General features: G+C 38.2%; 1 protein-coding gene, 1 long non-coding RNA gene and 1 other non-coding gene across 4 annotated transcripts; all 3 read right to left on the bottom strand.

The window, feature by feature from the left end:
• Positions 1-25,896: 25,896 nt before the first annotated feature.
• LOC123379798 lies at positions 25,897-28,017 on the bottom strand. Of its 2 annotated transcripts, XR_006584667.1 has the most exons (3): positions 27,866-28,004; positions 27,589-27,779; positions 25,897-26,010 (listed from the first exon to the last, which is right to left on the bottom strand). It is a non-coding gene; the product is annotated as an uncharacterized LOC123379798 (long non-coding RNA). The 2 variants fall into 2 exon arrangements; XR_006584666.1 differs by lacking the exon at positions 25,897-26,010 and having other exon boundaries at positions 27,502-27,779; positions 27,866-28,017.
• A 3,877-nt stretch (positions 28,018-31,894) lies between these two features.
• LOC123379797 (non-histone chromosomal protein HMG-14-like) lies at positions 31,895-32,526 on the bottom strand. Its single transcript, XM_045036438.1, has one exon. The coding sequence runs from the start codon at positions 32,310-32,312 to the stop codon at positions 31,926-31,928; it is 387 nt and encodes a 128-aa protein (XP_044892373.1). The 5' UTR covers positions 32,313-32,526; the 3' UTR covers positions 31,895-31,925.
• Positions 32,527-44,302: 11,776 nt separating this feature from the next.
• LOC111556381 lies at positions 44,303-44,406 on the bottom strand. The gene has a single exon (XR_002735866.2). It is a non-coding gene; the product is annotated as a U6 spliceosomal RNA (small nuclear RNA).
• Between the last annotated feature and the right edge of the window lie 18,864 nt (positions 44,407-63,270).

Genomic DNA, 63,270 nt, shown 5'->3' with positions numbered 1-63,270 from the left:
TATAGTATGCTATAGGTATATCTTATTTAAAATAGAGGGAATTTAATAGATTAGAGGCAGATCTTTTTTTCCTTCTCTTTTTTTTAGAGTTTTTTTTTTTAATTTTTATTTTATAAAACCTTATGCTATAGACATACTGGCTTGCCCTTAATCTGATTCTCAATCTACTTACCCAAGAATGAAAATTAGTTTTATCAAATTGTGTTTCTTAAAGTCCTTTGGAGCTCTCATATTTTTTTTTTTTTAAATTTTTTTTTCTCCACGTTTTTATTTATTTTTGGGACAGAGAGAGACAGAGCATAAACGGGGGAGGGGCAGAGAGAGAGGAAGACACAGAATCGGAAACAGGCTCCAGGCTCCGAGCCATCAGCCCAGAGCCTGACGCGGGGCTCGAACTCACAGACCGCGAGATCGTGACCTGGCTGAAGTCGGACGCCTAACCGACTGCGCCACCCAGGCGCCCCTGGAGCTCTCATATTTTTATGATATGTGCCACATTAATGGCAGTTTTCAGGCACATAGATTGTGTGTTTGGGTTACAAAATATATCGTGTGATCTACCCGACATAAAAATTCATCATAAAGACCAGATTGATACATGTGTGAATTTATTCCCATGCACTTGCTGGCCTAAACTGGCTAAGATTTAGCATGTTTGAATTTATTAGGTGTGATGGTCAATTTTAAGTGTTAGCTTAACTGGGCCACAGGGTGCCCACATATTTGATACGATGTTATTCTGAGTTTCTGCGAAGATGTTTCTGGATGAGAGTAACACTGAAGAACCAATGTTCTGAAGAACCAATTGGTTCTGTTTTTCTGGATAACCCTGATTTATTACTGCTACCCTAGGGAACCTCAGAGTTGGAACCACAGCTACTCAATCATTCTTCACAACAAAGCTTCGAGGTATATACAGTTTAAGAGATAACAAAACTGAGACTGAAAGAGGTTAAAAGGCTCTTGCAATCTAATAGTGATAGTAAAGGGTGGACTCAGGATATAATGGAGGAAAATTAGAAAAGCATGATTCTCTCCACACAGATGGCACTGATGAGGAGAGAGTGTAGGGGAGTTTGTCCTTTCCATGCTGACTATCTGCAACCGGTCTCACTTGCAGGCTGCAGACCGGAGAGGCAGTCACATGGGCTCTCCTGGTGGGACTGGGATGGCACAGTGAGGAATCCACCATGGACCAGATCCGCTTGAATCTGAACTAGATCAGGTGATCCACACTGACACGCTACCTGCTCTCCCAATGCCTTTTCAAGTAACGACAGAGATGATACTAAATCCAACATTGCATATGAAAGAAGAATGGAAGCAGGGCCTCTGGAGAGCACTATCCACAGAACCACAGGGAACGATAGGCTTTTATGTAGCTCAGTGCAATGAATAAGCTGCCCACAGCTGCCTCGGGGTATCTTTCATTAATACAGAGGAAGGAGCAGAGGGAGGCCATATCTAGCACAGGGATACTGCACTGACCAGGAAAGGGGCTCGGGAGCCACGGTAACTCTGCCCTGGTGTGTTCGGTGTCCTTAAGAAATAAGGTGCCTGAAGCAAAAGGCATTGACTATGACCAGAACAAAAGACTAAGCCTCGAAGTCAATTGACTAAGCCAATCACAGACACAACTGTGACTGATGAGGATAAGGTAGTCTCAGTTCCTGTCTGGCTGTTCCATCATGAGAGAGGTGGGGGGCAATGCTTCAGGCCGCGCCTCGGGTGCCCCCTGCCTCCTCCTGTTATAGCTCCACACTGCTGGGATCATAGAGGGGCCCTGCTGCCATTTCTTTGAAGCTGCCCTCCTCAAAATGAGAGCTTCTGCTCCACCCTGGGACAGGGCTTAGTATTATGTTAGATCACTAAGCGTAGGATCTGGTGGCACAATTGATAGCTGAGTCACTGAGTTGCCAGATTTGTCCCTGATCTCTCCCTTCTTCCTGACTCCCTTCCTTGGGTATTTATACCTCCTTCTTTCTCTTTTGCTTAGAGCGTTGAGAAACTAGCTTTGCCTTTTGTCTTTAGTTCTTAAGTTACATAGCAGGTGCGTCATGGCTGAAGATTTGACCGCCCCCTGACAGTGGCTTAGGCATTTACTTCGTTTTCCATTACATCTCCCATTTGGAATTGGGTAGATTTTATTTCCATCTGACCTGCCCCTCGGTTGATTCTGAGCTCAGGGCATTGGCCTGAGCTGAGGTCTCAGGAGCTGGATGTGGAGGAGGAGGGGGATGGGAGCCATCTCAGGCAGGAGCTGAAAGGAATAGGATCTAACACCTGAAGAGTTAGGGCTGAACTGGGAACTAGAGTGGGTTCAAGATATTAAGTCAAGAGCTTGAAGGTAACTCAAAACAGGACAGGTTTGGTAGACAGAACCTGGCCACATCTACAGAGACTCAGCGCACTGGAGAGTGAAGGCCATGTGGAAAACCATAGAGAGCTCTGCCTTCTGCTGGAATAAGCAGTGAAGGCACCTCCCAGGATCATACAGGTTAAGTCTGCGCTTCACCTTGTTCTGGTTGTGCGAACTTTGGTAAGTTAGGTGTTTCCTCTGAGTTTGCATTTCTTTATCTGTAAACTGACAATATTCGCTCACAGTCCGCTGTGGATTATAGACAGAGGATGCAAAGTTACTCACAGACTTGGTCTGCCTAAGTCCTCATTATCGGGTCACTATTAGTGTAGCTCTGTCACCTTACCACCTGCATGGGAACTCAGTCCACCTTTTTTGGTTCGGAGTCTTGCCCAGTGAATGAAGCGGTTAGGTTAGATCATCTCTAAGTCCCCATCCAACTCAAGCATCCTCGCATCTATTCTAAACTCCCACAGGGCAAAGGAGTCTTGCTTTCCAAAACTATCTTATGGCCACCCAGAGGCTCTGGCCCAAACTCACAAATTAGATTAAATCCCATTATTTTTAAAAACCTCTTTTGAAACATTAAAGCCCACATATATGTTTAAATAACCTTGTCAAATTTGCTCTCCCTGCAGAGGGATTTTCATTATTCTTTTTCATTAAAATAAAAATCCCTCTGGTTGACTTTCTAAATGTGTTTTCGTTAGACCTTCAGCCTGTTGTTAACCATTTTCAACCTAATATTAAACTCTGTCCTCCTCAAGCTGAATGCTCTGCTACTCCCTGAGAAGTCACCCACGATGATGATAGAGCAGGCACTTAATATGCTAAATAATAATAATGTAAAATCTAAATGCGTAGTGATCACAGGCTGCCCATCAGGGGTCTGTCACTCACTTCCTTCATCAGTAATTTTCACTATAAAATTCTTCACTGAAAGGGGAGGGGAAAAAGCTTGTACAGAAAACGTCTGCAGGCTACAGGCTGTGGTAAATAGGGTATCTAATATCTAGAAAATGAATATGCATCCTCCAGAGAAACATATACTGAAAGGGGAAATGGATTCTCAGATTAAGAAGTTTAGTACCAAGGAAGAAAGGGAACTATTTTTCAAGAGAAAGAATAGATGTAGTTGATTTCCTTTCTACTGATAAACTGTGCTTGGTAGAGTTTTCTTCTTCTTTATTTCAAACGCTTAAGTCAAAGGTTTCGTGTTCCTTTATGTTTCGTGAACCAAGTCATTCAGATAAGCAGCCCTTTGCTCTATCAACTAATTATCTTCTGATTTGCTTTGATCTATTATTCAGGCAGTAAATTCCAGCTTCATTGCACCCATAATGTAAAACCCAAATGTAATCACTGTTGCAAAAGGAGATAACAGGAAGCTGTAGATTTCAAAGAGGCATTGCCTTTGTTTCAAGAAGTATGGTATGTGCTACATACACTTTCCATGTCATTCAGGGAACTGACCTTGCTGCAAACCCAATCTACATTCTACTGATCTTTTTACCAGAAAACAATTATTTATCATACTTTGGAAATGTAAGTTATATGTGACACTATTCCTGTATGTTATGATATGCTTCTATGCATCAATTAAAATGGCTTTTTCTTTTTCTTTTCTTTTCTTTTTCTTTTGAGTGTGGCTTATGCAATCAGTGCTTTATAGTAAAATCTTTATGTATGTTATCAGTCACCACAAATTCTGTTTTTGGCTCCACTGCATTGAGAAATATTTCTGCAGAATTTTATTTTTCCTAATTCATCTGAACAAATTTGGCTTATAAATTAGAATTCCCTTACAATCTATTAAATCCACATCAGTCCATATGTTCAAAGCCAAGAGAGCCATCTATGAGAATGATAAAGGCCACCATGATTACTTCTCTGTGAAAACACAACTCACTATCCATTTGGCTTTAGGAAAAAATCAATTTTTCCAAAATCCCGTGCAAACAAGGGTTTAACCTCTTCAAGTGATTCTATAAAGTAAAACATATTTTGACTACTGGTTTTTCTTTGAAATTTATTATTTTATTATCTCCTCTCTTTCCTTCTCTTCTTTCTCTCCCTTTTCATATCCTTGCATATGTAGACTGGTGGACTATATTTTCATCCTATGCTCTAGATTGGTTCTGGGAATGGAAGGGATTCCGCAAGACATTAATTCCAAAGCATTCAGATCTTGTATGGGCAGACATTTCTCTTTCAGACACTGCCTGGGTAGCTTTTAAGATTCTAGGCACAGTAAGAGAGCAATCGATCTTATTAGATTAGCTCTTCATTAAGCAATGTTCTAACATACATTACTCAAGCTCTATCATTTGGTCTTAGAAATAGCTGATCATCTGCCCTGAATTATCTTTCTTTGTGGTTCTTAAGTAATTTACTCTCCACCATCTCCTTCCTTCCCACTCCCAGCCCCATGTAGCAACTTTTCTTACAAATTTTATCTGGTTTCCTAAATTTATCTGCGTTATTATAGAGCATCAAGAGTTCGGTTCAGAATAAAATTGCCATTTTTCTCCTATGTTATTTTACCTGGCAACAGCTTTGGAGCAAGGTGACTTTTGGCCTCCTTTTGAGAGCTAGGGGTTTGATAATAATTAACTTTCTTGATAAGCAGAAGGCTGTTAGGAATTTGAAGGCCATGGTACCTGTTGTATAAACTGGCCAGCCTCCTGGTCACTTGTTTTTTTGTGAAAGGAAAGGAACGATTAAGTTGTATTCTGATCTTTTCTATTGTGAAAGTGTTCCTGGTTTATAAATTGAATTGGAAGGAACCGGTGCAGCACAAATGAAACTAGATGTTTGTAGTAGCTTGTGAGCTTTCTTAGTCTTTGGCTCCTAGGAGCAGAATTTATGACTTTGCAAATAAGGAGGTAGTTGGTATTTAAAGTCAATATCACTACCATAAAAATTAATGAGTGTTCAGATTTTTATACTATGGATAGCTCTTGCTAGTGACAAAACTCGACCTAATTCAACTGCTTTCCAAGTGCATTGCCAAATGCTTTCGGGTTTGCCTTGTCTGCCTTCTTTATTTAAAAAAATTTTTTTTAATGTTTATTTATTTTTGAAAGACAGAGGGACAGAGCATGAGCGGGGCAGGAGCAGAGAGAGAGAGGAAGACACAGAATCTGTAGTAGGCTCCAGGCTGTTAGCACAGAGCCCGACGTGGGACTGGAACTCACAAGCCATGAGATCATGACCTGAGCTGAAGTTGAATGCTTAACCGACTGAGCCACCCAGGTGTCCCTACCTTGTCTGCTTTCTTACTAGCAGGGATCATCCTTCTGGCTGCTTGACCCTTAATTCTCTGAACAACTTCATTAGTAAAATGGAAATAAGTATAGGTTCTGTGTATTAGGTTGTGGTAGGATGAAATGAGGTCATATGAGTAGATTAGGTGAGATAATATATGTAATATGTTTTGGACAGTTATAGCAAGCACTCAATACGTTTCAGCCATCACTATCAGCCTCATCATCACCATCATCATCGTCTAAGTCATTTAGCTCTTGAAGAATTTGATTTTGGAAAGAAATTGCTCCTCTGAACTTTAGTAATTAGAAGATGGGAGACTTGCTGGGAGTTGTCCTTTTGATCCCTAACATCAGTTTGGTCCATCTAATAATGTGCTCATAGTCAAAAGCACTTGTGAACTCTCCTAGGTAGAAGGAGAGAAATGCTGACAACTATGGTAGGGCTGTATGTTAAGAGAAAAACTATCTTTATTCATCCATTTCCCCAATTGTATTTTCTATTGACTTGGCAGAAAGTGGCATAATGGCAGAGCCTTTCCAAATCCATTTGGCTCCACATTCACCTTCTAAATGGTTAGAGCATTCTTGGGTGTTTTTATTTTTATCAGATCAACATTTCCTAATTGTACAGTCTGTGGAAGAGCTTATGGAGCATGGTCTACCGCACAAATGCTTTTGATCGGCTTGTCCTGTTTTGACCACTTTTGAATGTTTTCAGGGCTCTATTCAGGAATCCTTCAGCGCATATTGCTGAGGTTTATCAGATTATAGAACGTATTCTTCTACTGACAGTAAAACAGGGGTTTTGAATGGTACAGCAGGGCTGGAATTTATCTAGCTCTGGCCACAAGACATCACATTTCCAGGTTGACACTGTGGAACAGTCCGTCTCCTGGTACTTTACCTTCCACTAACTCGGTACAAATGAACAGAAAGGAGAGGTTATGTTTGCAGAGTATCTACTATGTGCAAATAACTTTAAATAAGAAAAGTTAATATCTATTGAGTGTTTTGTGTACGTATTACATGATTCAACTTATTGAATCCTGAGATATGAAGTCTGTGAGGTAATTACTTATTCTTCCTGTTGCACAGAAGAGGACATCGAAACACAGAAAGTTACCTAATTTGCTTCGGCCACCCAGCAAGGAAGAGGCAGAATTGAGACCTGAAGCCAGGAAATCCAGCTCCATACCATCATGCTGGTTAATTCCCACAGCAAGCTGCGGTGTGCATGTCACTTTCTGATAGAGGAGGAACTGGAACTCAGGGAAGTGAAGTCACTTGCACTGGCCTCCTACCCTCTACCACACTCAGATAAGGAGATAAGTGTCATGTCACGCATACCAGTTGCCAATTCTTTACTGGTCAGAGGGAAACAAAAAGCAGGTTTGGATGTGGTTATCCTGCCTGTGGTTGTTTTCCAGAGCCCTGCATGCTGTCCCCGGGGAGGTCCCATGAAGACACCCAGGAAAGCTCAGGGAAGGTGTGAGAAACCAATGAGGCCTCTGTCTGGAAGCACATTTTAAAACTACGTTTGCAGTCCTTCTAGCACCCCTGCTGGCTGATTCCAAAGATGTACTGAGTTTGCTCTCTGAGGCTACAATCCCTGCTGGGCCCATCTCCAGCATGCTGGCAAGAGAGGCAGGGTTAGCATTACCCATCATCCTGAGGGGTGCCAGCAGAGGAAGGTTTCCCCATAGATGGGACTGTCAGACTAACACAAAGGCAGGAGAAGAGGGGGAAGAAGAGAACCAAAACAGGGAGGCAGAAGGTGGGGAAAGACAGGAAATAAAAGAGAATTAAGGAAAACAGGGTAAGGACAAGAAGCCCAACACTGGAGGGGAGAGTGGCCTATGAAGGACCCAAGTTTCTTGTTTCCCTGCTTCTGGGGAGAAAGCAGACTCCTTCCTCTCAGGGCTCAGACTCCTGTACCAGCCAAAATAAAATTCATTTGAAAAATTAAATTACGTCTGAGGAGTAAGCACCCCCCAAAAGGCCCTGGAGGTCAGAACAATCAGGATTTAAATTAATTGCTTAATGGAAAAAACATTTCTGAGAACAATGTTGATAATGGGCTAAAACTAGGGTATGTTTGTAACTCTTTGAGACGAATCGAATTGCTGGTTACAAGAATTAATGCTTATAGAGAAATTGTGATTGAAATCCCCGAAGTTAAGTATTAATTCCTTGAAGCAATTGGTAATTAGTGAAGAATTGTGCACTTATAGTCAGTATTCCATTCAGCACTTAATTATACCCTGTCTCCAATTGTTTTCAGTCGTCGCTTGTGTGTGTTAGTCTTGTCTCCCCGAACCTGATCATGAACTCGGTGAGAGCGGTGCTGGGAATCCCTCTTTCACTGGTGTATCTCTCCATCCCAGCACAGCCCTAAACACACACAAATACTCGGAAGTTGACAGATGCTGACTGGGATAAATCTTGGAGCTTAGAAAAAAGGTGGCCTTTCGAAGGGAAATGTATTTAGTTAGCCCAGCAGGCCCAGAACAGAGCATGCTCCTCAGGAAAGCCAAAGAAGTGAACACAGGATGTCACTTGGTTGCATGTGTTACATGGAGTAGAGGATTTGAAAGGAGCCATCCTATTTGAGTGAAAAGAAACTGTAGACCACTTGAGATCAGGCGCGTGCTGTGGAGCAGCTTGATTTGGGTTTTGTTAATTCTACACTTTGCAAAGGCTGAAAACAGTCAATAGGCCTGGAAGGGGATCAAGAACAGAGGGCTCCCGTGTGGCCTGGCTGCCTCATAATTTAGGGGGAAACTCTATACTTTTCAAAAGCTTTGGCTGCCATTTGTTTATTGAAAAAGCAACTGGAAAAGCATGACCTTGCCACGTTCATGACCAAAAAAAAGTATTGACCATTATGTTCACTAGGGTGAAATTGGTTTCTCCATGTGGGAGACATGTAGTCACTTCTGCTCTTAGGAATATTTGTTCATATTTTCATGTCTTTCTGAGCAGGTCTTTCATTTAACAACATTTCATGCGTGCGCCTTTAAGGCAGCTCTCTTTGAAAGAATCTGAAGATTAGTCTCTGTCTCATATGTGTTCATTTCAATTTGTTAGGAAAAGTGGCAGTGGGGATGGAAGGCTGGGAAAATATAACAACTCAATTTTACAATAATTATAAGGTAACTAAGAGACGAGTGTGGGTATTCCTTCCCATCAGTTCCAGGAAAGACTGTTACACTGAGGAACAGCTCTCTATGAACTTCCTGTGTCTGTTTCTCAAACCTCTTTCCCATTGCTCTTCGTGTTACATGCTTTAATCCAGTAACTTCAAATTGCTAATGGCTCCCAGCATATGACACGTTATTCTAGTTCTTTGCTTGGCCTAGAAGGCCCTTCTTACTTTCCTCTCTCTTATGTATCCTTTAAGACTTCCTCTGGGAAAGCCTCCAGAATGTCCCTCTCCCTAAATCCTCAGATTTGACTGAGTGATCTATGGATAGATCGCGTGACTTGATGCCATTGCTTTCCATATTACATGAAAAATCTGATTCTATGTCCCTCTGTTCCAGCAAATCCACATCTTTCTTCTCCTCCTTCTTCTTTCTCTCCCCCCCCCCTTTCTTTTTCTTCCCTCCAATGACTAGCATAGTGCCTAGCAGCACGCAGTGCTGTATAAATTTTGGTAGTCATTGCTATTGTTGTTATCAAAGGGCTGATAACAGACTCCTTTTGTGCAGTCAAGGTAAAGGATATTTCAGTTTAGGATTTTTCCAGATTGGGAAGGGTATTAGATTCTTTAATTCTCTCTGTGTGTGTGTGTGTGTGTGTGTGTATGTGTGTGTGTGTGTGTGTGTGTGTATTACATTATCTAGGACAAATATATGTCTTGAATATTTTCCCCAACAGGATTTCAGAGGAAATAGTGTTATTGGAATTGTTGGCTTTGTGGATGCTAGGATTCTCAAAAATTTGAAAATATTATTACTTGAAACATGGAATTTTGCCTTTAACCTGAAATTTTATACCTCGTGGAGTGTGAGACTATTTAAATGATAGAAGCTTAATAATGACTAAAGGATTCTTTTCAAATCTTCAAAATAGAGCACAGCCACTAACTTTTTCAGAAGGAATAAATGAGTCAAACAATGTAATATAATAGAATGAGTCCTAGAATGAGGTTTGCGTGCCTTAAATTTACCTTTAATTGTCTGAGTGACTATTCCAAGCTGCCTAACCTCTGCAGTCCTTATTTGAACAAAACAAGAAAGGTTACCAGAAAAGATCTCAAATTCCACCTTAAATGCCCTGCAGGTGTTATGATACTGCATGAAACCACATTAGATTATCTAGCACAAATGGAATATATGAATGCAAAGGAGGATGTGAAGAAGGACAGATTAGAATGGAGTGTGCCTCATCAAGGAAAACTTCTGGAGAGAGGTGTGTTCCTAATTCAGTTTTGAAGGAAGAAGTGAAGGGAGGCATGACAAACTAGGATATGAGGGGAGCTGAACTGTCTCTGTGATTTTGCATCCTTTCATGTATCTCTCACCTGTGGGAAGTCAAGGAAGCAGAAAAGTACACCTGAAGTCAGGCTCAGATGTTCAGACCTTAGACACCAAGGGTAAATGGCAAAGAAGCAGCTCTGACAAGAGGAATGGATTTCCTGTGGTGCCAGGAGGCTTATGATGCTTTGGGGCTCTGTTTTCTCCCCTTACATCTTTTTGAGGAAAAAAAAAGTATGTATCTGAATCCTCTGTATATGAAGTATTATTTTCCCAAGTCTTTTCTCAGCGCCTCTCCCCTCAATCCTCATCTAACCTAACATCTTTTATCTGCTATCCCTCCTCTGATCGCTCCCACTCTCTTTTTTCTTCCTCTTTCCCTTGCCTTTGGGGTGACCAGGATAAATGCAACAGAATGGGCTTAAAAATAAGTGTCCACTTAAAAATGCAATTAGCTAAAAATGGCTTTATCTTGTCTGTTCTTACATCTGTCATATTTCCTTTTATATTGTTGGTTACTTAAGTATAAACATTCAAACATATGAGGTGCTTTGAGTTGGGGTGTTAGTGGCAGTAAAATATGACACATTGTTCTAGGTTATAGGGAGGGATAGAAAATTATTATTTTTTTCATTGACCTGATCCATAGGGGAGAAAAAAAATTATAGGGTCTCTGCCTTACTCTATTTCTTTCACAAAAGAAATTCAACATTTTCCTCTGTGCCTTTCAATTCCTTTTTAAAATAGGAACCAAAGAACAGTTACTCAATAATCACAACAATTTTTTTAAATTTGCATAGTGGTATTTTTTTGAGGGAGAAAGAGATAAAAAAGATAGGAAGAACTATGCTACAATGGAGACAGATAGAGAGCTATAAATATATAGAGACCAGTGGGAGGGCAGGTGTGACAGACACAATGACAAGAATGGGGGCTTTGTTTCCAAATTGATGTTAACTTTCATTCCAATATGCTACCTTTCTGCTGTGGGACGATTTACCCAATCTATTCCAACGTCAATTTTTCTTTTACTTTTGGGGAATAAAAGTACACATTTTATTGGGTTACCAGTGAGGTTAAAATGCAATATCCATTCTGTAAATATGTATTGAGTCCTTGCAATGTGTACTTGTTTCTGTTATAACCGTTTGTTTTTGGTCCTTAGCTGAATACAATACAATTACACGAGTATTGTAATCAATACTTCTTCTTCTGGTCACTGCCTTTTTCCATCTGTCATGTTTTGATTCTCATCTCATGAAAATGTAGGAGACCAGAATAGGCCATCCCACACTATGACTGTAGGGAACTAGAATACCCAAATACACCTTTTTGGTATAAGGGATATTTTGAGAAATAGCAGACACAGGAGAAACTCTGCAAACAAAGTAGAAGTTACCCTTTTGCAAGGATATCTCCCATTTGTAAGGACATCCATTTGGAAGGATAACAGGAAGAGAAGGATGATTCTAAATCATAAAAGAACCTTAGAGTTGGAGAGGCACTTTCTTAAATCTTCATGAAAGGCCTTACTCTTGTCTGCCATACATTTTCCTGATCACCTTTCTGTAACTGGCCTCCTCCACAGCCTTCTTTTCTTTGATTTAGCTGAAGACGGTATTTAAGCCTGAATTCTAAGCCACTTCCTTGAGAGTTCCTCACTTCTCTGAGTATCTCCATGTATATATGTGATATACATGTTACAGAACTTCTGTTTGTTTTTCTCTTGTTAATTTGTCTAGAGAGAAAGAGAGAGAGTGTTAAAGAAGGTAAACACACTCAAGGGCCTACAGGGAGATAGAGTCCCTGCATATAAATGAACAAGAAAAAACAGACACAGGAGACATGCTTCATAGGTTAAGTACTGCATCTTTTAACACAAAGTTTTGAAAGTCATGTTGCATTTTAACAAATGCCGTAATGACATTCTTTCCCTTTATACTGTGTGTGGATGTGTTGGGGAGGGTACAATATTTTGCAGGGGCTGCTGATTTTTTATGCTTGCTAGAGACAAGGACAGTACAGTAATGCAGACTGAATATCATTTGGTCCTTCAGTGGGTCCTTTGTATGACCTACTGTTTCACATACCTTCTTAAAATTAAATGTTGACATCTGGATGGGATTATTAATACAGCAAAAGTAGGTATCAGCCAATAAAAAGTTCATTCTGCATTCCATTTACTTCTATCTTTCAATTTCTAGTGATATTTTCACTATCTTTGAAGGCATTTTTATGGTAGAATGAATACCTGTGCAGAAATCAAAATAACAGAAATAAATGGAAGAACATCTGGCTGATTCAATCATGTTAAAATTTGAAGTCAAACTTGGGTTATTAATATTTATGCCTTGAAAATATGTCCTTGGATTTTGTCTAACAGCATCCAGTATGATATGTATTGATTGAGTGATTTGGTGTCTTTTTTTTTAGTTGTTTAAATATTGTGGCTTAATTTTTTTTGTTGTTTGAAAATAAATAAGTGCTTGAAAATTCAATCTATCACTTCTTATTTTTCCCTTTAGGAAAATAACACATCATTTACATATTTCCTCGTGTTTACATAGGGCTCAAGTGTGTGATTACAGTAAAGTTGTTAGAAATCAATGTTGTTTGGCTCATGTTAATGTAATATCTTTAAAATTTAGGGCAGTAGTAAGTAAAGGTGATGCACCATGCTTGTATAAAAATATGGAATTAGTCCCTCAATAATTGAAACTATGAATGTGAAAGTTCGTGTCTCTGCCGTAATCTGTGCTAGCTTCAGATGAGATCTAGAAACAAAGCTTAAAAATATAAATATTTTTAAAGGGGAGAGAAAGATAGTGAGTGAGTGGGGAAGGGGCAGAGAGAGAAGGAGACAGAGAATCCCAAGCAGGCTCCACGTCATCAGTGCCGAGCCCAAGGTGGGGGCTGGAACAAACTGCAAGATCATGACCTGAGCCGAAACCAAGAGTCAGAGGCTCAACTGACTGAGTCAGCCAGGTGCCCCAAAAATATATATTAAAGAGAGGTATGAATAATAATTATAATTACCTCTATTGAGTACTTAGTTTTTGGCAGACACACTCCTAAGTATTTACATGTATTCTCTCATTTCATACTGTCCGCAAATCTTTACCTATTTTTTATCCCTGATGAAAAGGTAAGGAAACGGAAGCTCACGGACTTTACATAGAAATTGCAAAAGTCTCATATCTGCTAAGTGGAAAGGCTGGGATTAAAATCTATATTTGTTTGATTCTAAAACCTGAGACTTCTATTGATTAGGTTAATTGACATTCTAAACATTTTAACTAGATAAAAAGAATTTTGTAACTTCGTTGGCATTTGTCCGTAATTTAGTTAAAATACTTTTTTTAAGCAAAAAAGGTATTGATTTTATAAGACTTCATACCTTTTCTCTTTGAGGATAAATTGCAACCGCTTGTCAGTATGGAGTTCGCTTAGAAGACTTGAAACTCCAGCTCAGAGAATCAACGAAATGTCTGGGACCATATCTCAGGCAAAGAGGGGGGTGTTGAAGGTCTACCTCCAGTTTGCAGACTGCCAACAGAACTGCCCTTCTTGACTTGATTTCAGCTTGATCCCATTGCTTGTCCTTCTGTCTCTGTGCCCTAATCATCCTACTAACCTGAGGATCTTGGACTATGTGTTGGATAAATGAGATAAGTGTTTCTGGTAGAAAAGATACAGTCTCTTAGCAAATAGTGCTGGGACAACTTGACAAGCAACATGCAGAAGAATGAAACTAGACCACTTTCTTACACCATACACAAGAACAAATTCAAAATGGGTGAAAGAGCTAAATGTTAGACAGGAAACCATGAAAATCCTACAGGAGAAAACAGGAAGCAACCTCTTTGACCTCGGCCATAGCAACTTCTTACTAGACATGTCTCCAGAGACAATGGAAATGAAAGCAAAAATGAACAACTATTAGAACCTTATCAAGACCAAAATTTCTGGGGTGCCTGGGGTGTCTCAGTCAGTTAAATGTCCAACTTCGGCTCAGGTCATAATCTCACGGTTCTTGAGTTTGAGCACAGTATCAGGCTGTGCTGACAGCTTGGAGCCTGGAGCCCACTTCAGATTCTGTCTCTGTCTCTCTGTCCCTCCCCTGCTCATGCTCTCTCTCTCTCTCTCTCTCTCTCACACACACACACACACAAATATAAAATAAAACATAAAAAATTAAAAAAAAAAGACAAAAAGCTTCTGCACAGCGAAGGAAACAATCAACAAAACTAAAACACAACCAATGGAATGGGAGAAGATATTTTCAAATGACATATCAGATAAAGGGTTAGTATCCAAAATCTATAAAGAACTTATCAAAATAAACACCACAAAAAAAATCCAGTTGAAAAATGGGCAGAAGACATGAATAGACATTTTTCCAAAGAACACATCCAGATGGCTAACAGACACATGAAAAAAAAAATGCTCAACATCACTCATCATCATGGAAATACAAATCAAAACCACAATGAGATACCACCTCACACCAGTCAGGATGGTTAAAATTAACTGCTCAGGCAACAACAGATGTTGGCGAGGATGCAGAAAAAGGGGAACCTTTTTACACTGTTGGTGGGAATGTAAACAGGTGCAGCTGCTCTGGAAAACAGTATGGAAGTTCCTCAAAAAGTTAAAAATAGAACTTCCCTATGATCCAGCAATTGTACTACTAGGTATTTATCCAAAGGATACAAAAATGGTGATTCAAATGGGCACATGCCCCCCAATATTTATAGCAGTGCTATCAACAATAGCCGAATAATGGAAAAAGCCCAAATGTCCATCAACTGATGAATGGATAAAGAAGATGTAGCATACACACACACACACACACACACACACACACAATGGAATACTACTCAGCAACAAAAAAGAATGAAATCTTGCCATTTGCAACAACAGGGATGGAACTAGAGAGTATTGTGCTAAGTGAAATAAGTCAGGCAGAGAAAGACATATATCATATGATTTCACTCATGTGGAGTTTAGGAAACAAGACAGATGAACATAGGGGAAGGGAAGGAAAAATAAGGAAAATAGAGAGGGAGGCAAACCATAAGAGATCCTTAAATACAGAGAACAAACTGAGGGGTTCTGGAGGGAAGGTGGTTGGGAGGATAGGGTAAATGGGTGATGGGCATTAAGGAGGGCACATGTTGGGATGAACACCGGCTGTCGTATATAAGAGATGAATCACTGGGTTCTACTCCTGAAGCCTAGACGACACTGTATGTTAACTAACTTGAGTTTAAATAATAACATAATAGGCACAAAAACATACACATAGATAAATGGAATAGAATAGAAACCCCAGAACTAGACCCACAAAAGTATGGCCAACTAATCTTTGACAAAGCAGGAAAGAATATCCAGTGGAAAAAACACAGTCTCTTTAACAAATGGTGCTGGGAGAACTGGACAGCAACATGCAGAAGCATGAAACTAGACCACTTTCTTACACCATTCACAAAAATAAACTCAAAATGGGTAAAGGACCTGAATGTGAGACAGGAAACCATCAAAACCCTAGAGGAGAAAGCAGGAAAAGACCTCTCTGACCTCAGCCGTAGCAATTTCTTACTTGACACATCCCCAAAGGCAAGGGAATTAAAAGCAAAAATGAACTATTGGGACCTCATGAAGATAAAAAGCTTCTGCACAGCAAAGGAAACAATCAACAAAACTAAAAGCAACCAACGGAATGGGAAAAGATATTTGCAAATGACATATCGGACAAAGGGCTAGTATCCAAAATCTATAAAGAAATCACCAAACCCCACACCTGAAAAACAAATAATCCAGTGAAGAAATGGGCAGAAAATATGAATAGACACTTCTATAAAGAAGACATCCAGATGGCCAATAGGCACATGAAAAGATGCTCAGCATCGCTCCTCATCAGGGAAATACAAATCAAAACCACACTCAGATATCACCTCACACCAGTCACAGTGGCCAAAATGAACAAATCAGGAGACTATAGATGCTGGAGAGGATGTGGAGAAACGGGTACCCTCTTGCACTGTTGGTGGGAATGCAAACTGGTGCAGCCACTCTGGAGAACAGTGTGGAGGTTCCTCAAAAAATTAAAAATAGACCTACCTTATGACCCAGCAATAGCACTGCTAGGAATTTACCCAAGGGATACAGGAGTGCTGATGCATAGGGGCACTTGTACCCCATGTTTATAGCAGCTCTCTCAAGAATAGCCAAATTGTGAAAAAAAGCCTAAATGTCCATCAACTGATGAATGGATAAAGAAATTGTGGTTTATATACACAACGGAGTATTACGTGGCAATAAGAAAGAATGAAATATGGCCTTTTGTAGCAACGCGGATGGAACTGGAGAGTGTTATGCTAAGTGAAATAAGCCATACAGAGAGAGACAGATACCATATGTTTTCACTCTTATGTGGATCCTGAGAAACTTAACAGAAACGCATGGAGGAGGGGAAGGAAAAAAAAAGAGGTTAGAGTGGGAGAGAGCCAAAGCATAAGAGACTCTTAAAAACTGAGAACAAACTGAGGGTTGATGGGGGGTGGGAGGAGGGGAGGGTAGGTGATGGGATTGAAGAGGGCATCTTTTGGGTTGAGCACTGGGTGTTATATGGGAACAAATTTGACAATAAATTTCATATATTAAAAAAAAACAACGAAAAAAACCAACACCAATTTTAACAACAAAAAATAAATAAATTAAAATAAAATAAATAAAATTTAAGAAAAATAATGAGATAAGCCACACATTTTGTAGTTTTTGTTTTTACTTTATTTAAATAGTGCAGGTTACATGGGTGTAATGGTGAACAGAATGATCTTCTATTAAAATACTAAAATATTAATATTTAAATTTTTCTCACTTTCTTATCTCTTTATTTTATTTTTTGTTACTTACTGACAGGCAAAATAAAAAGTAAGGAAACAAGTAAAGTTGAATTCTCCTGAATTAATGGTTATATAATAATACCATATTCATCCAAACATAGTATCTATAGATACTGCTTCACATATTTTTCCAGCAGTTTCAATCAAGTGTTCTGATTTCATTTTACAAAGGTAATGAGAGGAAAATCCATGGTTAAATCTGTAGCTTTCGTCTGTAGTTCAGATTAGTGCTCAACTGGTAAGAGGCACTTATATTGTTGTAAATAATGTTGCAAATCTAACAAAACCTTGCAAAGACAGACCTCTAAACTGGCAAATACTAGTTGTGTTATTCAATTCTGCTTCACTGAGCTTAAAATAATGATCAGACTTGAACTGTCACCTCTCATTCCGTTTCCAATTTCTTCTCTCATATGTATCTTCATACATACAAATCTAAAGCCGATTCTCTCTGTTTAGTGGCTGAGGCAAGTCCTCTACCTTCTGCCTGGGCTCTGTATCCCCACACGCATACAGTGACGGTGCCAGAATTTTTACAGAGGTGTCTTACTTTTGTCAACACTTTCAAGCTATGTTTGCTATGTTAGCACTTTCTCTTTTCTTAGTTCCTGTGTTTCTTTGGGGGAATCCCCGGGATCAAATGGCGAGGGACTATAGCTACTGGTTTGTTATTTGCCTGGACTGAAATTCAAGTAGCCCCTCAAATCGTGGGTTCCTCATTCATAGAGGTCTCTTTTCCCATTTTTATTCTTTGTGGGTTTTTTTTCCCACAACAAATATTTACTGAACCCTACACTTGTTTTAAGCACACTATAAGTAATCTGTTTCTGATTAGTTAATGAACTTCTTTCAGGTTATTTAAACCCTGAAATATGGTTCAACTTACACTCTGTTCCCTTCTCTACAGCCGGAAGTTTCTTTGGCTACATTTAAGCTTCTGAGTCCATATCTTATTCCTATTAACATAGATTGCCCGGTGAGATAATCTCTATTGAACAATCATCTTGCTTTAACAGATTTAGATCTTTCACATTCAATTGCCTGGACTGTAGGGAAAAGGGTTTAACAGTATAGTCTTTTAAAAAAGTCAAGAGTAATAATAGCGCGCACATTGAGGATCAGCTGTACATCAAAATGTCATCAACACTTTATACCTTATCCTATTTAATCTTGACTTTGGGCAGGTTATTGTCCGCATCTTATCAATGAAGATATTGAAACCCACAGAAGTTAAAAGTTGTAAAATGTGTATTACCAGCATTTATTCATGGTTATGTATTAAGCTTTTCCATGAAGCTAATTACACACGATCTTTTATTGTTCCTTAGAAGCTTCGTGCGTTCGGCTTTTTTCCTTTCTCCCAGTTATGTTATCTTTGAGGGTAGAGACCATGTGTCATACTTTTTCATTTCCTCACACCACTCAGTTAATAATTTTCCTTCAAAAAATATTGTTAAATTGAATTATTGTATTTAGTCACACAAACTTCCCGCTACTTTGATCAGCATTTTGCACACTTGAATAGAGTAAATTTTTTCTGGATTCCATTGCTGATCCTTTTCCTGTGGAACAGCAGCTGACTTCAGGATGATACACTCTCCAACGGACACTGTGCAAGATGGATTAGAAAAATTAATCACTGTTCACTCCCTTACTTTACTCTTATAGTAGGGAAAGGCATTCATATTTCTTAATTTCTATGCCCTATTTTTCCAACTCCACATGAGAAAAACATGAATTTCCTTTCCAAATTTTAGTGGTGGGTAGGGAGCAGAGATGGAAGAAATGCATTTTTAATTTTTTTTTAACGTTTATTTTTTTTTGAGACAGAGAGAGACAGAGCATGAACGGGGGAGGGTCAGAGAGAGAGGGTGACACAGAATCTGAAACAGGCTCCAGGCTCTGAGCCGTCAGCACAGAGCCCGATGCGGGGCTGGAACTCACGGACCACGAGATCATGACCTGAGCCGAAGTTGGACGCTCAACCGACTGAGCCACCCAGGCGCCCCAAGAAATACATTTTTGAAGTGTAGTAACTCCATTGCTGAGATGGCAATCAAAGGTAGCCGCTGGTCTAAAATAAAGGGTAGGGCCTCTTAGCTCCATTTGCCTTAGCTCTTGCATAAAGAACACTTCTGTTTTAGTAGGTCTGGGGACTTCATAGGACCCTACTGAGACCGTCAGAAACTGAAGATCACAGCCCTATTATTACCAATGAGGATTTAGGGCTATGGTTATAGATAAGTATGTCCTGCCGATGAGTTAGCTAACCCAGAAGTATCAAACTCCACGGTGTCATAGAATCCTTAAGTAGGTTGTAATAAGGACTCAGCACACATTCCTGAAATGATTTTATAATTGTTTTCCATTGGGAGTTGTCAAAGTCACCCTGTGCCAGTATGACTTCCATTCCCAGCAGGCAGCCTGGAGGCAGTGGTATTTTCATTTTGCGGGTCATGACATCAACAATGTGACAAATTTTGAATCCTTACTCAAAAAGAGGAATCGTTTTCCTGACAACACTCTGACTGTGGGGAATGAAAAAGAAAGAAAGCTGTAATGAACATATACCTGTGTCTCCATTCTCTTTTATTTTAAGGATTGACCATTGTTTCTACTCTTCTCTTACTTGATAAGTCAAAAGAATAGCTATACTTTCAGACACAGAAGGAACAGCAAAGATTTTAGCTTTTCTAGGTTAAGTTTCCATAGCAAGAGAAAACATGTGGACATTTGTTGGAAAATTTGGGATCAGAAAGCGAGATATTAAGAACACTCCTGGTGACCAAAACCCAACTCGGCACTCTTTTGGTCACTAAAATCCAACAAAAAATGCTATGGGAGCGTAAGTAATAGGGGAAAAAATGGGGTGGGGACAAAAGCAGCTTTGGGGATTAGAGCTGGGGACTTTACTTGCTGTCAGGGTTCTCTCTTTGTTGCCATCTTCCCTGCCTGCTTTTTTCTGGTTGTTGTTCACATATTCTCTTGTTGCAAATCAGACTTTCTTCATGAGTCAGGGAACAGAGCCACAGCATAATTCCAGTTCAAGTCCCATTTCTACCAGTCCGTAGTTCCTTAAGTAACTATTCTAACTAATTCCATCTTTAATCATAAAATGCCTAGTATTGTTGCCATTTTATGGATATACCTATTTCTCCATAATGAGATTATGAGTTCTATTAAGTCAGAGCCTCTCAATGTTATTTTAATTTTTTTTTTACCTCCCATTTCCTGTAGTATAGAGGTAGATGTTCAGCACATTGTTTTATAATCCAAATCAATAGGTTTCTTTCCTCATTTCATAGATGCTTAAATTTATATAGCACTTCATAACTTGCAATGAGGTGTCATCTATTTTTAATCAACACTGATCTTTTCATTCCACATAGTGGCCTTACTTCATTACCCGGAAGTACTTGTGCATGTGGGACGAGGGGAAGCATACATGTGGTGCGTTTACTGTGTATGAGAAAAGACTCTCAGAATGGAAAGCTGGGTGCAGCTTCCAGTAGATCTAAACCCCAGTGGGCTTTGGAAGTTGACAATTCAGATTCTACCATTGCTACACTTACGTTGAGCACGAGGTATAGAGTTTTGGAATCACTATGTTGTACACCTGAAACTAATGTAACATTGTGTGTCAACTCGACTCAAATAAAAAATAAGTAAGTAAATAAATAAATAAATAAATTTCTACTGTCTATTTTAAAAAATAGGTTGTTTACCTGCTATTGCTGAGAATCACATCAGGCAAATCTGAGTAAATTGTGTGATAGCCTGTGGTTGAAGAGATTTTGCTCGTAAGTCAGGTATGATTAAAGGCTATGAAGACTCGCAATGAAAATTATAATGTCCACCAGCATTGATCCAGCCTCATTATTTAATGAAAATTCAAGCTGTGCTGCTATGACTCTTGCCTTCTCATCAGAAAGCCTCCTTCACCCACACTACTCAGAACAAACACCTCACTCACTGAGCTCAGCGGGGGAGGTCTGCACAGCGCTGGCAGGGAATTCTCAATGAGGGAATGTGAAAGAAGGATTCAATTTACTCAGTAAAAGGGAACACAAATGCCAGGGATTTGATCAACCATGACCCTGGTCCCATCGCTTAACTTCTCTGAGTCTCAGTTTACACCTTTGTAAAACGAGGGGCTGGTTGAACAGGTGCTATTCACACATGTTCAGGCACAGAACATCTCATCTCAGCTTAAAGCTATGTCTGCCCGCTGAGACAGTTGTCAATGTTTTCATCATTTCATAGATGCATAGAATGATAATAAAATTAAACAAATTTGGCTACTTAATAGAGTTAGCACAGGTACTAAGTGTGGGATGAAGAGACCAGCTCTGAGTTTCTACCTTCAAATACTCACCCCTTACTCTTACCTCAAATTACTTCACTACCTGTAGTGGAAAGACGACGGGATTACATGCTATCTTTTTGTAAACCTCAAAAATAATACAAATCCAAATACCTCGTCTTATCAAGTTCAAAATAACTTGAGTTAGTGTTGTCACTATTTTGCTCATGTAGGATCTGTTTTCATCTTCCGTATGCCAAGGATGATGGTAATAAAGGAAGAGACTTATTTTTGTATGATTTTTTTTTATAGGTGACAAAGGCAGATTGGAAATATCAAAACTTCTAAAGGGTGAGAATTTAGAATTTCTCTTGTTCTTCATTTCTATTTCACTTTTTAAGTTCACTGTCAAGTCAGCACAAACACATATCTAAAAAGAAAACTTACTGGTCATGACATTATCGCATATGATTTGATAGCAAAATAAAACCAGAGCTGATGTTTTCTATTAGCTGCCAGCCCCGCCACATAAGCTGCAGATGTGGATATGTCTGGGCATGGGAGCTGCATTGGCTACAAAATTATATTCTCAGCAGTACCTGTGAACTTCAAAGGGAATGTCAAGCCACCTATCAATAATCCAGAAATAAGGTATTAGTCATTTACCGAATATTTTAATGGGAATGATTGCAAATAAATACACTTTACAATCTCCATAAACAAGGAAACAATTTGGTGAAATGTGGCTTGTTTTAGCAGAGAGATTTCTTGACATGTAACATACTTCATAACAATGTATATCAATGTCAAAAACCACCCTGCTTCAATAAGTCATTTTACAGCTTTCGTCTCAGGAATTTTAGAATATTCCTGGCAAAGATGTTACACACCTCCTGATAAAAATGTTTTCCAAATGTGCTCAGGGGGATTCTGAATTTTGTGAAAGTTATACATATTATTGTTGTTCGTTACATGTTTCCTTTTACTGTTATTTTCATATCATCTTTGCTATACTTCATCATGTATACAGAAAAGTGCACCAAACATTGTACTGCAGTAATTATCACAAAGAGATTGCTTCATAACCACCACCCAAGTCAAGGAAAATAATACTGCCAGGGGCGTAGAAGCCTCCTGTGGGTCCTCTCCACATCATGACCCTCCCTCCCTTCCTTTCAAAGATAACTACTCCCCTGACTTCTGATAGAATGGTTTCGTTTTGCTTGCTTTTGGAGTCATACACCATACATTATCTTACGTCTGCTTTCTTGTGTCCAACACTGTGAGATTCATCCTTGTTGCTGAATGTGATTATATTTCATTCATTTTCATTTCAATAATAGTATTTCATTTTATGAACGTACCACAGCTTGTTTATGCATTTACTGCTGATGAACATTGGCGATGTTTTGATTTGGAGGCTATTAAAAAAATACTATGGACTACTGCTTGGAACCAAGATGGGATAACGGGATGGGATGAATCATCCCACCTGAAATAACGACAAAACTGGACAAGATATCTAACTGTTTTCAAGCCTCTGGAGATCAGGCGATGAAGGACAGTGATTCCCCCGAGATGGGAACCACATGAGATGGCCGTATGATCACCCTGGATTACTGCCTTGAGAGTTTCCAGTTTGTGATGCAGGAGGGAGATCCCAGGAGGATTCCCTGAGTTTGTAAGGGTGAGGATGGGACAGGAGAGAGTTGCAGAGAGAGAGAACTCTGGGAATCTTGAAGGTTCCTTTTGAGCACTCAGAAGAACACTTATCAGTGCATGCATGTGAGTAAACTACCTGAGGCAGGAGAAAGAACCACCTGAGTCTACTGGGGGGGGGGGGGATGGGCAATACCTTGTACTCAGACAGGGGAGGCATAACACCTGATCCCTCCAGTTTGACTGGAAAATCTGATTCTTCACAGGGTACTGGGGTGGAGTACATTGCTTTAGGTCCCAACTAACACATCTTAAAAGCAATTACATAATGTACAGACCACAGTGCAAAATGGAAATGCTAGATCCCATGTTCAAAATCATTAAGACTTTTGAATTGGTGAGAGTAGAGTGCTGAAGACTAGAACCTCTATAAGCCCTGGGTCCTGCATAAGGTCACATGCTCAGGAAGAAGCAAGACCAAAAAGGATCAAGCTGTTTCCAAGTAACTTTGTCTCTTAAACCCTTGTAGATCATTGCTACTGCCTGCTATTTTTTTTCTTTAATACGATTCCAATTCATCATGGGCATCATAATTTTTGATTGAATACTAGATAGTATATGTGAAAAATGGCAGAAATAATTTGCAAACTAGAATCATGGCATCTACATCCATAGAGGACATATGTTTTGTTTTGTTTTGTTTTGTTTTGTTTTGTTTTGTTTTGTTTTTTTCAATCTGGGACAGTAGAAAGCTAAATTTTCCTTAACCTATTTTCAGTGATTGAGCTAATTCAGTGATGGCTTTAGTTACAGCAAGGACTGATCTACTTCTGGTTCATTCTTACTTAATGGGGAGTCCTTCATTGTCCCGGCCCAAAGCTTATAGCTTTTAAGAGGTCTTTACTTGTGCAGGCCCGGGAGTCCAATCTTTTATTTTTATTTTTGTCCCCTTGGTCCTGTTAGCTCTGATCAGCTTATTAGCCTTTAGCTACCTCTTCCTGAATTAGCAATTGCCCCTAGGGAAAACTTCATCCTCATCGCTACCCAAGGATGATTCTAAAAGTCAGTGTAGTTGAATTGAAGCACCAGCTTAATTTTTTTAAGAGGAGATAGCAGAATAATTTTCATGGTTTCCACTGTGTTAGATGTTTCACAAATCTCATTTTTATATTTTTGACAACTTTATCAGGTAGGAGTAGCATCCTCATTTCAGAAAGCTGGAATCCCTTTCTCAGACCGGTTACATAAAACACCCAGTGCCACACCGTTAGTGAGTGGTAGGTTCACCATTTAACCTGGGTCTTGCTAACTGCACAGCCTGTCTTCTTTAAACTGGATTCTCTCATTTAACATGATGCAGATTGCAGATTTTACAAGTAATATTTATAGTGTTATGGAGACTGCTAGAACTAAATTTAAAAACTGCATTTAAATGAGTAAAATAGCTGACAGTGTCAGTTGTGGTCTTCTGTGATGACACGCTATTTAAGGATTGATTTTAAAATGTATTCTAGTCGGTTGGTTAAACGATAAAGATTTCTGCCTCTGTGTGGAGGTAGACTGAATACTCAGGGGAAGAAGAGCCTTTTGCGGATACCTTTTCAGTGAATCGCACATACGTGTGTGTGCACATGCTCACGTGTGTCTGGTGGAGATCAGAGAAGAAGCAGGTGTCTTGGAATCATTTCAGTCCATCTTTTTGCACTTATCCTCTGTGTTGGGTTGATCTGCTATTTGGAAATAGTAATAACCTGGAGATGCATTACACCTTTGTGCTGCGTTTGAAAGGCTTTGAAGGCCTTACTAAATTCCCAAGAGCTGTGGTTTTATCATAAACTCTGACATGAAATCCAATATGATCTTTGCACAAAAACTTGGCTCTACAGTATCTATCATTTATAAATGTAAGCATATATAGCCAGGATGGTTCCCTTTTACTTTATGGCCAGTATTAGCGTGTTACCACATCCAAAAGAAAAAAAAAATACAAACCCAATTTTAAAAGCACTGAAGGTGTTTACAAATGGAGTAATACCACTCATCACCCTGAAAACATGCCTGAAATTTCCCCTTAAGAATCTCTTTCTCTCCAAATTCCCACTCCTTAGAACAGATATCTAAAGCTCTCTCTTAACTTTCCCTCTTCGCCCCTCCTCTGGCCGCTCAAGTCTTTGGTATGAAAAGCTGAGGTCACCGCTTCGTGGCCAGCAAGCTGAATATAGCCCAGGGGTATTTGTGGCCTTCATGGAGTGTTGAAAAATTTGAATTAGTTGCCAACCTTTGAAAGTCAGAATATGTCATGTTAAAATCCAGATACCTCTGCTTCCCTCGGCAATCCAGAAGATCTGGTGACCCCAGACTTTCTTCCCATATGGCACTTTCCAGTCTATGCTTTAAAAACAGTAAACAGTCCCCACGTAGCCCATTCTGAGACACTGAAATTGGCAGCTTCTGTCAGAAAGAGGGCCAGGCTGGATTTTGCTTCTCTTGCTTGCATCCACCTCACTCAACTAAATATACATGAGATACTCGGGGGCTTATATTTCAAAAAAGGCTGAGAGAGGGGAAGTGTAAGTACTTACAATTTAAATGTTTCCATTACATAAAAGCCAACAAAAAGTGCAAGTGTCTGCCTTTTATAATAATCTATGTTATAGTGGAGGACTTAGGTGGTGGGACCTCTGTCCTCTCTCAGATCGGTGCATTGATTACTCCCTGGGCGAGTTAGGGCAGGGCTTCCTGAAAGGGAGAGAAGCAGGGTTCACCTTTGGCAGTTTTCTGTCTAAATCTGTTTAGCATCCTCTCTATGATGTGAAATTCTCCCCCATTGGAGTTGAACCTTTTCATGCCCTTATGTATAGGTAACATCAAGACCTCAATACTTCTGGAGGGTCTCTACAAAGGAGAATTTTCCTATGTTTGCACTCCACATACATAATGTACTGACTTGCTCTGAAGTTCAGCATATCATTTTCTGTCCAGTTACACTTCTGCTGCATTTTGCCAATTAAGTATTTGATGGGTGACTTTTTTTCTGAAACAACAAGGAAGTTAAACTTAGACCCAACTGTTGACGAAGGAGAAAGACGCAGAGAACTAGAAGCAATTGCCTGGGCCCTTGATAGAGAAGTAGGAGATACATGGATGTTCTAGGTTAGCAAAAAGGGAATATAAGGAGCTGGGGATAGATAGCAGAATACAAAACATGCATACACATGATTTCCAGCATATGGGTCTCAGGTAAATAGCAAAAACCAAGAATTTTTAAGGTTTGGAATCTTGTGGACATTTATCAAGCTGCCAGAAGTTAGTGGGTTCTAGATGCAGACTCTGTTTTATTTTACAGAATTTGATCTCCTAGGCAACTACGTTATTACATTCACAATTCCCCACATTACCTAATTTTCAGGTATTTACAAATGTAAAAACATTGCTTTAGGCTAGGTGTTTAGATTTAGCAATTTAAATTTATACCAAATTTATCATAATATAAGCAAGCGCTTGCTCCCTGAACCATTATGATCTTGCTCTATAATCTATTTTATTTTTTTTAATTAAAATGTTTTAATGTTTAATTATTATTGAGAGACAGAGAGAGACAGAGCATGAGCAGGGGAGGGGAGAGAGAAGAGACACAGAATCTGAAGCTGGCTCCAGGCTATGAGCTGTCAGCACAGAGCCCAATGTGGGGCTCAAACCCATGAACCATGAGATCATGACCTGAGCCAAAGTCAGACGCTTAACTGACTGAACCACCCAGGTGGCACCAAATATTAATTAGCCTTTAAATGCAATAATAATGATGCCCTTCATAAAAGGGTTGACTAATTCTTTGATATCTACCTCTGGATATAATGTGATTTCTAAAATATGAAGTAGTGTTTTATTGCACAGTACATAACATAATATTAGTGAAATATCCTTTCAGCATGATTGATTCTAGATATACAAAGTGATAAGAGGACAAATTCACTGGATACCTTTAAAACCAATGTTTTATGTTTCTCTTCCCATTGGCATCTTTCCAATCTCCTGCAGGCTGAAGACATTCTTCCCTCTGCATGTGATTCCTCCAGAATTTTGAGGAAACCTAGACCTGTTGATGTTATCTTCCAAAAACTGGGTCTTTTTTTTGTTGTTGTTAAGTAAGCTCTATACCCAGTGTGGGGCCTGAACTCAAGACCCTGAGATCAAGAGTCAAGTGCTCTATGGAGCTAGCTGAGCATCCCAGGGATTTTTCTTTTGCCCCATTTGGCTTCCTTTCCTAGAAACCTAGCTTAGTTCATTTTTTCCCCCTTTTCCTAATTCTTTTATCTAATTATTTCATTCCAATATTCTACAGTCATTTCTTACTCTTTTCTTTTTCTTGTTTTTCACATTCAGGGATGGTATTTCTTTTCTTTGCTTTTTGTTCCCTCCTCTTTTCTTTCCTTTTCTCACATTCATTCTTTCACTCATTTATTTACATTAATTACGCATTTATTTTTACTTATTTTGTATCTGTATAAAAAAATTAACTGCCATGGGTGCTGTCCCACAGATTTTTATTAGCCATAGCAAGATATAGCCTTGAGGGTCAGAAAGGAACTGTGTATGATCAAAGTGTCCCCACCTGCATGACCTCTGCCTACAAGGAAGTAGGGTCCAAGGTCCTCCAATTCTTCCCCTTCCAAGGATCACCTTCCTCGGATGTGCCATGGTATGCACACACCAGCTCCAGTGGACCTCTGGTGACTGTTTTCTGTTCTCTGTTCTGTTGCACTTGGTTCTGCGCTGCCTTTACTATAAGACTGTTGGGTGTTGCTGGAATTTAGAGAAGGTCGAGGATATGGCAGTAATTACAACAAAACCAAAAAATATCTTCACCTTTGTGTTAGACATAAATGTACCTGGAAATGTACCAGCCTTTCTCCATCAGTGGGAACTTCTTTTCACGAGCAACGTTTCTTCTGAAGTCCTGAGTTCCCTTGTTGATGTCAGACTTTATTGCATAGGGTTCCGCACCAAGATATTTTAAAATCATAAATTTCCCTAAGCTAATGTAAACTCAAAGAATGTAAGTAGATGTATGTATTATCAACATAATGTAAATAAAATACATATCATCAGCATAATGACAGCCTCCTACTTTTGTGCCAAAGGAAAACTCTATTTTCATACTTTACAGAGTAAAAGTAAACTTTGTAATAGTTTAACTCAGTATCCCAGGAAAGAGAAGTTTTATTTCATCAATGTATTTTCAATAAATCACTTAATTTTCTGTCCTAAAAAATAAAGCTGTTAGTTTTAATCATCAGAATAAAGTTAGATTTTTAAATTTTATTATTTTATTTATTTATTTAATGCTTATTTTTCAGAGGGACAGAGAGAGAGAGTGGGGAGGGGCAGAAAGGGAGACAGAGAATCCTAAGCAGGCTCTGCACTGTCAGCACAGAGCCTGATGCAAGGTTTGAATTAATGAGTTGTGAGATCATGACCTGAGCTGAAATCAAGAGTTGGACATTTAACCAACTGAGCCACCCAGCTGCCCCAATTTTTTTATTATCTTAAATTCCACAAAGTAACAATGAATCCAACTGGTTAAAAATATAACTCTAGTTCAGTTTTCAGTATTCCAATATAGCTCAATTTCATTTAAAAAATTTTTATGGTCACAAAGACATTAAGCATTATTTTTTAAAAACCCAAACTGTATCCATAATTCTAACAAAGCATTTTTATTTTTTCATTCCATATTCACATGCAATTTGATTTAGTTGTCCTGATTGCTTGTTTTCTACTTTTAAAATTATTTTATTGTAAACATTTATACAGATGATGCAGTTAATATAATTATCATAATGGGCATATGGTATTCTATTGAAAAGTATCATTATTCATTTAGCTATTCCTTTGTTGAACATGTAAATGATTTCCACTATTTTGCTCTTTTATTTATCTATTTGATTTATTTAAAAAAATTTTTTAACGTTTATTTATTTTTGAGACAGAGAGAGACAGAGCATGAACGGGGGAGGGTCAGAGAGAGGGAGACACAGAATCTGAAATAGGCTCCAGGCTCTGAGCTGTCAGCACAGAGCCCGATGCGGGGCTTGAACTCATGGACCTTGAGATCATGACCTGAGCCAAACCCAGGAGCTCCTGTGCGAATAGTTAAGGCCACAGATAGGGCTACCGGGGATTTTATTCATGGCATGCATTTTATTTATTTTTTATTATTGTTATTTTTTTAAAACAGTTTGGCTGCTTCTTTTTTTTTTTAATTTTTTTTTTAACGTTTATTTATTTTTGAGACAGAGAGAGAGAGAGACAGAACATGAACAGGGGAGGTGCAGAGAGAGAGGGAGACAGAGAATCTGAAACAGGCTCCAGGCTCTGAGCCATCAGCCCAGAGCCTGACGCGGGGCTCGAACTCACGGACCACGAGATCGTGACCTGAGCGAAGTCGGCCGCTTAACCGACTGAGCCACTCAGGCGCCCCTATTTTGCTCTTTTAAAAAATGCTAAGATAAATGGCTTATCACATTGCTTACTAAATATTTATTGGGTGCCTACTATATCCCAGGCACTATTCTAGGCAATGAAATATAGGCATCAACAGATGGAAATTCCTGCCCTCATGGACCTTATATCCTGGTGAAAGAACACAGGAAATAAATGAGCTAATTATGTTGTAAGCTTGAAAGTGTTGAGTGCATTGGAGAAAAATAAAGCAGGGAAGAGGCTGGACAATACAGAGGGTGGCAGATGTCATAGTAGGATGGTTTAAGAGGCCTGATGAGAAGGTGACATTTGAACAAAGACTTGAAAAGGTGAGAGAAAAGTCTGGGATATCTGGCCTTGGGGCAGAAACATGCCTAGCATAGCTGTGGTCCCAGGAAGAGCAAGCAGTCCGCGTGAATGGAACAGTGGGAGAAGAGATCAGACAGGTAACAGAGTCCAGATCTTATAAGGCTTTGACGAATTCAGTACGGCCTCTGACTTTCTTTCACTTTAGATGAAATAGGGAGCTATTGGAGAGTTTTAAACAGAGAAATGATATGGATTGACTTGTTCGCAGAATGCGTCTGACGGGGTAAGAATAAAGGCAGGGAGACCAGTTAGGAAGCTTTACAATTACGCAGGTTAAGATGACAGTGCCTTGGACCATGGTGTAGCTGAGATGCTTATAGGAAGTGCTCAGATTCCACATATATTTTTATTTTATTTTTTTAACATTAATTTATTTATTTTGAGAGAGAGAGAAAGAGAGAGAGCACGAGCACCAGCGCGGTGGGGGGGAGACAGAGAGGGAAAGAGAGAATCTCAAGCAGGCTCCACACTGACAGTGCAGAGCTCAGTCCCATGAACCATGCGATCATGACCTGAAAATCAAAACCAAGAGTCTGAGGCACCCAGATTTTTAAAGTAGAGCTGGCAGGATATTTACAATGCCACCATCAATACAAATGCAATACAATACAATACTTCCTAAACATGCAGTGTTAACATTCCCCACCCCACACCCCCAATTTGCTAATACTTTAAAATTATTCCAAAGTTTACATTTACTTTTACAAACTAACAAATCTGAACATTCTCCCACATATTTGTTAATATTACCTCTTGTATTGATGATCTCTTTTCATCTTGACTTGGCTGAATTAGCTAATTTTGTAGGCATTCTAATTTCATTTTTTTTCTGTTTTCTTTCATAACTGAGATATTATTGGTCATTCTGAGGATCAGCACACAAACATTTCAATTTGTATATAATTTTTAACATATGTGCTGAACATCTAAAAAACCATGTAGCTTTGATTCTTTTTAAAGTTATTCATCACTTTCAAGGGGCGCTTGGGTGGCGCAGTCGGTTAAGCGTCCGACTTCAGCCAGGTCACGATCTCACGGTCCATGAGTTCGAGCCCTGCGTCAGGCTCTGGGCTGTTGGCTCAGAGCCTGGAGCCTGTTTCCAATTCTGTGTCTCCCTCTCTCTCTGCCCCTCGCCCGTTCATGCTCTGTCTCTCTCTGTCCCAAAAATAAATAAACGTTGAAAAAAAAATTTAAAGTTATTTATCACTTTCTTTTTACTTTTTATTATTTATATATTATTATTGAGAGAGAGAGAGAGATAGAGAGTATGAACAGGGGAGAGGAAGAGGGAGAGAGAGAGAGAGAGAGAGAGAGAGAGGATGTTAAGCAGGTTCCATGCTCAGCAAGGAGCTGACTCAGGGCCTGATCTCAGGACCTTGGGATCATGATCTGAGCCGAAAGCAAGAGTCGGATGCTTAACTGACTGAGCCACCCAGATGCCTCTCTTTGTGACTTTCTAACTTAAAATTTGGAGGCAAATCTTCCTTGACAGGATATTAAGTACCAATACCTTCAAGTGTTGATACGTTGTGATATTATAAGTCCCACTAATTCACAGTTTAGTATCATGTACATCACATATTCAAATTTTCAACCTATCCCAGCACATTAACAAAGTTACTAGGAAAAGCAAGCACCAACCAAAGATGTTACAGGGTGCACAAAATTCTGACAAGAAGAACCAAGATCAAGGAGTAGGTTTTTTTAGGGAACAATCTACCAAAAATAACACAGGAATAAAAATAATTTAAAATATTGAAGACATATTAAATGCACAACTGAATTGTCATTTAGTATGCTTTGTATTTCAGGATAAAAAACTACGTCCATCTATGGAATGTTAAACTGACACCCAAGACAATCAAAACCTCTGGTTCGATATCCTACATTTTTCTGGTTGCACCACAAAATAAACAACAAATAAATGATTTATTTGACTTCTTAAAAAAAAAGAAGCATTTACACTTAAAAAATTGGATGAGGTGGGATTCTCTACTTCTTAAAATGTTTCTAGAGCTACTAAAAACTTGCATTTACAAAACAGTTGGTAAAAATATTCCTGAGCTAACGACCACTGATACGACATGGCATATGACATTAGTCAGACTTGGCTTCTTTCTCTCCTACTTCATCAGAGGCTGGACTCTCCTTAGCGTCTCCATTTTCTGCAGATAAGTCTTTTTTAGTTTTGTGGTTCACGCTTCCACCTGTTTTCCCTCTGCTCCCCTTTTCCTTTTTGTTTGCACTTTTTTTGTCTAAAGATTCGTCCTTTCCTGCTGCTTTTTTGGCTTCGTTTCCACTTTTGCAGAAGCAGGTGCTGACAGCTGCGTAGATTCCCTCTTGTCCTCCTCCTTTGTTGCCTCCTTGGTGGAGTGGACTTTCTTCTTGGGCGCCTGGTGGTGGCTGTGGTGGATGCCTGTGGGTGCCTGGCCACTGCCCCTCTCCCAGCCCCAGACCTTTATATATTAACATAATGGAACACATTTTACTTACAATGCTTACAATCTTGATGCGTTATATGATATCGCGTCCGTTATATAATACCTGTCTTTGTTTCTCTTTTTCAAAATATGCTACAAAATAACCATGTGATGTTGTAAAACTGATCAACTGACCAAAACTGCACAACGTACTCTTTCAGTTTTGGTGTGCATTGAGCAAAAAAATTAACACGAAATATTATAGTTTTTTATTCTAAGATGATATTCCCAGGAGGGGAGGATCAGACCCCCTGGAATCCAGTAGCGGCTGCCTTGGCTGGTGTTCTTTGGTTCCATCTGTTGTCACTGGCGTGTGATCCTGGTGCTGGGGAGCTCCTGACCACCAGGCTTCACCTGGGCAGAGCCTGTACCCTGTCACTGTGGTCTTCCCAGTGTCCAGAATAGTAGGTAGCCTACCATTGGCACTTAATAACTCATTGTGGAATTAGTTCAATAAATGACTGGACACTAAGCTGAATCATCTCCCTTCCCCTGGCTTAATTTTCCCCATATGTAAAGTAAAGGCAAAGAAATGGTGATGCTAAACAGAGCTTGCTTGCATTTCTAGCTGAGGTTAGTTGAACATGGCCGAGGTTAGGCAGCCATACCGATATGTGTAGCCTTCCTTTCTACAGGGCTTAGAGAACTGTGATTAGGCCATGGTCTCTAGTGTGGCTCTGATCAGGTTGGTAGTGGGCTTTACCCTGGAGCTCAGTATCATGCAGGCTCTGAGGAGGGATCCAGCTGACATGGGTAAAGTTCAAGTGTGTAAAATGCCGGGCATGACAAGATAAAAAGATGTGCCGCTGGTGACAAACAGGAGCCAAGAGGCGCAATAGTCAACTTCCATCAATTTATTTCCATCTGTTCATCTCCAGTTAACTACCCTGAGTTTATTTAGAGACAATTATCCATGGCAACAAACTACAGCAGTCCCTCTGAGCAGTTTGTAATTTTTCATAAAAAGACTCAACGAAAATTCAAAACCAAGAGACACCACTGCATAATTCCCAAACTAGTTATTGTTAATTACAAAATAAAATTAAATCTGTTGAAGGGGAAGTAGTGCAACGCACTCCGGTCTTTTATAAAGGCAGCCGGAGGAGGAAGTGTAAATTTTCTCCAAAAGAGACTATCGTGTAGAAGATTATGGATGAAGCCAACAGATTATACTTGGCTACTGCTGTGGAAATTCTAAATTTCTTCACCTTGAAGCTGAGCAAAATCAGTATTCGCTACTGTCAAGTATACGAACAAATCAACGCATTCCCCTCATTGGTGCTTTAGAAACCATTTTTAATGGACATTTTTATGTGACTTTTTTTTCCACCTAAGGTATTTGACAAACTAGTTAGCTGGACAAGAATGTGATACACCTACAATTAAGTTTAATGTAACTTTTAGCAAATACTCAATCCAGTTTGAAGGTTTTACAAGCTTGAAATTTCCCATCTTGCTGGACATTTCAGTTGGGATATTTGCTGGTATCTCAGACTTCGTACCCACCAAGTCCATCACTTCTTTAGCTCTCTTCCTCGTTCTGCCTTAAATTTCTCTGAATGACAGGACAATTTCTCCAGGCATCCCAACTAGAAACTTCGATGTCATTTAAAACATTAATACGTGTTAGCATTATTTGCATTATAAATCAAGATGACATTGCTTTTTAAAAATGTGTTCTTTACTAGGTGTCAAGTGCCCATTGCTTCTTTTCAGTGCATGGTGGCCACTGTCATGTGTGTTTTTATCTTACACGTTAATTATTGTAATAGTCCCCTAATTTATGGTTTTCATCTACCTTACCACATCACTGATTAATCTTCCTAAAAATATTGATTTAAGCACTTTGCTAAAAATATTTCTCTAACTTAATTTCCTACTTTCTGCCATGGCAAATTATTTCAAAGTTTTGTTTTCTATTTGTTTGTGTCCATAACTCAGAGTATTTATATTTTACAGGGATGTTACAGATCAAAGAATCCACCTGCTCTTAGATACATAATAAACCTTATATAAAAGCTCAGCATATCAGGCAGATGAAAGCAGAAACACTGTAGTTGAATGGGAAGGAGAGAATAGCATGTGGGAGAGGTCAACCTGCCAGCCATTCTCTAAGACACAGGTGAAGATCACTTCCTTCCTGAAGCTTCCCAGGTTTTTACAGCTTCCAATGATGTGAACTCTCTTTAGTCATGGTGCATCTTATTAAATACCATATCATGATATTGTTTTTACAAATTTTTTTTTCTTACTTGCTTTACAAACTCTGAAGAGTGTTGATATAATGCCATGAAAAATATTGATTGATTACAAACAAAATATGAATCAAAATTTTCATTAGTATTATTTTTTTCAATCAGGCCTTCTGTTTTTTTTCTCTACCTTCTCACCCATTTTTGGAAATATTATCAATTCTTAAATGTTTGGGGTCTTCTCCAGGATAACTTCTCAGCTTTTTTTATCGACTGTTCAAGAAGTCACTCTCTCAGATATGGGTTAGAGTTAGGGTTAGGATTTTAGAAGAAGGGATCTTCTGCATGTCAAATAATATATATGTATATTTATTTATTTATTTATTTATTTAAATATATATTAAAAATATTTACATATATTTAAGTAGTGAGAAGGTGATTATATACTGTAACTCATGAAGAGTCAAGGGGAGTACCTATGTATAGTTTATATATTTAGTCAAATGAAACTTTGAACATTGTTGTTCTGACACATGTATAATGTATATTACTGTGAATATGTATAATACAGTGAAGGGTGTAAACGTTTTTTAATTCATGAAATGTGTATAGTTGCTATGAATCTTCCATATTTGAATTACTTTTTATGTTATTTCTCCTAATGCTATAGCCAGTTAATTTACAAGCAATGCACATTAAACACCTACTGCATGCCAGCTAGTGTTGGATATCCTATATAAGTTAATTTTTCTCTCTACTGTGCTCACAGTATCTTGTAGACACACACACAATGCACATCTGAATGCATGGTGCATTTACGCGAGATCAAGCCCTATGTACAAGGCAAAGTCAAAACAGAAACACAGCTATCACTGTAAACATTTAAAACTGAAGAAACTTAATATCAGGAATTGGTTACACAGGTGATAGAATCTCTAGGAATCCAAAAAGCAGATGGCAAGACAACAGAGAGGTTACCGTCAGCAGGAAGCTCCTATCACCTGCCAGTGAGACGAGGGAGATGGACTGTGGTCCCACAGCAACTGAAACACAGTTGGCCTGTGCAACGGGAGCTGATGTCACAGAGGAGATGGTAGCCACTGCCAAAAACACCACAAGACCCAGAGAAGGAGGAGAAATACCCCACCTTGCTTGCTTGTCTTGTCCTTCAGTCCTTGGTCACTGCCTTCCAATTGGCTAAGTTTCCCAGAACCCTGGGGGCAGAAGAGCCTGGAAAATATCTCCTCTGGAACCAAGCAGAGCCAGGGAAGGGGAGAAGGTATTACACAGGAGACTGATACATCACTTTTTCAAGTGATGTATGACTGAGACAGGAAGACTTGTAGCTTTATTTGGCCACTCTCGACACTGAAATCCTACTGCATTTGTCGCTGGCTTCCATCTACTGTAGTGTTTTCTTTTTAACTTCTGAAAAGTTGTTTTAGACCACAAAAAGATGGGAATTAATGTCACTTTACATAATGAACTATATGCTGCTGTTTATTAAATTAAGACGAGCATGATATGCACCATATGCACCCACCTCTTTTATAGACAAATCTGTGATTATTGCTATAATTCTACTGTTTTACTGTGACCTCCTACTAATCAACCAACCCCCTGATCCCCTGTGAAACCCTTACATAGGTGTGGTTAAAGGAAAAGTGTATAGCTCATATATGTATATATATAAAATCGCAACTGAAATGTAGATTTCTTGGGCTGATGAACCTGTGTTTTATTTGTGCGTGTGGGTGCGTGGGTGTGTGTGTGCACACACATGCATAAGCAAGACTAGAGCCATGCATTTATTGAATGAATGAACCAGTCTGTGCTCTAGAAGGCAAAGGGGAGCAGGAGCAAAGACTGGGAAGGGCCTGGAAAGGGTGGGTGAGCTTTTGTTTGGGAAGAATAGATGCCAGTTGCAAAAGCTGGTGGTCTGTTCCCTCCCACCAGTTACTGGGAATAGATCATCAGAAGTCACAGTCCATTTCACCTCAATCAACCTCTTCCAAAAGGGAGAAGGGAGTTGAGAATGGAATCAATGTTTGTTTGCTGCCCTCGCAATTGCAAGATATACCACACCCCTTATGATCTTTAATGTTTCTTAACAGTCTTCCAAAGTAGATGTCTTGTTCTTGTTCTTGTTCTTGTTCTTCTTGTTCTTCTTGTTCTTGTTCTTGTTCTTGTTCTTCTTCTTCTTCTTCTTCTTCTTTTGCATGTAATTTTACTTTAGTTTTAGTAAACTCTGTACCCAACGTGGGAGGTGAACTCATGACCCTGAGATCAGGAGTCAAATACTCTACTGACTAAGCCAGCCAGGTGCCCCTGAGGGAGAATTCTTAAACCTAATTGGCAGACTAGAGAATTGATACTATGAGAAGTTAAACAATTTACTTAAGGTTGCATAGGAAGTAACTAGCAGAGTGAGCTTTAAAACACAGGCACGGAGAGCTGAAAAAATATTATGTAGTGTCTCTTGATTGCTACCTGGGATGCATGCCTACAATAGCTGAAGCTAGTTAGACAGCTCTACTGCACCCCCCAGACCAGACATCTCTTGCCAAAATAATTATCCAACCCAATTGTTTGAAATGTTCACTGGGAGAGGAGACTATATCTCACAAATAAAGAGAAAGTAAAGCCTTATAAAGAAAATTGAACTGCAATTGGATAAGTATTAGTGTGAATAATTTCAATTCAAAGTAATACTGACTACCTTCAGCTGCAAATGAAAGAAAGGGTGAGCATGCAGAGGGGCTAACGTCATGAGAACAGGGACAGGCCAGACTCCCAAAGAGAGAAAAGGGAAATAGAACAGTGGCATTGTGAGCGCTAAAGACATATTTCAAGACTTCACAATCCCTTCTTAGATGTTCCTTCCAATCTTCAACTGTGGATAGGAAAAGCAAAGTAGTTCCCCCATTGTCTCACCAGGTCACCTACTTACTTCTCTGTTGCTAACATCACACTTTGAGTTGGAATTTGGTTGAAGAAGGGGTTCTTCTGCAAAAGATAAAAATGTTTAAACAACGCAAATCCAGAATGTTATTGGTAGTTGTAGAAAAAGTACTGAAATGGGGCCCTGGGGGACACAGCTATATTCTAGCTCTGTCTTCTTCCAGAATGTGGGAAAATCATTTAACCTCCAGAAGCTCCCTTTATTCATTTTGATTGGACCAGGATCTAACATCTCATTAATTACAGTTCTTCCACCTCCTGCATCCTGTGATACCTGCAAAAGGAGATTAACTTTGCAGCACAAATTGATTCTTATCAGTCCTCCTTTTTTTTTTTTTGCCATCTCTTAAGGAATTATAAACTTCTGGCACCTGTAATATGAGGAGATGATTGAGCATGGTGAGCTGTGGTTAATTACAGGTTAGTAGCATTTTGAGGTGTGGCTGTGAAATGATATAAGCACATATTACTTCTAATTGCTTTATTCTCAGCTGAGTTATGAGAACTTGTTCTAGGACTTCCCTCTTATGAGGTTACCACATTATTAAATTATATGGGACCAAGATATCCCCATCAGACTCATGCTAATGGGACCCATATAAGTTCTTCACCTTCAGGTCTACTTGGAAGTCTTGGGGCTGAGACAATTACCCCTGCTTGTCCAGAGTGGAGGAGGGATCACAGGGATGGGACACAGGTAAGCTAAGGAGAGGGTACCTTTTTGTGCAGTGATTCATCAAATCTTCAGCAGATACTGCGTCTGGGTCTATACACCAAGGTTTATAGAGCCTTGTCAGCTCCCTGCTTATATGAAGACTTTTTATTTTATCTAAGAATTTTATTCAGTGTGAAATTTCTTGGTAGTGACCTGCATACATCCTAATGAATTTTTTTTTTCCAGGAGCCACATTTATGATAGAAAATAAAACAAGGCTGCTGGTCCAGAGATGCAAATTTAATTATTTTTCACTGATTTTCTTTTTATTTACAAGAATATCCAGAGAGCCTATAATGGGGAATCTTTCTAGGATGTGAGTTTTAAGGGACCTTTTCACCTGCCTGGGATATAGAACACATAAAAAAGAACAAAAATGAAGTATGGGCTTAACTCCAAATGATCATGTTAGACAGTGTCTGTGACCCTGAGGTGCTCTGAGTTTGGGGTGAGAAATGGCAGGATAGGATCTAGCTCACTGATTGGCTCCTAAGACCCTCTCAGCCCTGTGACAACAAGAGATGTATGCAAATCCAATGGCTTGTTGGTACTCCATTCATGCAACAATTTTTTCTTTTCCAGTCTGTTCTATGTGCCAGGCATTGTTTTAGGCTCTAAGGACATAGTGTGAATGAGATATTTGGACAATGTCTCTGCACTCATGGATATTATTATGGGCAAGAAAGTAAACAAACAAACACTCAATTATTGCATAATGTAATGTCAGGTACTGACAATACTCCAAGGAAAAAACAAATGAAGTTGCGTAAGGCAATAGAGTAAGAGGGTTGAGGGTTAACATCATGCAGTGTTACATCATGAGTCCTGCCTGAGGAGATGACATTTCAACAGACATCTGAAAAGTTGGAAAACTGATAATGTAAATATTTGCAAAAAAATATTGAATTTTTCACTATTCTTATTTGAAAACTGATTTGACCACTGTGTTTCCACAGCTACAATATCCTCTCCCTTCTCAAATATTGGTATTTAAGGTCCAGTTGATGATACACTTTGGCTCTTGGTTCGGTCTTGGGAAAAGCCCCCTTTTTGAGTCCAAAGAACCCTTTCTTGACTTTCACTATGCAACTATCAAAACGTTTTCTCTGTGTTGGGAAAGATAGAATGAATCAATGTGACTAAGTGACTGCACGGGGCTTTTTACAAAATATGTCATCCTAGCAATATTTTTGCAAAAGTTTTCTTTGCACCGAAGTTCTTCTTCCTTCATTTGTTAATGCTTATACTAAAGACTAGAAAAAGTCTATCCCACTGTAATAGGCTCAAATGAGGTTACTGCCCATCATGCCTCCATAAGTGGTCTCTACAGACCCATGCTGAGTGTGGCAGGCAGAACCTCACATCTGGACGTGAGGAGGAGTGAATGGATACCTTGAACTTCCTGAACTTTTTTAAGGCAGTTTTTGGAAACTTTGGTACAAAATACCACATTACATAGCATTTATTATCTTAACCAGTTCTAAGTGTATAGTTCAGGAGTGTTAGATATATTCACATTGTTGAGCAACCAATCTCCAGCGCTTCTTCATCTTATTAAACTTGAACTCTACCCATTAAACAATAACTCCCCATTCTCCCCTCCCCTCAGCCCTAGAAACCACCATTCTACTTTCTGTTTCTATGAATTGGACTACTTTAGATACTGTATGTAAGTAAATTTATACAGGATTTGACTTTTTGTGACTGGCTAATTTTTCTCAGCATAATGTCCTCAAGATTTATCCATGTTGTAGCATGCGTCAGAATATCCTTCCATTTCAAGGCTGAATAATGTTCCACTGTGTGTGTGTGTGTGTGTGTGTGTGTGTGTGTGTTTGTATGTATAATATACATACTACATTGGTTAATCCATTCAAGAAGTAGTTTTATTGAGGAATAATAGATACAAAACCAACTCCACACATTTAAAACATTCAATTTTATAAGTTTAGACATATGAAGACAGCCACGAAATCAGTAGTACAATCAAGGTAGTCAACATATCCATGCAAAAGTTTCCTCATGCCCTTTTGTAATCTTCCCTTCTGTTCTTCTCTCTCTCTCCCTTCAGGCAACAACCAATTTGCTGTTTGCATATTTTAGAATTGTCATTTGGTATAATTATTTTGAGATTCATCTATGTTATTGCATACATAAACAGTTCATTCTTTTTATCACTGATTAGTATTTCATAGTACCAATATTAAACACTTTATCTATTCACCTGTGACAGATATTTGAGTTGTTTCTAGTTTTTGTAAATTATACATGCGTAAGTATTACAAGTATAATTACAGATACATGAATGCCATGAGCATTCATTTTTAAGTCTTTGTATGGATATTCCTTTATTTTTCTTGGATAAATATCTGGGAATGGAATGGCGAAGTCATATGCTAAATGTATGTCTAATTTTTTAAGAAACTGTCAAACTGTTTTTCAAAGTCGTTAAACCATTTCATAGCCCTGCTAATAACATGTAGTACCTCCAGTTCCTCTGCGTTCTTGCCAGTACTTGGTATGGTCAGTTTTTAAAATTCCAGTCATTCTAATAGGTGTACAGTGGTATATCACTGTGGTTTTAATTTGCCTTTTTCCTTAATGACAAATTAAGGTGAGAAAAAGAAAAAAATGAGCATGTCTTCATGTGCTTTTTGCTATCTACATATTTTCTCTGGCGAAGTGTCTGTTCACGTCTTTGGTTCATTTTTTATTGAGCCATTTGTTTTCCTATTATTAAGCTTGGAGCTTTTACAAATATGTTTTGGACACAAGTCTTTTTTTTTTTTAATTTTTTTTTCAACGTTTATTTATTTTTGGGACAGAGAGACAGAGCATGAACGGGGGAGGGGAAGAGAGAGGGAGACACAGAATCGGAAACAGGCTCCAGGCTCTGAGCCATCAGCCCAGAGCCCGATGCGGGGCTCGAACTCAAGGACCGCGAGATCGTGACCTGGCTGAAGTCGGACGCTTAACCGACTGCGCCACCCAGGCGCCCCATGGACACAAGTCTTTTAGCAAATTATGACTTGCAAAAATTTTCTCCCAGTCTGTGGCTTACATTTTCATTCCGTTAACTGTGCCTTGCAGAAAACAAGTTTTTATTTTGATAAAATCTAATTTATGTATTACTGCCTTCTATCAATGATACTTAAAAAAATTTTTTTTAACGTTTATTCATTATTGATTGACAGAGAGAGAGAGAGAGACAGAACATGAGCAGGGGAGGATCAGAGAGAGAGAGAACCCGAAACAGGCTCCAGGCTCTGAGCTGTCAGCACAGAGCCCGCCGCGGGGCTCGAACTCACAAACTGGAAGATCATGACCTTAGCCAAAGTCAGACGCTTAACCTACTGAGCCACCCAGGCGCCCCCTATCAGTGACACTTTTAATGTCATTTCGAAGAATTGTGAACCTAATCCAAGTTCATAAAAATTTTCTTCTGTTTCTTTCAGAAGTTTTAAAGTTTTAAATTCTACATGTAGATTTTTATTTTTTATATGAAGTGTAGATTCAAGTTTTTTCTGTTGCTTTTTGGTTTTCTCTTGTTTTGTTTGTTTTCATTTTAGCATAAGCATGTCCAATTGTTCAAGCACTGTTTGTTGAAAGGCTGTTCGTTTTCCATTGACTTGATCTTGCCCTTGGTCAAAAATCAGTTTTCCATTTAGGCGCGTGACTATTTCAGGATTAATTTTGTTCCACTGATTTATTTGCCTATTTTTATGCCAATTATATAACTTGAAGAATAAAATTTAATTATATAATTTGAAGTCTTAAAGCCAGAAAATCCTTTCAAAGTTGTTTTAAGTATTCTTAGCCTTTTACATTGCCACATGAATTTTAAAAGTAGCTTGTCAATTTCTTAGACAATGCTGTTGGGGTTTGGAATGGCACTGTGTTGCATCTATAGACCAATTTGTCAAAAATTGGTTATAAAAATACTGAGTTTTCTGACACATAACATGGTATAGGTCTCTTTCTTTATTTTAAAGATTCTTAATTTCAGGGGTGCCTGGGTGGCTCAGTCGGTTAAGCAGCCAACTTCGGCTCAGGTCAGGATTTAACAGTTTGTGAGTTTGAGCCCCGTGTCGGGCTCTGTGCTGACAGCTCAGAGACTGAAGCCTGTTTCAGATCCTGTGTCTCCCTCTCTCTGACCCTTCACCACTCATGCTCTGTCTTTCTCTGTCTCTCGAAAATGAATAAACATTAATTTTTTTTTAAATAAAGATCTTCTTTTATTTCAGCAATATAGTATAGTTTTCAGTGTACAGATCTTAAACTTATTTTGTTAGATTTATCCTTAAGTATTTTATAATTTTTGATGCTATTGTAAACAATATTTTATAACTGAAATTTCTGATTTTTACTAATACAGAAAAATAATTAAATTTTGTATAATAAAATTTTATTCTGCAAACTTGATAAACTCATCTATTTGTTCTAGTAGTGTTTTTGTAAATTCCATAGACTTGTATACATAGACAATCATGTTTTTTTCTTTTCCAACTGGATGCCATTTATCTATGTCTGTCTGTCTGTCTGTTTGTCTTTTTCTCTTTGACTTATTGCACTGGCTAGGAGAGAGTGAATAGGGCTGGTAAAAGAAAATATTCTTTTATTTTTCATCACCCTAGGGGGAAAGTATTCAATGTTTCAGGAGTAAGCATGGTATTGGCTTCATGTTTTTTTGTAAATATTCATAATAAATTGGGGAGGGTCCCTCGTATTTCTTTTGTGCTGAGAGTTTTTATCAGGAGTGGATATTGGATTTTGTCAAATGCTTTATCTGCATTTCATGAGAACATCACGTGGTTTTTCTTTTATTTTGTAAATATGATGAATTTTATTGATTGATTTTTAAATGTTAAAACAAGTTTCCATTCTCAGGATAAACCTCACTTGGATATGACTTATATATGGCAGCATATGATTTACTAAATTTAAAAAATAATTTAAATATTTATACACATGAAAAATATTGGTTTTATAATTTTCCTTCTTCTCAATGTCACTGTGTGGTTTTGGTATCAGTGAATGTTCTCATGGTAGAATTTCTACTGTTTCCTTCTTAACTCATTAGTAGAATTCATTAATAAGATCATCTGAGCCTAGAGTTTTCTTTGTGGACAATTTTTTTTTTTTTTTGCTGTAAAATAAATCTACTTAGTAACCAGGAGGCTACTTGGTTTATTTTTTGATTTGTGTATTTCAAAGAATTTTTCCATTTCTTATAATTTGCTAAATTTATGACCATAAACTTGTATGTGAAATCTCCTGATTTTCTTTTCAGTATATGTAAAATCTTTAGTGATGTCACCTCTCTTATTCCTAATATTTATTATATGTATTTTAAAAAATTTTTCCTCTTTAATAAGTCCGGATATTTATCAATTTTACTGATTTCATAAAATCAGTTTTTTTGTTTGTTTTATTGGTATTCTCTATTGTTTTTCTGTTTTCTTTTTCATTAATTTATCCTCTGATGTTTCCTCTTTTTATGTTTTAATTTTCTAATTTTATGGGTGGATTTGAAATCTTTCTTCTCTTCTAACATAGTCATCTGGCCCTATGATTTTCCCTCTAAGCAATGCTTTAACTGAATTTCACAAATTTCAATTCATTTTCATTCTCATTCAACTCAAAACACTTTCTAATTTTCCTTTTGGTTCCTTCTCTAACCCATGTGTTATGTAGAGATGTGTTATTTGGTTTCAAAATATTTGGGAATTTTCTGCACTTTTTCATTTTTGTTGAACCTCAAACTCCATCTTTTGCAGGATTACTTTATAGAAGGCATCATGGACTCATCTCTCAGTATTCTGAAGCTTCTGTGTGACTGTTTACATTACCCTTCCTTCCTTCCTTCCTTCCTTCCTTCCTTTATTAAAGAGACACAGAGACAGATACTATGAGCAGAGGAAAGGGGCAGAAAGAGAGAGAGAGAGAGAGAGAGAGAGAGAGAATCCCAAGAGGGCTCCATGCCTAGCACAGAGCCCAACAGCCCAAGCTTGATCTCACGACCTTGAGATCATGACCTGAGTCAAATTAAAAAATCCGAAGATTAACCAATGGAGCCACCCAGGTGCCTCTCACTGTTTATATCACAAAAGCTTGTTTATTTATTTTAAAAATAGGGAAGGCTTCATGAATTTGCATGTGATCCTTGGTCAGGGGCCATGCTAATCTTTGTATCATTCCAATTTTAGTATATGTGCTGAGGATGCAAGCACTGTTTATATTTTAAATTAAAAACAAGGGGTGCCTGGGTGGCTCAGTCGGTTAAGCCTCTGACTTTGACTCACCTCACGATCTCTCCAAGCTCGTGAGTTCAAGCCCTGCATAGGGCTCTGTGCTGACAGCTCAAACCTTGCAGCCTGCTTTGGATTCTATGTCCCACTCTCTCTCTGCCCCTTCCCTCACTTGCTCTCTCTCTCTCTCTCAAAAATACATAAATGTTTAAAAAATTTAAATTAAAAACAAAAGGAGCAGCGGACTTCTACTTCTAGCTATTCTTTTTTTAAAAATTTTATGTTTATTTCTGAGACAGAGACAGAGCATGAGTGGGGGAGGGGCAGAGAGAGAGGGAGACACAGAATCAGACGCAGGTTCCAGGCTCTGAGCTGTCAGCACAGAGCCCGATGCGGGGCTCGAACTCACAAACCATGAGATCATGACCTGAGCCGAGGTTGGTCACTTAACCAACTGAGCCACCCAGGCACCCCTACTTCTAGCTATTCTGACTGCTATTTTTCTTTCCTACCAAGAAAATAATTAAAGCTGGAATGAATATGTGAAATAGATATTATAAGACATAAGAAAACAGTAAGTGTTTGAAGGCCCATGAAGGAAGTAGTTCCAAGTCAGAAAGAACTTGAGGACCCAAGGTCTTGGAGAGAAGTCATAGCATACACCTTTGGTGTCACACCAATTACCCCAATACACTCATGTTGAAAATATATGTGACTTTCTGCCTAAGATTTTGGTCTTCCTGAGGGAATTCATTTGTCTCATGTGTGGGGAAACTGCAAGCTCTGAATATTCGACTCTCCCAAAGCAGCCTCATCTAGTGATGGCTAAGGAGTTAGTATGGAATTAATGTGGCTTATTTTTTGTTCGGTTAACGTATCTCTGAGTCTCAATCTATATTTCCCATAGTTTCAGATCATACTCAGTGTGCCTTCCAGAACAAAATTAGATTCCCTTTGAAAGAAGATAAAAATCCCCCAAATCTCTACTGTTATTCTTTCCATTTTCTCTCTTCTCCTGCTATCCTTTATTCAAAATAGCCATGCATTTCAGGAAGGAAGACCAGATAGACTGAAAACCAATAAAGAAAAACAGACAACATAAACAGATCCACAAATTATCAGTTTATAATTATTATTAGGCACTGATTTAAAAAGTGATGTAACTACACACTTGATACAAAAGAGGAGAGTAGTAAGGAACAGAAATTCAGGACCAGAGAAAACTTCAAAATTAAAGAGAGACTAAAAGGAAGAAAATACAAAATAAAAGGTAAGAGACTATGGAATATGTGAAAAGGTCCAACACATGTTTAAGTAGAATGGTAGATGGAAAAGAGATAAGAAAATGGAAAGAAGCAATTTTTGAAGAAAGAATGGTCAAGAATTTTCCAAAACTAATGAATGAAAACCCATAATTTAATAAGTTTAGCAAATCCCAGGAAGGACTAATATAAAAAAAATCACATCCCTGAAACTAAAATAAGGGAAGATAATAAATGTAGTCTTGGGTAGTAAATACTCATTAACTTAAAAAAAAAACAAAACAGTATGCCAGCAACATATTCCTCAGAAGAAATAAAGACATTGTGCAATTAAACCATTCTTTTTTAAGCTCAAGATCATATTAATAACAGCTTGTGGTGGTGCTGTGTGTGTGTGCTCTTTTGCTAAAATGGCAGAGTTCAGTATTTGTGACAGAAACCAGATGGCCTGCAAAGCTTAAAATATTACTATCTAGCTCTTTATAGAGAAAAATTGTGACCCTTACAGATATTTACTCTTTACAAAGTTAATTAGATGTGATGCCTTAAAAAAATCTTGTCATCAAATAGTTTGAAAGCCATGCTATTTTGTCCCTAGATAGGAGAATAAGGTTAAGGTAAGGGATCTGTGTTGTGGGGCTAGAATTAGATTCTGAAATTAGTGAAGTCTAAGAGATGAGCCCTAGTCATGAACTAGGAGATTCTCTGTTTCTGACTGGCTATTTTCCTGTCTGCAGCTTCTTCTATAAAACAGAAATAGAGTTGCCCTACCTGCTTGTTTTAAGTCTCATATCATGTAACAATTTACATAATGATAATAAAAGAAAAAATATAATAATGAAAATTGTTAGCATCAACACTGCATTCAAATAGGAGAAGATAGGGGTGCCTGGGTGCTTCAGTTGGTTGAGCATCTGACTCTTGATTTCAGCTCAGGTCATGATCCCAGGGTCAGGTGATTAAGCCCCCCATGGGGCTTTGCCCTGAGTGGGGAGTCTGCTTAAGATTCTCTCTCTCTCTCTCTCTCTCTTTCTCTCTTTCTCCCTCTTCTCTTCTCCCCCCACTTGCATGCATTCTCTCTAAAATAAAATAAAATAATAAATTAAAATAAAATAAAATAGGAATAAATACATGTATATATATATACACACATATATATGTGTGTGTATATATATACATATATACATATATATATATATATATATATATATATATATGTATATATATATGGTAGAATGTGAATATAAACCACAAATCTCTACCTAACTTGTAAATTGGTTCTTCTGGTTAATTTATTTCATCCATCTTTGTTGATCTTTTCCACAGTTGATCAGAGTAACTATATAATTAATTTGACCTTTAACAAAATCTCTCATGTTATCCTTTTGCTTCTTTGCCTCTCCTCCTCCATTTTTGGACTATCATGATCGGTGCCATTTATTGAGCACTTACTATGTACCATGTACTGTATTAAACATATTATACTCAATATTTAATCCCTACAATAATAGTATGAAGTACACATTATTATCCTCATTTTACAGAGGAAGACATTTCTATAAAAATTATTTAAATATTGTTGTCCAAGTTTGCAAAATTCTTAAGTGGCAGATCTGAAGTTTACATGCAAGTCTGTTTGAGTTTATAATATTATCATGCATCTTCTCTCTCTCTCTCTCTATGGCACCTGTGTTTAGTATTCATGGCTTATCCTTCTCTGTATTTTCCATGCGAGATAAGTGCTCTGCACAGAGAGAGCCATTATAACAATTAATAAAAATTAGTGAAAATTAGTGCTAACTAGTAATGATAAAATTTTAAAGTAAATAAATGAATACAATAGTTTATTTGGGCTAAAAATTACATGATTCTGTGGTCAGGATAGGTTTAGAAAATACTAGGTTGAACAGATTTCCTTAAAGCAGCACTTTTCAAAAAATTTAAGAAAAAATATGTGCTGTGTATCTGATCGATTTGATGTACTGTGGCATGTAGCATTCACGAAGGGTGTTTGAGCACAGAATTTTGTTTGGTAAACACCTTCTTGGACTTTGGAAAGTTTAAATTAATTTATAAAAAGAAATGGATTTAAAAGCTGGTAATAAGCTGCATTTTTAAGTAATGAAATATTAGATTTTATTCAGCAAGCAAATGAATATTTTCTTCAATTTGGGCATTTTCAGAGCAGAGCATAATTTGCATGAAGTGACAATTTATAAAAGCAACATCGCTATTAAATTTGACCTTTTGACTTTTTGAACAAATTCCTCATTAAAGCCTATGGACTACGTTTTATATTAAATACAAAAACAAAGATATCCTTAATGAGGTGCTGGGAGAGGGACAGGAAGACCTAATGCAGCTTAATTTGCTCAGAAATTGTGAGGAATGAATGGGGTACAAACCAGTAATTACCACTGTTTGGGGAAAAAACTTGAGCGAGTGATCATTCCATCTAAGTCTGTGACATAATTCCATCTTGGATATAAAAACTCCAATGATATGAATTTATGCTAATTACCTCCCAATTTAATAGGATTACATGTGCTGGAGTAATTGGAAATTTATATTGAAACTTCAATGGTGTAATCAGTTATTTTGAGTAACAATATGATCATCTTAAAAACAAGTGATCAGGATATGTGTATTTGATTTCACTGATGACTGAATCAAGTGATGGTTTTAGTATGGTATGAGGTTAGCCTTAGACATTTGCTATATTGTGAGCTAAAAATGGAAAGACCAAGTATGGGGTGGTGGTGAGGCCAAAACTCTGTATAGCAATAACACTGTACAAAATCTGTGATAGCAGGTACAAATCCTATTTATATATTCATTCACTTCGTTTAATCAGATGTAGTCATCTGTGTCTGCATAGCATGCTGGACCCAAACTAACTCTCCCTAGGTGCTTCTGATTTTAATTAGGGGTGTATGTGCTGTCTTGGCCTCTACAAAACTCAATGATTTAGAGGGAGAAAGAGAGAACTAGAACAATGGGTAGAATATTGCCTGTGGTGGTAAGCTTTATGGCAGAGTAAGACAAAACAAAAAGTAGAGGGCCAGAAAGACTTTCCAGGGGAAGTAATACCTGAACTATGACTTGAAGAATGAGTGGGAATCAATGAAGCAGAAAAGGGGAATAAGAAAGTGAGAAAGCAAAGGCTTCGGGAGAAATTCCTAGGGGGGAGAAATGTGCTAATAGAAAGATTACAGAGATGGGTATATTTGAGGATCTCCAAGTAATTCAATATGGCTTAGAAGAGAGTAGGTACTGTGATAGTTAATTTCATGTGTCAATTTGACTAGGCCATAGTACCCAGATTTTTGGCCAGACATTATTCTAGATGTTTCTGTGGAAGTACTTTTTAGATGAGATTAACGTTTAAATCAGCACACTACACTGTAAGTAAAGCAGGATACTCTCCGTTTCATGGGTGGGCCTCATCCAATCAGTTGAAGGCGTTAATTAAAAAAAGAGTGACCTCCCTTGAAGAAAAGAGAATTCTAATACAAACCATCTTTGGACTCAAATGGCATCTCCTTCCTGGTCTCTAGCCTGCCGGCCTACCCTGCAGATTTTGGACTTTCCAAGGCTCTATAACTGCATGAGCCAATTCTTTGAACTCTTTTTCTCTATACATTTTATTGATTCTATTTCTCTGGGGAAATAGATTAATTGACTAACACAGACAAATATAGGAGAGAAGTAAAAGATGAAAGGCAATGGAGAATGATCAAATCATTTTTGTTCTTTTGTTCTTTTTATTTTTTACTGACATATAACACACACAGTGAAAAGTAGACATTTATGCATGTTAATTGTCTTTGTAGAAATTCATATGAACACTTACATGTAATCAGGACCTAGGTAGAGACATGGAACATTGCCACCCCCCTCTCCCAGATCCTATCCCAAATTCCCATGAGTAACCACAGTTGACTTCTAAGAGTTTCACACGTTTTTGAATTCTGATTGAATGCTTATACATACAAGCATCTTATTGCTATATACTTTAGTTTGCCTTTTCACATTGCTGTATAATATTTCATTGTGTTCATATGCCACAATCTTTTCATCCATCCTAAAGGTAGACGTTTAGGTAGTCTCTAATTTTTAGCTTATGTGTATAGAGATGTTATGCATGTTGAGTATATGTCTTTTGGTGAATAGAGGAATGCATTTCTGTTGGTTATTATCCACAGAAGTGGAGTGGCTGGATTACAGTATATACTATATATCCTGTAGAATCACAGGAATGTAACTGATCAAACTAGTCTTTTATTTTATTATTTTATTTTTAATGTCTATTTATTTTGAGAGAGAGAAACAGAGTGTGAGTGGGGGAAGGGCAGAGAGAGAGAGGGAGACACAGAATCTGAAGCAGGCTCCAGGCTCTGAGCTGTCAGCACAGAGCCCAGTGTGGGGCTCGAACTCACAAGCTGTGAGATCATGACCTGGGCCGAAGTCAGATGCTCAACCGACTGATCCACCCAGGCACTGCTAAATTAGCCTTTTAGATAGATCTTTCACATAGGAAGGAAAAGAATGGATGAAAGAATGATGAGAATAATCTAGGTGAGAATTGCTTAAGGCTTGAACTTATGCATGTAAGTGAGATAGAAATTAAGAGATGGATGTGAGAGCTATTTAGAAGGGGAAATGGTTGGAATTGATGGCCTAATTAGACATGGGTGTGAGGCCAGGATGGCTTCCATGTGTCTAGCTGGGTGAATACCGGTGCCATTTGTGGAGAACATTTCCTAGGTTTGTGTATCAATTGGAATGCATTCTAATAATTATGTATGTTAACACCTACATAGAGTAAAAACAGTGCAGGGTTCGAGCTTATCTCTGTCATTTAGGACTCCTATGCCGTTGGGCTAGTTATTTCACATGTAAGAGACAGTTTCTTCACCTGTAACACAGGGATGGTAATACACATCTTCCATGAGTCAATGAGGGCAGGTATGTGAAACATATATCTATTAATACATAGTGATTTTAAGTAATAGCCATTATTATTATTATGCTTTTTATTTGTTTAATTTATTATTATTATTTCATGCTTTTTTCCTCCACTTATATTCTCAAATAAAGAGGAGACACCACCTTTTCCTCCCCATCGACAATTTACCTTAAAATGTGAGCATTTAGATGTTAAGTAAAAAAATTGATGTTGTATGTACCAATCTCTAACAAGGCCCAATCATTGCCCGAAAGTAGCTTCTGATTTAAAGCAAGGTTTTTTGCACTGGTGTCTGATATAATTCTGTTTTTTGCCATTGCCAGACTATTCAATTTTAATGATATTATCTGCCACTTTCACCCCATTTATGAATATCTATCAATCTCTAGCTATCATCTATCTACTTTTATAAAGCCATTTTTTCAGATTATATACATAAGGTTATTGATAATTAATATATGGTAATACGTATTAATAATAATAAATTATTATTCGCCCTTATCACTTATGAGTATGCTTTCACAGTGTAATGAAAAGCCAGCTTTTCTTTTAATCAAGCTTGTTTTAATAATAGGTACATTCATATTACAAAGAAATTTTTGTTGTTTCTTCACTTTTGCCTAAATTGGATTAATAAATTTTTGCATTTTTGGCAATAGAAATGGAATTAACTCAGCTTTCTGATGCAAATTTTGCAAAGAGCATCTCTGTAATATATGAAATGCAGATTGATCCCGCGTCTTGGAAAGAATGTTAGTAGAGCTAATGAACAGGTTGCTGTGTATCTACAGAAGACAGATTTTTTTTGAGGTCACAAAGTCTGGAGCTGAAAAGAGCCAACAGGAATCAGCTGAGTGGCCACAGCTGTTGAACCAGGGACAGACCAGGTGTATATTGAATGAGAACAGAACTGCCACTAATACATGGATACTTGCTTCACCCACACATGGTAGGAAAGATTGGCATGGTTATGGCTGAAACCTGTCCTGGGATATTGATTCAGGAAGCCTGCAGGTTTTCTGAAAGCTTTACCAAATTTCCACCAAGTGCACTGAAGTTCATTGAATCTATTCATCCTAGTCTAGCTTTTCCCAGACAGATAGTCCCTTGTTCACCATCTCAGTGGCCTAGGGATACACCAGCTTCTGCTGCTAAGGCTCACTTTATAACAATCTATGTCCATGAAAAGTCTAGCCAGAGAGATTAAAAAATAGAGGAAATATTTATTCAATTTCTTTCAAGTCTGCTGCCTCATTTCTTGCCGACTGAATAATTTTGGGTGTTTGGCATGTGGACTAATGTAAAAGGACAAATCAGGAGGAGTCCCAAGCCAGTCATGTATGCATAAACCCTGGGAGCAGGGTTTCTTGACCCTAGTTGCAAAGAATTCCCTGGGGAGCTTTTAAATACTCCTGGCATGGCCTCAGCATGGCCAATTAAGTCACAATCTCTGAGGGTGTGTTCTGGGCACTGGGATTGTTCTAGTTCCCAAGAAGATTCCAATTTGCAGCCAGGTTTGAGGACAATAGCTGTTTTCTAAAGTGATTTAGAGGCGATGAAAAGCACCTTAGTGATCATCTAATCCAATATATGAAACAGATCAAACTAGCTCTGGTTAATCTGGATGGGAGCATTCTAGACTTCTGCCCATTTGCCCTCCTGCAAGGATCAAGGAGGCAACAATTCAGGTTATTGAGTGAAAATAATTATGGAGTTACATGCTTATTATTACCAAAGTGAGAATATAAAATCAGACAATTTAGTGACTGGTCTAAAGTAACACAGCCTATAAAAGATCAGCCATGCCTCCTGACTTCCATTCTGGTGCTCATTTCACTTTTCGATGTTGCTTTAGGCCGTGTTAACATGAACTAAGTGGGTTTTATCCCTTAAAAAAACTTCTAGCATTATAACTATGGGAAATTTGACAGCATTGAGCTCAAGCACTTTGTAAACGAGGACTAACTTTGTATTACATTTCCAGTATTTGTAAAAATTGACGTTTTTATTCTGGATTTATTTCTGCCTAGGTCTGAATTAAGTTGCAAGACATACTGTAGTCTCTAATCCTGTGGGAGATTCTCGCCATTTTTGTTTAGAGTTAGTAATTATTTAAAAGGTCATTTGCACCCATGGCCGTTCTTTTCCCACCTTGGAGGTGCCAAGGTGGAAAGGGCCAACGCCTGTGGTCATTGCAGAAGAAAGGGTGAGAATCCTAGGCTGAGGAAAAGCAAATGAGATGATGGAGCCAAATGTGAACTAAGGCAGCTGCCAGGGGTTCCCGTGATGAGCAAATGGACTCTTTTTTTTATGTAGCCTCTATTCACATTTTTATGTTTGATTTTGTCCTTTGATTGTAATGACAGGTTGTGGTTACATATTATTAGAGATGAATACTAAAGAAGTGACTAAATAAAAGGGCAAGAAATTGAGGATGATTGGTGTCATCCCAGCAGGGAGGGAAGGCAGACAACAATATCATTTTTTTCTTTCTCAGTCTCAGATGCTGCATGTACCTTACCCGCACCTTCTGAAATAACCTTAGAATCTTTGCTTTATTCTGTGGTGCTTTGGTGCTGCTGTCCGTCCAAGGATCGATCAGCAACTATGGCTGGTGGAGGGCTAATGCAGCTCTGCAACCCTGAGGCTATTGAACATATTTATCCATCCATGATAGATACATTTTATGGGCATGCTGTGGCACTTATTACTCCCTTTCTGAAGTTCTTCTCTCAAAGCCTTCATTCCTTCCCAGGATTCAGCCACAACTGAATCCCTTCTCAGGAGAGAAAACTAATTAGTTTTTACGTCTTGGGAATACTATGTCTATCGAGACTAATTTGTGGTAGGGAGAGGAATTCTAGAAGTCTTCTGGAATTGGATATTAGAGGCTAAATCTTGTATATAGATACATTATCTAGGTGTCTGTAATAGATTTAGTCTCAAATTTCAGATATATTCTTATCTTTGAGATACCTATATTTTGCATATACCAGGGGGGAAACTTTTTCCCATGGGAACCAGGAGTCACACACAGGAATGTTCACAGCAGTGAGGTTTATGGTAGTGAGATTAGATTGAGAACAATCTAAAATTCCTTTGAGAGGAGAATCACGAAACTGAGATATAAGGATACAATCAAGTGCTATATGACAGCAACAGTGAAAACTACCACTTTTGCAATTAATAATCTTGGACAAAAGTCCAACAATATCGCGCATGAACTCATATGCACCACCGTGGATGTATCAATTCATATGACCACTTAGGGAAATAATTTATTATCTCCTACTGTTGGAGATGTAATAAAGATTGTGCAGTGTTTACTATGTTCCAGCTATTTCCCTAACTGTACAAATACTATCTGTAAAGTTGTGAGGTATGTACCGCAATCTTAATCACTTTATATATGAAGGAACTGACACAGAGAGGTTGGGTACCTTGACCAAGATCAAAACCATCTAACTGGTACACCCAGCATTGAATTCAGGCAGTCCAGTTTCAGAGTTCATCTTCTTAACTGTTGTGTTATGCTGACCCTTCTAACTAGTAAATCCAGTAATTTCACTTATCGACATACCCCATGGTAAAATTTTGCTCACAATGTAAAGAGATAAGCATGCTTACAGCAATTATGTTGATAACAAAAAAATTAAAAATAAAAACCCTAAAAATCCATCGATAAGAGAAATGATGAATAATTGAGATGTAGTCATACAGAATAATAGTATAAAATAATGAAAATGAACTAACTGTATGATGCAAATCAATATCAAAATAACATTGAGTGCCAAAGCAAGGGCAGAAAATATATATCATATATAAGTGTATATGTTCAAATACACACAAAATTAATCAACACGTATTTATGTGAGCATTAAGACTAAAGTTTGCACATCACATTGCCACAGAAAACAGTGGCCAATAACTGTTTGAAAGAAACGTTCTACTTCACTGGAATTTTTTAAAAATGCAAAATTAAACACATAGAGTAATATAAATTTTGTCTTTGCTTCTTGAATTGAGAAAATCCTGCGTGTTTGCAAGCGTAATTTTTAATGAGATAATTTGAAAATGTATATTAAAGGTTTTTTCGTGAATTTTCAAAGACAATTTTTTGTAAAAAGTTTGTGTGAAAAATTAGAGATGTACGCAATTTTTTTGCAATAAATTTATTTATACAATGAAAAACTGGAAATAAAGTATATTAGTTTACTAAGGTTGCCCTAAGAAATGATCAGATTGGGTGCCTGAAAAACAAAATTGTCTGGGGCACCTGGGTGGCTCAGTCGGTTAAGCGGCCGACTTTGGCCCAGGTCATGATCTCGCGGTCCGTGAGTTTGAGCCCCGCGTGGGGCTCTGTGTTGACAGCTCAGAGCCTGGAGCCTGTTTCAGATTCTGTGTCTCCCTCTCTCTGGCCCTCCCCCGTTCATGCTTTGTCTCTCTCTGTCTCAAAAATAAATAAACGCTAAAAAAAATAAATAAATAAATAAATAAAAATAAAAAAAAAAAAAAAAGAAAAACAAAATTGTCTGAAACTTCTGGAAGCTAGTCCAAAATAAAGATGTCAGCATGTGTGGTTTTCTATGAGGTCTGTCCCGTTGACTTGCAGATATGCAGATTGCTGACTTCTCACTGTGTCCTCAATGGTCATCCTTCAGTCCATGTGGTCTGTGTCCTCCATGTGAGCACAAGTCATATGGGGCATCTGGGTGTCTCCGTGGGTTAGGCTCCTGACTTCATCAGGTCATGATCTCACCATCTTACAGTTTGTGAGTTCCAGCCCCTCATGTGGCTCTCTGTTGTCAGCAAAGAGCCTGCTTCAGCACTCTCTCTCTCTCTCTCTCTCTCTCTGCCTCTCCCCCACTTGCACTGTCTCTCTTTCTCAAAAATAATAAAATAAACATTAAAAAAACCATCTTTAAAAAAGGACACAAGTCATATTGAATTAGGGCCCACACCAAGGATCCCATTTTAACTTAGTTACCTTTTTAAAGGTTCTATTTTCAAATACAGTCACATTCTGAGGTACTGGGGGGTAGGCTTTTGACTATGAATTTGGAGGGGACACAGTTCAGTCCAAAAAGTAAATGTTAAATAATCCAAATTGATGTAATCTAAAATAATCTAATACAATGTAGCTAATAAAGAAATAAAAGGCATTAGAAGTTTCCTGAGTGACATGGAATAATGCACATGATATATGAGGTGAAAATATACAAAATATGAATCTATGTATACTGCAACTTTGTTTAAAAAGACTAGACAACAGAAAGATTAACAGAAGTTATGTCTAAGTAGCATCTTACTTCTTTTTTCTTGTATATATTCAAGGTTATCTATAATGCATATTATTCTATAATGCATTTGTCATTCTATAATCAGAAGAGTTTCTAATTTACTACATGGAGAGGATTACATATGAAAAGCAAGCATTGAGTAACATGTTCTGATTACATGTGTTCGTTTATTAATTCAGCTGATGTATTGATTGGCCATTTTATGCCTGGCAATCAGGATGGGAGTGGAGGATTTGGAGGATACATAATTATTCCTTCTAATGTTAAATGTTTATGCATCTATATAGCTATCACCTAGGTTTGCAAATTTGTGACTCAGAATAAAACTCACACTTCAGAATTTTTTAGGGCAAGTCATCAAATTTTATCATGAACCTGAAGTACAGGAGATAGACATGTGGGAGGGTACAAAACAGTAGAGGAGGTTCGTGACGACTTTCTTGAAACATGTGAAAAATCCCATGTGGAAAAGCATGTGATTTGCAGGCTTATTTTAGGGAATGGAGCTAGAACAAATGGGTAGAAGTTTGATCCCATATATGGAAAAAAATCCTAAAAAGGTAATGTTCTAAAAATATCATAGCTTCTCTTCGGAGGTGGTGAGTTTACTGTCATGATAGTGTTAAAGTTTAGTTTGCACTGGCACTTTACTAAAGTTTAGTAGAATTTTCCATGATAATGGAAATACTCTATGCTTCTACTGTCCAATATGGAAGCCACTAGCCACATGTATCAGCTTAGGAGCACTTGAAATGTGGCCAATACAAATCAAGAACTGGATATTTATTTTACTTTATTTTCATTAATTTAAATGTAAACACCCATACGTGGCTAGTGACTCCTTATTGGACAGTGCGAGTCTAGCAGACCTCTTGGCAGGGGCACAGCTGATTTGAACAGTCAGTGAGTAACACAGATGAAATATGTGACAGTTGGAGGTTTCTTCTAGCCTAAGGTGGTATGCTTTTTTTTGAACATGAACTTATGGGATAGTTCTTTTTTCTATGGGGCATAATAAAGGAAGTTACTCTGATTGGAAAACGCTGGTAAGCATGCCTTGGATTGTCTGAAGTACCTTAAAAACATGTTTGCCAAATTTGAAAGGGTGGTGAAGAGCAGAGTGTTCAATCTAATGTGAATATCCGGCAGCTGATGAATGTTTGAGTTGTTCTAATTCAGCTGAAGATGGAAGAAGACAAACATGTTAGACATACAATGCAGTGCAACCACAATTTTGGATCATTTATACAAATCCCAAAGTTATAAATTAGGAAACTTGAGACCCCAACAGTTTGGGTGACAGAACCCTTGTCTACTAGACTCCTATATAAACTTTTAGGAAGCCCCAGAGTTTAAGAGCAAATTCCCAAGCAATTCTAATTTTAAAAATGGTGAATGTCAGAGTGGGCACTGGTCATCTGAGGGTCTATCCATATTCCACAGTGCCACGGCACCCCCTGAAAAAGCACAGGAACCAAGAAGACCCTGTGAACATACCCAGGGTATTAACGCACCTGGTACACTGACAGAGATCAAAGACCTAAGGTTCTAGAGACGTAGCTTGAAACTCCACTTAGTTTAAATAAAATGTGACAAAATATGAAAGAATGAGCAACATGTGGAGGTTAATTTCTATAGACTATCCATGTAACTGAGTAAGCAAGCAGTGACCTGTGTCTTTGACAAGTACCTATAATACGATGGACTTTGAAGAGAGAACCGCAACTTTACGACTAGTTGCCTGGGTTATCACAAGAATTAATGTCAGGAAAGTCAATTCAAAAGTGACCTCCACCACTAAGGTTCTGTCATTTATGTGTCGTCACATTCTTCGTCAGCCTCAGTGTGAGTGACACTAGCTGTCGACCTTTTGCTTTGCACTGAAAGGTCATTAGGAAAAGTCAAGCCTGCTATGTGTCCACGCACTTCTGAAGGCTGCTATTTTCAACATTCCATTCAAAAGGTTATTAAAGAATGGGGAGAAAAAATTAGGTAAAGGCACGGTGAACTTTTCATCTGCAAACCACACTGAGTACTTCCAACTGCCATCTGCTAGCTAGCTGTACAATCTAAAAAGCCTTCCTTTCAATGTAATCCAAAGACCATACCTCATTTCAATAGCAACAGTATGCTACCTTCGCCAATGTGTGACTGTGTATATTTCTGTACCTTGTATTTAGAAGGAGAATTTCCTGTTTTTCTAAGCATCCTCTTCCGATGGCTCTTCCACATTGAAGATATCTCAGCAAGCCTCTCAAACTGAACTGCTATGTCTTGAAAAAAATGTGACAAATACAAGTAGTGGGTGCTATAAAGAGGTTAGGAAAAACGCTAGTAGGTACGTATGAGAAAACCTCATTGTAATTTGGGGATATGTTTTAGAACCATGGTTAACCATATGTTAAGAACCATAGATATTACACATATAGGTATTGTGTGTATGAAAAAAATTGTTTCTGATTGGATATTTAAATTACAGAGAGAGGAACAGATAGTGAAATGATAAGTATTCAACTTGTGGATAACAAAAACCCGTGATGTAGTCATACTAAGGCCATTAGTATCAACCTTTGGAAAATCCTTTTACTTTCATTTCTCTGGGTGAAAAGTGAAAAATCTTTCATTTATTTCATTTACTTTCATTTACTTTCATTTCTCTGGGTGAAAAGTGAAAAATAGGTAAAAACCTATTTTACCAAGACAATGGGACAATATGTACATCTATAAATGTCTCCAAGTCCTGATGAGAAAAAATACAATCATGATTATAATTAAAGAAGGAAAAAAAATGTGTTGCTATATACATGCATTGGCATAAATGGAGTTTTGGGTAAAAAGATCATTCAAGATCCTAGTTGGGCAATAGCATCAGCAACAGTACCTGATTTTATAGGTAGAGTATTCTAAAACTCCAAATTCCTAGGTTTAGGAACATGCAGCTTCAAAGGAATAATCTCAACCAAAGACTGTGGGTTAGCTTTTTACGGAAACCTGTAATTTTCTTGAAAGCTGCTATGTTATGAATTATATACAGTAATAAGTATAGGTCTCTGATAATATGTTGTCCTATTTTGGGCTTTAATTTGTACAGCAGTGAGTGTATTTCCATAAAGTGCTCTCTCTACGTGAATATACATACTACATTCAAATGCATCACTGGGAAGATACCTTTTTATATCTATTTTTAAATATTTCTACTGTTTACTAAAGTAACATAGTAAAATGGAAGGAGTATCCTACATAGATTAAAGATGAAATTTATTTCTTCTATATTTCTGGAATTTGCTAGATGTTAGTTTAGGATTAGGTAGTTGGGAAAGCTGTTAAGGATGGATTACCACAGAAATGCAGTGTTTTCTTTTTATCATTAAATAGACGCTACTGCAGGCAGTTGGTTTGTTGTTTCTTGGCTCTCCCAGAAAGCCAGAGATTTTTGTGTACACTCTGTGGGCTAATTCTTAGTCTGACCCTGCTTTTTGATAAGGTATATTTCCAACTGTTTCTTTGAGAAGGTCATGCACATATTGTCTTGTTGTGAAGTGTAAGGGTTCATCATAAGAGCCCTGTGGCTTTTAATGAGTTTTACCATCAGACAAGTATTTGAATGTTGTTCAGTAGGCTTGTGTCTCATTATTATGTTTTGCTTCAAACTTGGATTAAAGGAGAGTTGCAAGAAAGATCCTGGCAAAGCAATGATATTTACTTTGTGTATAAACTCCTGTAGCACATCAAACTCAAAAATAATATCATGTTTGTTAGTAAAAGCTAATTGGATCCCCACAAACTTCAAGTGTGTTCCTTTAATTTGGCAATCCCAACACAAATGGAGTGGTTATCAACACGAAAGTGGTCTATTTATCCTGAGATGAGCGAGGGATGGCAGTCAGCAGGAGGGAGGGTGGTTTCTTAGTAATACGCTCTGCTTGGAAGGAGAGATGGAAATACTGTTAAAAAAATAATTTGGTTTTCAGAAAATTTAGAAAATATACTTGCCCAGCTTCAGGGATTTAGAGGTATCCAGGGCTGCTGGCAGGCAGGCTGGCTGAAAGAGAATGTAAACCATGGTGGAAGAACAATGAAAAGTAGTCCTATGTCCCATCTACTGTGACTTCCTTATTCTTTCTTCTTCTCTGGTGGACTTAAAGTCATCACGAAATGGAGGAGTGAAAAGATGCTCACTTGCTGGAATGCTGTTAATGAGGGGGATTGCTCAAACATCTCCTCAGTCGTATGGTAATGAGGAACTCAAATTAGCTAGAGCCTCTCCGTCTTCATCTATAATACAGCAATTTGGTATGCTTGTGCTAGCCCAGACCATTGAAAGCAGCACACTTGGGAAAGAAGAAAGTGACCCAGATCCTAGGATGAAAATACATAGTGAACTCACCTCAGTGGAAGAGTTCTCTTCTCCCTTTACCTCCAGCTGGTTCTGCTACAGACACCTAATGAATCAAGGATTTTTTTTCTTTAGATAACATTATTGTTACTACTAAAATGAAAGCAATAACCACCACTGTGCTGCTGATCGTGGTGGTTAATTTTATGTGTCAACTTGACTGAGCCAAGGGATGCCCAGATAGCTGGTTAAACATTGTTTTGGGGTGTGTTCGACAGGGTGTTTTGGGAAAAGATTAGAATTGGAGTAGTGAACTGGCCCTCCCCAATGTGGGTGGGGATCCTATAATCCATTGAGGTCCTGAAGAGAGCAAAAAGGCAAAGAAAGGTTGAATTCTCTCTCTGACTGACTGCTTGAGCTGGGAAATGATCTTCTGCCCTTGGTGCTCCTGGTTCTCAGGCGTTCAGATTACACCACCGGCTTTTCTGGGTCTCCAGCTGGTAGTGTATATATAGATCCTATTAGTTCTGTTTCTCTGGAGAACTCTAACACAGCTGCCATTTATTAAATAAATGCGTTATTAAGATCTGCATTACAGACTTTGCATGCATCATTTTAACCCTCACTACAACCCACATATGCAAGTCACCCACATTATAGGTGAGGAAACAGATTCAGAAATGTTAAGCATATACAGCAAGTAAATGCTGGATCCAAATCTGTAGCTGTCAGTGTGGTTCAAATACCCAAGTTTAGTCATCATTGAGTCAATTAGTATATAAGAGGAGCTTACTTACCAGTGTAAAGAATTTCCATTCTATAAATCATATATAGCAAGCTATACGTATAGAGCTCTTTATCTTAATCTCTTGTCTGAGCTTTTTTGTCCCTCCATGGGACAGCCTGGACAGCCCAACATGGGTATCACCAGTCATGGATTCACATGACCACCTAAGTCCCACATTGTTGCTCTGTATTTTTTTTTCACTTCATTTTAGTTCCGTTTCTCCCCCAAATTTCTCTTTATAATTAAGAACTTTGGCTTTATACTTTTCTTTTTCACAGGAATGACATACTAGCTCTTATTTCAATATCTTTTAATATGTTTATTTATTCTTTAAAAGTTGAGGGCTTATTATATGTTGAGGAAACCAATATACATATGAACCTGTCCAAACCCTTAGGAAACTTGTAGGCTAATGGAACTTAACTACAGAAAAAGAGCTAAATACAATTTAGTGTGATATAAAAATGATAATAGGCACATATCAATAAATTGTTAAACTAGGGTAGAGTTATTGGGGGTTTCTCTCTAGAGGGAAGAGTGACTTATTTGAGCATTGAACACCAAGAATGATTTAATTAAGTGAAGAAAGATGGAGCCTTTCATAATGAGGAGGTAGAATATAAAAGGTACAATTAAAAGAAAACTGCAATTAATTCTGAATGACTAGAATTTATTTTCTTAAATGTTTATTTATTTTTGAGAGAGAGATAGAGAGAGCATGAGTGGTGGGGGAGGCAGAGATAGAGGGAGACACAGAATCCGAAGCAGGCTCCAGGTTCTGTCAGCTGTCTCCAGCAGCTGTCAGCACAGAGCTCCATGCAGGGCTCAAATTCATGAACCTCAAGTTCATGACCCGAGCCGGTCAGATGCTTAACCTGCTGAGCCATCCAGGCATCCCTGAATGACTAGGTTCTGGAGTGGTACAAGCATGTGAAGGATATGATTGAAGGAGTATACAGAGAACAAACCATGAAGGACCTTGAAGGTCATAATAAGGAGATGATTTTATCCAGTGGGCATTCCCCAGGCAGTTTTACATACCAATCCAGAAAATGAGTAGTAAGGGCTTGACTTAAGTCAATGAGCAAACCCATCTTGGCCTTGTTGTCTGAACCTGTCAGGAACTTTTAGCACATTAGAAGTTGTCAGATCCCAGACTACATGATAGACTACTAAGTTCTAGCTTAGAAGAAGGGGGGTTCAGTAACAGCACCATTACTGGGGTCTGTGACCCATGGGTAGTGATTCCCTATAGATACAGTTTTCTTTGTATTCTAAACTCCCCGAGAAGGTTAAAAAGTTGTATCTCCCTAACAATTTGAGTTACTGACACTGATTAAAAACTTCTTGTGAAAAAATAAGGACATTTTAACCTGAAGCAGAAACTTAGTAGTTATTTTTGCCTGTATACATGCATGTGTGCATTCTAATTTCTATCAGACTTGGTCATATCCTTGATCTTTTGCAAAAGCAGAGTGATGAGTCTTACCTTGGGGAAAACCTAGGCTATCTTTCTTGGCCAATTGATACTGGAATAGCTTTTAGTATCCTGTCAAGTATGCTGGAAGGTGAATCAATCAACAGTGTATATTTTTTAAGGACATTTTGCTCAGTGCTGTGAAATGCAAAAGCAGAATATTACTAGTGTCTCTACCCTCAAGTTGCTAAAATATAATTGGAGAGAGTTAAAAAAAAACCCAAATAATTAATAAGATTTTGAGACAATACCATTGTTTTAAACTTGGTAGTATAGGCTATGAAAGCCATTAAAGAGTAGGTCAAGTCAGGATATGCTTGACTAGTGGTGGGAATATATTTAGAAGGAGGTTCTAGCTGAGCAAAAAGGTGAAAATAAGCTTGGATATTGAGAGTGGAAGGGGCTGGGGTGAAGGTGCAGATATCAAGGACCTTTAATTCCAGGCAGAAAATTTAGGTTTTTATTGGATACGTTGTGAATAGAAGAATATATTAATGAAAGCTTTTGGGGGAAGAGGCGAACTTTTGCGGCAGTGTATGGATTCTCAGTTATGTGCATCATTGGACTTGGTGACTTTAGTGAAACCTCGCTGTCCTAGCCTGGTTCCCGTAGGAAAGCAGAGGCTGAGACCATGGTTTGCATGGAGGTGGTTTATGTTGAGAAGTCACTTTAGGAAGTAGGAGAGGAGACTGGGATGAGGGAACTAGGAAAGGAA

The sequence above is a fragment of the Felis catus genome, chromosome C2 (genome assembly GCF_018350175.1).
Source record: "Felis catus isolate Fca126 chromosome C2, F.catus_Fca126_mat1.0, whole genome shotgun sequence".
Taxonomy (NCBI): domain Eukaryota; kingdom Metazoa; phylum Chordata; class Mammalia; order Carnivora; family Felidae; genus Felis; species Felis catus.
The sequence above is the reverse complement of the archived record's forward strand: the minus strand, read 5'-3'. Positions and strand labels throughout refer to the sequence as shown.

Bases quoted from the DNA above. Each gene is read 5' to 3' on its own strand.
- LOC123379797 (XM_045036438.1), bottom strand. From the start codon at position 32,312: ATGTGTTCCATTATGTTAATATATAAAGGTCTGGGGCTGGGAGAGGGG.